The 72089-nt window shown below is 41.4% G+C and overlaps 2 protein-coding genes and 2 pseudogenes across 2 annotated transcripts; 2 read left to right on the top strand and 2 right to left on the bottom strand.

The window, feature by feature from the left end:
• Window positions 1-27556: 27556 nt before the first annotated feature.
• On the bottom strand, window positions 27557-28091 carry LOC139817134 (uncharacterized). Its single transcript, XM_071784964.1, has 2 exons — window positions 27804-28091; window positions 27557-27698 (listed from the first exon to the last, which is right to left on the bottom strand). Exons 1-2 carry the CDS (start codon window positions 28054-28056, stop codon window positions 27619-27621), a joined length of 333 nt encoding a protein of 110 aa, XP_071641065.1. The 5' UTR covers window positions 28057-28091; the 3' UTR covers window positions 27557-27618.
• An 8674-nt stretch (window positions 28092-36765) lies between these two features.
• Window positions 36766-41058, top strand: LOC139818229 (uncharacterized; annotated as a pseudogene).
• A 3115-nt stretch (window positions 41059-44173) lies between these two features.
• LOC139818228 (uncharacterized) lies at window positions 44174-44986 on the bottom strand. The gene has a single exon (XM_071786843.1). It carries the CDS (start codon window positions 44984-44986, stop codon window positions 44174-44176), a length of 813 nt encoding a protein of 270 aa, XP_071642944.1.
• A 25623-nt stretch (window positions 44987-70609) lies between these two features.
• Window positions 70610-72089, top strand: part of LOC139817676 (uncharacterized) — a 2395-nt pseudogene continuing 915 nt past the window's right edge.

Genomic DNA, 72089 nt, shown 5'->3' with positions numbered 1-72089 from the left:
TAATAATTTCAATACGTTCATAAACGTAAATGTTATATTAAATTTAAAGAAAACCGAGATTTGGTTCATCTCTCCCCAAAGGGTGGGAGACATGACCATGGATGTAGGGAGATTTGACCATATCTCATAAACTCATGGAAAAAAATAATAAAAATATATTTAGATTTCAGTTTATTAATAACTCACAAATTTAAATTCATATTTCTAATGTTTAATTGACTTTTGTGAACAAAATTAATAAAAAAATTAAAAAAAACTGAACTGAATATCTATGCCTTCACATGGTTTTCATTAATTTTAAAAACAAAAATAACCGAAACAAAACTTTTCAATTTATAGAAACTAAAAATAATAATTTGATATCAATCATTTATAAACTAAAATAGTAAAAAATTAAACAGTTCAAACATTTAAACTTCTGTCTCACTATCCCTTAACTAAAGAATGTTTCTTTTAATCGCTTGCTTCTTTGATTTATTTATTTTCTGAGATTTTTTTGGTTTCTTTCTCTTTGGTTCTTCTTGTGTTTCAAATGTTTTATGTTTTTCTTGATCATTTTTTTCGGCGATTTTGTTAATATTTTAGTTTTTCCAGGCTAACGACCACGCCGTGTAGATTTTCTCGGCGCAGCTTTAGGATATGGTTTGATCATTTCTGGCGTGGTGAAACTTTTAGGTGCATCTTGCCCGTTTGCTGTAGAAGTTGATGGAATTGGTGACCTAGCAGATACATGTCCTTCTGCTGTAGAAATAGTTGGAAAATATGATGCACATGGATCCCTGTTTGTCTCGGCAGTTTCTGTAACCATTCCTAGAATAGATGGCGAAGCTGGCGAACGAATAGGCGGGCCTTGTTCAACGGCTATTTCTCTGTCTGTGACTGCAGAGCACAAAAAGTCTTCATCATCGAATATTTCAGGATTAAACGGGTGTATTCCTGACTTTCTAAAGCCACTCCTGATATTAGCTTGACTAAAAGCTTGTGACACTACGTCTCTTACAAAACTAGGGATATTGTAAATTGTGACTGTTTTTCCGGGGTTGGACAACATCCAGTTACTCATGACAATATTGTATCTTGTCTTGAATGAGGAATAGACAGCAATATCTAGTGGTTGAAGTTTGTTGCTACAGTGAGGTGGAAGAGTTAACAGTGTTATTCCATTTTCTTTTGCAAAATTAATACCCTCAACACTCACGTGACTTTCGTGGTTGTCTAAAATCAAGAGCACAGGGTTTCCTTTAGAGGCACAAGAATATTTTACAAAATGTTTCATAAATTTGTAACGGCCTAACTTTGTCATCGAACGCGGACTAGTTCGCTGGGACGGGAGTTCGACTGAAAGGTCCAGAGACAATAACCAGTGTGATTGCATGCGAAATGATTTATTCAGTCTTAGTTTACAAAATGATGTAAGCGCGGTATATTACAACGGCGGGGTAGTGCAGGCGCACTCGGCGCGATGCGGCGCGATAGCGAAACGCGGTATTACAATAGCCTACGGACTCGGTATATTACAACGGCGGGATAGTGCAGGCGCACTCGACGCGACGCGGTGCGATAGTGGAAACGCGGTATTACAATCGCTTACGGACTCGGTATAGTAAAACGGTGTGATAATGCAGGCGCACTCGGCGCGATGCGGTGCGATAGCGGGAACGCGGTATTACAATAGCTTATGCAACGGTGGGATAGTGCAGGCGTACTCGGCGCGACGCTGTGCGATAGCGAGAACGCGGTATTACGATTGCTTATGGACTCGGTATATTACAACGGCAGGATAACGCGGTATTACACGGTTGATAGCGCGCGTGGGACCGCGTAGTGTATAAGCGGAGGATTTCCGGAGCCCCGGGGCGGCGGCAGCGAGAGCCCTCGTTGCGAGGCCGAGTGTGCTCGACCCCGCGTAACCGTGCCTTCGGGGTTAGTTCTGATGGAGTGCGGGAACACCTGAGAGCCCTCAGTCGAGGCTCGGAGCACCGGACCTCGTTGGTGTGTTCCCTAGGAGTCGGGAGAGGTTTCGTCCGGAATAGCGGTACGCTGGATATTAGACGAAGTGACCACAGAACATATACTAAAAGAAGCGCAAGCTCATTGTTCTACGGTGGAAACATGAAACGACGCGCGACCGACATATATATGTAGCGACCGACACGACCTCAAGCGCCGTGGCCCTGGTACTACGTTCTATATCTGTGGCCGTATTCCGAATACGGCTTATATAGGCCGTGTTCCGATATACACTGCCAGTACTAAAAATCTATAATTTACGTTATACGTAAAGTATAGATTTTCAATACTGGCAGTGTATATCAGAACACGGTCTATATAAGCTGTAAATAATATAGAATAATATATGTTAATAAATAATATGTTATTTTCGTAAATAAATGAGGGAATGCGCAATAAAAAACATTAATTGTATATAAAATAAAATACATTTTTATTTCAAAATTTCTAACATAAAATACATTTTTATTTCAAAGTGTGTAACATAAAATTTTTGATTTCGAAATAAAGTCTATAATAATAGAACACATAACAAAATATACGATTCTATAATAAGTGTAAAAAAGAAAAAATTGTACAATTAAAGAGTTCGAAAGCCAAAAACATCAAAGAGAAACCAAAAATGCAAATAAACAGAAAATGCAACTAAATCACAATGATTTAAATTGCTTGGTTTTTTCGTAATGGCCTGTACCGGTTTTTTCTTATCTTTGGCATACTTCTGTATTAAAAAAGCTAAACTATTTTTGACGATTGTATTATCACATTTAATTCAAAGTGTGTAACATAAAATACACTTTGATTTCGAAATAAAGTCTATAATAATAGAACACATAATAGAATATACAATTCTATAATAAGTGGAAAAAAGAAAAAACCGTACAATTAAATAATTCGAAAACCAAATACATCAAAGAGAAACCAAAAATGCAAATAAACAGAAAATGCAACTAAATCACAATGATTTAAATTACTTGGTTTTTTTGTAATGGCCTGAAGTTACTTGTACCGGTTTTTTCTTATCTTTAGTATACTTATGTATTAAAAACGTTAAACTATTTTTGACGATTATATTATCACATCGATGATTGCTGCAGAAATCACTGCTGTAGTTATTGAAAAATATTTTTTTAAAAGTTGATTCTAAGTTTGACTTATGTCCATTTTCATCGCAAAAGTGAAATAATCTATCGTGTACGTTTTGTATTAACGTAATCACTTGATTACTTGGATACGTTAACGAATTTTTTTCTGAATATTCCTTAAGGTAGGCGTCTCGCTACGTGCTAGTCATGTGACTGTTTGTAGGTTTTTACGTTCAGAAATATATTTCAAGCAATTTTTGCTAACGGAAAAATAATTTTATGAATTATGGTGTAAAATTTCATACGTGACAAAGTATGTTACTTTTTCCAAATTATGTGATTTTTCTCATTTGATTCCGTTTTGATCAGCTGATCATGTGAGTCGTCGAGAAAGGTTATCATCTCCTTTTCGATTAAATTTTGACAATTACTGAGAAAGGGTTTCAAAACGCATGACAGGAGTGTCAATCACTATCCAATTCGGCTAAGAAAGACGAGCCCCATAACCTGCAACTACAGTGATTAGCCAGCGGCGTTGCCAAGTCTTCCCAACCTCACCTCGACCAAAAAATGTCTGCTCGATTACCGCATTTTCACTAAAATAAACTAAAAAATTAGCAGCGAAATCTCCGGTAACCTATATATTTTATGGTTGCATCGGATTCTTCGAAATCTAATGTACAAAAAGCAATGTTTTTTTCTTACTTTATCTAATCGAAAAATACGAAAATATGTGATTGAAACCGTGATAGAGCCTTCTTTTCTGTATGAAGTAATGCAAAATTTGTGATTTTCGAGATCGATTTTCTAGAGTAAATAGTCGGTAAGGAGCCACAGAAAAAATCGACTGCAAAGCTGATCATATAATTTGATATAAAATCCAAAATTGAAAACTTTATCTAATACATGCCCTGACGAGACGACTACCTTAAAAACTGTGTACAGATGATGTTGTTCTTGTTGTGTACAAAACAAATCAATTTTACATTTTGAACAATCTTCATCAGGAAGTTGTAGCTTTTTTAAAAGATAACCCGACACGTAAGAAAGAGCTTGAGAGGCATCAGTGTTTAAATCTTCAAAATCGACCCATGGAAGAGTACAGTCACTGGTGTTTTCTAATGGTTTACTTTCGCCCTTGCTGTCACAAGTATTACTTAAAAACTTTCAAAAATTGTCCAAATTTTCACAATTATCGCTTTCACAATTCGCAGATTTGGAGACCGGTGCAACGAGATTATTTAATATTACAGTTTTTAAGGCAGCTACAAATTGATGACAAGTGGGATTAGAATTTGCAATTCCATGTTGCCGAATTTGGCAAAACAGATTTTCCAGTGGATCTTGATTTAAATTCCTCATATTTAGAAAGGTGAAGCCAACAGCTTTTAATTGATACCACAAATACATGACCGATCTGATTGTTATCATCCAACCTTTCACAAAATGGTATTGATTTGTGATATATTTTCCATTAGTTAAATCAAATAATTTCCACTTAGTCATTTCTGACAGTAATCTGCTATATAACATTAAGTGAGGCGAGCCGTCTTGCAAACAACATCTGTATTCCTTGCCATCATCTGGGTTTATTGTTGAACCATTTAAGGAATCGAAGAGATCATCTATAAGTTGAGCAAACTCTGCCGTTTGTATCAATTCAACTGGAAACAATCCGCCGACGTTGTAAACGCTACAATAATTAATAGCTGCAGCAACAGTATGGCTCAACTGACGCGCTGCAATTTTTACCCTCATCTTAATAAAAGAGTCTTTGACATTAAAATCATGTTTCTTTAATTTATAAAGAAATTTAAAGGGACAATTTTGATCAACATCAAAAGCTTTTTTAATGTACTCAAATTTAGCTACTTTGTTTTCTGCAAATTTAATTTTACAACGAAGCAAGGTGTTTCGAGTGCATTTTAATAAATGAGGAACATCATAAATAATTACTATAGTTTCAGACTTGATCACAAACGTGTAACAAGTTGGGTTTGTTTTATTTTCTGCGCACAATGCAGATAAAGCTTTTCTCCACGGGGACTTCGTTTATAAATAGATAAAGCCAAAGCTTTATCTTGCTCTGTCCACCGTCTTCCCGCAGGATGACGACCTGCATTACGTAGTTGCGATTGAATGAAATCTGTAGTAACTTCGTTCAGTTTTGTTTCCATGCAGTGAAATATATTGTTATCTGACATCTTTTTTAATTGTTTTAAAGCATTCCTTTCGTCACTTAATTTCTTTTTTATTTTACACAGTTCTACCGAAGTTTTACGATGAATCGAGTACATGATTCTTTCTCGTGGTGTCATCGTCTTTGACATAACTCCTGCTTGCGTTAAAAATCCGCATTTTCTTTTTGTAGGTTTTGTAGAAACACTCCATGTGTACAATCTTCATTGTCACAGATGCAAATAGGCCTGTTTTCGCTATTGTCTGTATTACCTAAATTTGATTCTAAACTATTTCCAAATTTACTATCGTTACCATCATGAACATTTTGAAACATGCTATTGTCATAAAAATTAGCAGGAGTTTCATCAAAAACAGTATCAGTATTCACCAAAGTATCACACATATTTATGTTAACCTCATTGTGATGTAAATCGTTATTCAAATCGTTATTTAAATCGATATTTAAATCTTTATTTAAATCTGTATTTAAATTGTTATTTGAATCGATATTTAAATCTTTATTTAAATCTGTATTTAAATCGTTATTTGAATCAATATTGAAATCTTTATTTAAATCGTTATTTACATCGATATTTAAATCTTTATTTAAATCGTTATTTGAATCGATAATGAAATCTTTATTTAAATCGTTATTTACATCGATATTTAAATCTTTATTTAAATCGTTATTTAAATCAGAATTTGAATTGTTATTCAAATCGTTATTTAAATCAGAATTTAAATCGTTATTCAAATCGATACAAACGGCAGAAGATGTTTCAGTCATTATTGACTGGCAGTCAAAAGCAGCAACTTCTGTTGTGACTAAATTGTTTGACATATCAATGTGTTTCGGTATGGCATTTGGGTTCAACAGATGTTTTGTACAGTTAACAAAATCTTCTTTCTGAAAATGATCTTCGCAAATGCGCATATTCCGGCAATTAATAGTGATATCGATACCATAAATCATTTTCCATTTCGTAGAGATGTCAGAATTTTTTGGAAAGCTATAAAAATGTTTATTTATGACTGTATTGGCTTCACCTTTCGTCCAATAATAGCTGTTGGCACAATTGGGAAATTTGCAAGAATATTTCTTTCGCGAAGGCATCGTATACAACAGTTTATCAATTGATATTAACCCCAAAAAAAAGTGCAAAGTAAATGAAATTAGAACTGAAAGAAGTTGATTATAAATGAAATCACATACATTTATAAGTTATGTATAACATGTAATGATACATTGTGTATAATAAAACATTTATTATACACAATGTATCATTACATGTATTATTACATGTTATACTATAACATTAGCCACTGGCTAATGTTAAACAAACTGCACCGGTACGGACTCCGCCACCAGCATACATAATGTATAACATGTAATAATGCACAAGGTAAAATTATCTTGCAAATAACCTAAATTGTCCACGCATCACGCATAAGGAACCATATAATCGTCGAATCCTACCTACGCGAGTATATTACATATCACATACTTTTCTTTACGACTAGACTGCACATTTTGTCTTCTCGCTTGCATTACTGGTGAGCCTCCCGTTATTTCCTCTTGTTCCTCAAATTCCTCCGGGCAAATGTATCGCCTTTAGTACCAGCAGCAGTCTGTAACGATACAATTACATGCACACGTTAAATATTGCCAATTTAAAAAATTATAGATTAAAGTAAAAAAGTAAAAAATTAGGCAAATTTAACAAAAGAAATTTACCTTCGACATCACACTGTTGTGCCACTGTACGGATGAGGCAAAAGTGTCTTCCCTTCCTGTGACAGTTGGTACATTCACCTTTTCGTTCATCTGAAATATATGCATTTCATTAATTGATACAGTTTCAGATTGTATATAAAACAAATGTGAACAGTAAACAAGTCAGTATATGGTTATATATATATATATATATTTGTACTTACAAATATAGAGTGATTTGATAGCGAATCTCCGAATACGTGCATCAGCAGCGAAATATGTCCTTCGCCGGGTTCTCTCTCGTCCGAGAGCGAATATCCGAACACGTCTCACGAAATCTGTCCTTCGCCAGGTTATCTCTCGTACGAGGACGAATCTCAGAAGTCTCAGAACACGTGCAGCAGCGGTCTCACGAAATCTGTCCTTCGCCAGGGTATCTCTCGTCCGAAAGCGAATCTCCAAACACGTCTCACGAAATCTGTCCTTCGCCAGGGTATCTCTCGTACGAGGGCGAATCTCACAATCACAGCAGCGGTCTCACGAAATCTGTCCTTCGCCAGGGTATCTCTCGTACAAGGGCGAATCTCACAATTCACAACACGTGCAGCAGCGGTCTCACGAAATCTGTCCTTCGCCAGGGTATCTCTCTACGAGGACGAACATGTGCAGCAGCGAACGCGAGATTATCGCGACATTAGAACAACGACTTCAGTAGTTCACTTTTCTTTTCGAACTTCGTGCCCGATCGACAGTCTTCGGCTTGCTTCGGCCCCCCATTCCTACGTGGCCCTGCCGCCATGACGTTTCTCCCCTTCTCCTACTACTTTCACCCCCGTGGAAGTGACTGTCTCTCGCCGGAGCGTCGGTATATAGCGCTCGGCGCGGCGGGTTCGCTAGGAGCGGCCGATCGTCGCGCTGTGGTGGGGCGGCGCGACGCCGCGCTCGTCCTCGGTGCGGCTCGGCTTCCGTCGTCGTTCGTCGGGAGGCACCGGTGCCGCGCTTGGCCCGCGCACACGGTATTTGAATAAAATTAAAATGTGGGCGCACCGCGCCCTGGTCTTCGCCCGACTGATCGTCGGTCGGGCGGCATCCAGCGGTTGTTAGCCGGGAACGATGCTTGGCGCACGGGGTGCATCGTTACAAATTTAAGGAAACTCTTAACTGTCATCCAGACTCTTCCGAAATCAACTCAATGCGGATATCAGGCGGGTTAAGAGCGAATTTTATTATAAGTCTCTCATTGGTATTATTGACCTGCCAAATTGTGGAGAGAACTTGCTCGACTAGGGCGGGTCGTTTGCCTACACATGCTTCTCTCTGTCTGCACGGCTCTCTGAACAGGCCTTCGCAGCTGATCAGGCGGAACTGTATTTTAGGACGTCCCTAGGGGCCATGCGCAGCCTATAAGTCTTTCTTGCAGGCTGACGGTATCGCTCTCGGCCACGTTCGTGGGGGCCGCGCGACCAGGGGGAGGTGGAGCGGCCCCCCCCCCCCTGAGTGGGTGTGGGTCGACGAGCGCACACCGCGGTGCAGGGGTGGGGAGGGCCGGGTTTCGCTGGGGTGCTACCTGCCCACTCCTTTTTCTTCTGCGAGCGGCCGGGTCGCAGAGTGGTCTGCACCGCGGGCAGGGCTGTGCTGGGCGTGCGTTAGTGACTTTTGTTTCAGGGCGGGGCCGGGGGGGGCGCAGCGCGGGGGCGGGGGAGTGAATCGTAGAACCACTTCGTCGTTTCGCCGGGCCCGGCAGAATGGAAAGAAGGCAGAAATAGAGGCGCCCGGCGTGCAAGAGGCGAAGCAACCACGATTCCCGTCAGAGGAGAGACCACAGACCCGAGCGCGAAGGGACGAACGGGCGAAAGGCGGTGACGAATGGGGCGGCGGGGTAACGGATCAAGGTGGGGGGTGGGGGGGGGTGGGTGGGCACCGAGATTAAGCCTACCGGAAACCCAGACGGCCAGGCGGACGCCCAGACCACTGTGGTGTCTGTGTTGCGTCGGACCGACTCAGGGGATTGTTACCCCACCAGGCGTGCGCGTCTGCGGGTGGGGGGGCAATTGCGGCGGATTCACCAGGGGGGGGGGGGATGTGATGCGGGACTGGACAGTACGATTAGATAGCTGTTTTGACCTTTGAGAAGGCGATAGTGCGGATTACAGTCCGCCTACCGCCGCAAGGCAAAATACGTAACTTATTAAGCTCAAAGCAGAATAGCGCGTGGTTCTGACACGCTTGAATCCTTTAAACTGGAGCTTAATCTATTTTTACCTAACAGGGGGATCGTGTCGCAAGGAAGCAGGTTCGTTGTAGAGACGAGGGCAGATCTTATCTGCGCGTGGATGTTGTGACTTTCGGCGCTGAAGGCCCGCAATGGTTTCGATGCTTGGCCCCTCATGTGTAAAAATTTCAAAAGGACACATCTTTAAATGACATTGTTCCGTCGATTACGGAATATACTAGTCTGCGTATGCACATGAGGTGTGGTAAGAGCGGAGGATGTGCAGATCTACCGCCTATGAAATGTTCGACACGGCTAATATTCTGCAGGCTCTGGAATTTAATTACCGGTGAGGCCAATGCCTATCTTTTGATTATGGCGGAATACGACGGACTAAGCTTAACCCTGCTAAATCTAAGGGTTCTTATTTTATGGAAGTCAGATCTTAATATTAATAGCATTTGATCTTTGGTAGTCCTTCCACTGCTATCATTGTCAATGATTACGCCACCTGCCCGATTATCCTGGTTAAAATGAGTTCGGAATTGGGTTGTCATCCTTTATGTCTAATCGTTTCGTGGACGGAGACATAGCTCGCTGATCTCACAAGATTTGCCTTACGCGTTGAATAATTTTGAAAGTCCAATAAGAACGACTCCCTCTCTTCTACCCATCTCAGGATTAAACCGTCCACTACCTTAATCATGGCCACATATTGATCCTATGTTGTCGCTGTATATCATGGGTTGAGCATCGAGTTGAATACCAACATTGCAAAGGCTCCGTCCCAAACTGTATGTGGTACTTCGTTCAACCTCTGACCCTTAAGCGTGACTAACCACATTACACCGTATCGACCGTAAGTTGATGGTGCTTTCGGTTTGAAAATAGGAAGAGTATTACTTTCAATCGATGTCAAGACCCAGTATCGCATTCTGCCTGACAGTCGTGTGGAGGTCGTCAACAGATGCACTATCTACTTGAGCTTTTTTCCAGATAAATCCTCCTACCTCCGACCCACAAAAACTTCGAGAGATCTGGACCGGGGGGTCGAGGCATACTTCATCACCCTCAGACCGAATATTTCGCATCGTTCCTGGGCTCACAGGACACGTGCTGTTCAGAAGTGTCGGTTTCCAACTTTCCTTCCATATTAGTGTCTTCTGGCATTCCGGCTCTTTCTGGCAACAATAACTTTCCGGCATCTTCATCTTGCATCATTTCAAGAGCCTACTGTTTGCTTGTTTTGTGCTTTCGTCCGGCGAATCGGAGGGAGTGCGGGGTCTTTTGTTCTTTTGTTTGATTAGTTGGTTCTGGTGGCGTACCGGGATCGCCTGCTAGTTGGTATCCGATCCTAAATTTTTAAGGTTGCGCTTGCGATTCCTGTTTATGATTTTTAAGTTTGCTTTAGTGTTTGTAAGTAGCGTTAGGTTTTAAGTGAGCGTTGGTTATTAGTTGCGTGTAAGCTGTGCATAGTGTCTTGATTGAAGAAGCATGTGCTTTGGCTGATTAATAACTGTTTCTTTGTATCGTGTAGTCTTTTTGCCTCTGTAGCCGCTCTCCTCGTCTCTCTCGTCGATCCATCGGCTCTCTCTCTCTCTTCGCTCTCTCTTCGCCTCGCCGCTCGGCGATCACTCCCCACTCTCGCATCGCATCTGGCCGTCTCCCATCAGTCATCCTCGCAATCGCTAAACCTAACGAATCGGCAGAGCTAACTGGTACCTCACGTACATGACTCATCTTCCGGTGCTAAAAAGATCGGAAATCATTCACACAAGATCCTCTCACCCTCAACAAAAAAAAAAAAAAACAAACAGAAAAAAAACTCTCAAAAGAAATTCCATGCATCTCGAACCGCCCTCATTCTCATCAAAACGGATTCCGCGCTAATCTCACCCGCACTCTGAAAAATATTAGTCTCACAAGCTTACAACTTCACGTGATGTTCGCAAACTATATCTCTCGCCTGCTCTCTCTCTCTCACTCGTTCTGCTCTCTCTCTCTCTCTCTCTTCTCTTCTCCTCTAGCTCCTCTCTTCTCTCTCGCTCTCTCTCTCTCTCTCTGGCAGTGTCCTCGAATCGGATCAACGCGGGGAGTATTAACGGCGATCGGCCGCAATGAGGCCTCACTCCACTCTGACACGCTTGGCTCTAGAACACCGTGACCGCCGGGGCACGAAGCCCTCGGGGCACGCGCTCCGCCTACCCGAGTACGTAAGGCGGAAACGATGAAAGTCGTGGTATTTTCACCGGCGATGTTTGCCATCTCCCACTTATGCTACACCTCTCATGTCCTCTTTACAGTGCCAGACTAGAGTCAAGCTCAACAGGGTCTTCTTTCCCCGCTAATTTTTCCAAGCCCGTTCCCTTGCAGGGTTTTCGCTAGATAGTAGATAGGACAGTGGGAATCTCGTTTACTTCCATTCTGCCTCACTAATTAGATGACGAGGGCATTTGGCTACTGTTAACAAGTCGTAGTTGGACGCACCTGGGGGTCTGGGGGGGGCGGTTAGCCCCCCAGAGTCCACCCCGTGCCCAGTGGGAAGGGAGACCCGAAAAAGTGGCCAAAAGTCGACTTCATAATCAAACCTGATACATTTTTTATCTTTATGTAGACAATATGAAGTACTTATTTTGAAAGTTTCATAACAATTAAATAAAAGCCATTTATTTGACAACGATTTGAAATCAATATTTCGCATAAAAGAATAACGAATCATTCATTCAATTAATTAATTATTTATGATGTATTTACCAGAATTTTGAAAATTCCTTTGCTCTATTACACTACTTGCACATTGACTATTCATGAAAAATGTCTGTACTTCAGAGAAAAAAGGAAGTAAAATTCCGAAACATGAGAATTGTATATTATTATCGGATTTTCGAACTTTTTGCTTTTTTCCGAATCGCGGCAACTTGCGGCAATTCATCCGATCAGGAAAATCAAGGTATCATTGGATTCCTCAAAATATGCGCTTAAAGAAAAATCGGCTCACTTTTGCTCGAATTCATATTCTTCGAAGAAATTCGTCATTGAACGGATCGCAAGGCATCGATCAGCACGTGCACGCCACATTAAGCTGGGAGATCCGAAAGAGTGGCCAAAGTCACCTAATCTCTTTCAAACTTGTACTCTATAGGTTTTTGGGGTCGCTGATTCCGAATCTGATGTCAAAAACTGTAAATTTAAAATGGCGGATCTAATATGGCGACCAAAACTACCTTCTTGGATCGAATATGCATGAAAGTCGGTACTAAGGGGTTTTCGGGGTCGCTGATTCCGAATATAATGTCAAGAACTGTAAATTCAAAATGGCAAATCCAAAATGGCGACCAAAACTACCTTTTTGGATCGAATATGCATGAAAGTCGGTACTAAGGGGTTTTCGGGGTCGCTGATTCCGAATATAATGTCAAGAACTGTAAATTCAAAATGGCGAATCCAAAATGGCGACCAAAACTACCTTTTTGGATCGAATATGCATGAAAGTCGGTACTAAGGGATTTTCGGGGTCACTGATTCCGAATATAATGTCAAGAACTATAAATTTAAAATGGCGGATCCAATATGGCGACCGAAACTACCTTTTTGGATCGAATATGCAAGTCGGTGCTAAGAGGTTTTCGGGTCGCTGATTTCGAATATAATGTCAAGAACTGTAAATTTGAAATGACGGATCTAATATGGCGACCAAAACTACCTTTTTGGATCGAATATGCAAGTCGGTGCTAAGAGGTTTTCAGGTCGCTGATTTCGAATATAATGTCAAGAACTGTAAATTTGAAATGACGGATCCAATATCAAATTCGGTGACCAAAATTAATATTAATTATCGGTTCTTGAAACTCATTACTTAAATAGTCAACAATATGGGGTACTTTTTTAATGTGAGTCCCTTGTTTCTCACAATTCTTGATTCTTTTTTGCTGCAAGTCTCCTCAAGCCTTTTCTATGACGAACTACTCTTCTCCTGATAACTGTATTTCATCTAAGTTTGATATAAATTCTGAAAAACTAGATAAATCTTCCTGAAGTTCATCTTCAGAAGCAGATGAACTTCAGGAAGATTTATCTGGTTTTTCAGAATTTATATCAAACTTAGATGAAATACAGTTATCAGGAGAAGAGTAGTTCGTCATAGAAAAGGCTTGAGGAGACTTGCAGCAAAAAAGAATCAAGAATTGTGAGAAACAAGGGACTCACATTAAAAAAGTACCCCATATTGTTGACTATTTAAGTACTGAGTTTCAAGAACCGATAATTAATATTAATTTTGGTCATTGAATTTGATATTGGATCCGTCATTTCAAATTTACAGTTCTTGACATTATATTCGAAATCAGCGACCCGAAAACCTCTTAGCACCGACTTGCATATTCGATCCAAAAAGGTAGTTTCGGTCGCCATATTGGATCCGCCATTTTAAATTTACAGTTCTTGACATTATATTCGGAATCAGCGACCCCGAAAACCCCTTAGTACCGACTTTCATGCATATTCAATCCAAAAAGGTAGTTTTGGTCGCCATTTTGGATTCGCCATTTTGAATTTACAGTTCTTGACATTATATTCGGAATCAGCGACCCCGAAAACCCCTTAGTACCGACTTTCATGCATATTCGATCCAAGAAGGTAGTTTTGGTCGCCATATTGGATCCGCCATTTTAAATTTACAGTTTTTGACGTCAGATTCGGAATCAGCGACCCCAAAAACCTATAGGGTACGTGTTTGAAAGAGATTAGTTTACTTTATTAATTTTGGCCACTTTTTCGGGTCTCCCGTCCCACTGTGCCGTGGTCGGAGTGCGACTCAACGTTATCAGTACTTCCCTGCACAGCAGTAACAGAACCCGCCACCGTGGATTTGCCCATTACAGAGATACATACCCTTCGGATTACGCACTCCCGGTATAGGCGACACCTCTGGCCACTGGCAGACACGGTTTCCCGTAACGCACATATGACTCACATTGTACCTGAGCTGGTTCCCAGGTAGCAGGATTAAATCCTGCAGTGAGCATGACCTACTCGGATTAGATCAGCTCAGCTGACAGGACCGGGGTGCCAAGGCACCCCACTAACAGGTAATGCGCAACATGAGCTTCATAGCGCTGACCCACACTAGGCCCTCTATGCCGCTCACTCGGCTATGCGAAACCTCTGCCCCTACGAGTCCGACACCATCTGGTAGGGCACCGGTAGCCTCCCGGTGGGGCTCCCTACCCCCGTAGTACTCGTGTCGAGCGATCTTAGCTCACATTTGACGAGTCGCCGTCGCTAGTGCCATGCCACCAGCTACCACGTAATCGCACGAGTCACCCCGTACTGTTAACGCGTCGCTCATCGGTTGCCCGGGGATCCGGGATTCGGCAGCAGTCGATGCGCCTTAGGAGTATACGGCACGTGGTGCGCCATATACCCCGCTCGTATTGGGCACCTCCCACGCACGAGCACGCCGCGCTCGCCTCGCGAAACGCTACCCTGTTCAGTACTACCGGCTGCATCCGTTACCCAGCTGATAGGACCTGGGATTGGGCAGCAGCTCAGCAGTTTTAAGGGTAAAGGGCACAGGGTGCACCGTTTACCCGCGCTTGCTTGAATTTCTTCACGTTGACATTCAGAGCACTGGGCAGAAATCACATGCTGATAAATTGATTTCCTACGGGCAATGCGACGCATGTTTCTTGTCTGCCCACGATCTCATCAGCATCAAATACAGGGTCAGAATTGAGCGTCACCTCAGACGCGAGATCGTGGTGCGTGATTTCCGTTCTTTTGACATTGATGACTTCTTAAATGATCTGAGAGGATATGACTGGAACGTACTGTATCAGGCTGACAACATCGACAGCAAGGTTTCGTTTCTGAGTGATGCTCTTACTGAGTGCTACGACAGGCATGCGCCCCTACGAATCATCCAGCCCAAGCATTTTCCTGCTCCCTGGCTTACGCCAGACATCAAATCTGTGATGAAGACTAGAGACAGAGCGAGGAGAGTCTGGAAGAGAAGTAAGACCAATGCGAACTACACCAGATATAAGATCTTAAGAAATCAGGCTCAGGCTTTAGTACGTTCCGCCAAGGAAAAATATTATCTGAACGCCTTTCAAGACAGCAGCGAACCGACTGTTATATGGAAGAAGCTTAGGCATCTTGGTCTCTTAAAATCAAAAAATGTAGATAAAAAACTCATCTTCCCTACGGACGAACTCAATGAGTTCTTCGCAAGTGTTGCGGCAGGCTCTGACGGACAGCAGACACACCACCCTGTCTATCTCGGCGAAAAAACTTACGAAGACTCCAAATTCTATTGGAGTGACATTGAAGAAACTGCTGTGGCAAAAGCTTTGCTTCGAATCAAATCTGATGCGGTTGGAGTCGACGGACTGTCTTGCAAACTCTTCATTCGGGCTCTACCTTGCGTCCTTCCGGTTTTAACACATATTTTCAATTTCAGCCTGACATACGGTGTTTACCCTCGTACTTGGAAAACAGCTATCATCTGCCCGATTCCGAAGGTTAAATGTCCGTCGGAAATGCGAGATTATAGGCCAATTTCGATTCTTTGCGCGGTCTCAAAGGCATTGGAGCGCATCGCGACTGAGCAGATATCGCGCTATATGGAAGAAACGGGCGCCTTGGATCCATTTCAATCTGCGTATAGGAAAGGACTTTCTACACAGTCTGCGTTAATTCGCGTACTTGATGATGTGAGACAGGCTGCAGATGGTAGGATGGTGACAGTTGCGGTCTTTTTTTATTTCACCAAAGCATTTGATTATGTTAATCATTACATTTTAATTGACAAATTAAGAGACCTCGGCCTATCCACTTCAGCCTTAAGATGGTTATGCTCCTATCTTGATGACAGAAAGCAGGCTGTGCGTGATCCTATAACGAGGACGACGTCGTCTGAGCGTCCAGTGTTCACCGGTGTGCCTCAGGGCTCAGTTTTGGGACCTCTCTTATTTGTCCTTTACTTAATTGGTTTCGGCAGTCCTTAAACACTGCAAATATCATTTCTACGCTGATGACCTGGTGATTTATCTACACACTGAGCTTAAAAATTTAACTGAAGCTATTCTCAGAATAAACGAGGACATTACTAGCATCACGCACTGGGCCACATCTAACAAGCTATCTCTTAATCCCAGCAAGACCAAGGCCATGATCATGGGCACCCCTAGATTCATCAGCAGCGGATTGAACTTGGATGTACTACCTAGAATCTACATCAACGACGCAGCCATTTCTTATTGTGACACAGTGCAGTACCTGGGTGTGCATATTACGAGCTCACTTTCGTGGGAGAAACATGTAACAAAAACATTAGCTAAAGCAAATGCAATTCTTCATCAGCTAAAGCTCTGTAAACACCTACTGCCGCCTCATCTCAAATCACGGCTTATAACTACCCTGATTCTGCCACTGTTCGATTACTGTTGCGCCGCACTCTCCGACATCACTACCGAACACAACCTTCGTCTACAAAGGTCTTTGAATACTTGTGTTCGGTTCATCTTCCAGGTAAAACGGGATGAGCACATAACTCCTTACTTTGAGAAACTGCATTGGCTCAAGATTAAATCCAGGCGTAACTACTTTATCGGCTGTCTGACTTTCAAACTCTTGAATCTTGAAACCTCTGATGCTATTTCTTATAGATTTGAACGTAGACGCGACATAGTCTCCCGTGATACCAGGGCATCGGCTGATGCTCTCATCCTGCCGCAATGCCGCACGGAATTTTATAGACGCTCTTTCATCTGCTCAGCGGTCGAATTTTGGAACAGTATTCCAACTGACATATGTCGTGCACCTACCCTTGACGCATTCAAACTAAAATTGTACGACTATCTGCTTAGCAATAACTTCTGACGTCTTTTGCTTCATTGTAGAACTTATTTATATACATATACATACACTTTTTATTATTTTCTTATCTTTTACACAATATTTGTTATATTTTGTATGTAATGGCAATTTATTTTATTGTATAAGTTTTGACGCTTGAGGGGACATTGTCCCAGAGCGTACAATAAATAACGATTTCTCTCTCTCTCTCTCTCTCTCTCTCTCTCTCTCTCTCACAATAATTGCATTAGTTTTATGATTTTTCTGTCATTCAAAACTAACTTCCACTTACTCTGTCTCTTTCTAACGTCTTCTTCATCTCCTTACACAGACACACATACTCTCTCTTTCTCTAATAGCTTTCTTTATCAATAATTACGTTAGTTTAGTTTTATGACTTTTCTGTCATTCGAAACGAACCTCGCAAGTTGACACATATATATGAAGCATGCCACGCATAAAACAGGAAAATGAGATACCAATTATTACCATTTATATTAAATGAATACATTGCTTTTCGAGTATGTGGAAAGTTGAAAGCGTTCTTAGAGGTTGAAAATCATACTTTCAAATAATAAAGAACCAATTATTATTCATGTATTAAATCATTATGAAAGCAAAATAAGACTTAATAAGATTTATGTATTAAAAGTCAACACACCCATAAAAGTTCATTCAATTTGAATATCTTATCGACACACTCCATTTTATTGTTTAAAATAATTTTTTATTGCTTACATTTATCGTCAAGTATCAAGGGCCGAGATATTGAAAGGCCAAAATAGTGAAAATTGGGAAATTTATAAATACTTTAGAATACAATACAAGAGATTCAAGTAAAATACGAGATGCGTGTTATAAGTATATGTACAATACACGTTGCAGGAATTTCGTGCAATTCGTTATCAAATAACTGTCCAAAATTTTAATTTTTTTATTATTTTTATCCTCTATCCCATCACTACGTTTCTCTGCTTGCTTTTCTTTATCCTCTGAGGCCTTCTTTTTCTTTGCATCATCCTCTTCATAAGCTATCATGAAATCATTCAGAGCATCATTCCAGCCGTCATCGAGTACTAAATATAACCATATACATCTTAGAAAATCATAAATGTATCAAATATAGATTATTTAAATCTTCTTGTTAAAAGCGAATACTTACAATTTTTTGAGTCTTCCATCGTTCAATCACCGCGATTAAATTCTTCTAACGTATACAAAATATAATGTAATATGACATATATTAATATATGAAACCAGCAATTTATACAGTCATTTTTATAAGATAAACGCTTGGCGCTCGATCAGCTTCGCAAAGTTCTGACATCGATTTCATACCTTCTTAATTATTTTAATAATATTTAATAATACATGTACATCTTACACACGTTTTAAGCAGAAATTGGTAACTCTTTCACCGATCCTCAAAAAATTCAAAATTTTATAAAGAAAGAATCCTTTTACCGATTATCGCCAAATTCAAAATAATTTTTTAATGATACTTTATATAAAAATCAACCGATTTTAATAAAATTTAAGGAGGACATACTTTCTATGATACTCTATTGATTAAAAAAAATGCATCCCGGTATCTAAAAAATTGTAGAAGTAGATTGTTGGATTGGGATCGATTCAGGTGAAAGACAGGCTGCGAGAGAAGACACGTCTTTTCCAGAGAACAAGATAACAGAGAGTATATTTTGCGTAACGTGTACAGAAGTGTGGCGCTAAGTGGCGCGCGGTTTGAATATACCGTCTCTCCCTAACACCCTCACTCATTAAGTATTAGAAATTACAATAGTAATTATTAATTCACCAGTGTAGAAAAAATATATAGTCGAGATGTAAGTCAGCCTGACTGGCAGTAATTTATTTATAAACGACGTTTCGACCCTTACTTTGGGTCCTTTTCAAGTTTAGATAATTAACAAAGCTGAAACAACAATTAACAAACTTAAACGCAAGCTCGTAGAATGCACCAAATAAAATTACGTCATTGTGCATCAAATATATATAATACAATAATTAAAAACTTACATAAATCATTGTGCGTCAAATTACGTTAAAATTGAGTCATGCGGGTAAAATTCGTTGGAAGAACATGACAATCCCGCTTGAAAGACGAAGGCTGACTAATATATACGTCAAGAGCGATCGCAATCAAATAACATATATAGAAGGTGAAGTTAGAGAGAAAACAAAATACGGTCATAAACGGTCGGTAAATTTTCGGTATCTTTCTGGGAATTGATTGCATCTTCATGCTTTTTTATAAACAACATTTCAGAAATTTCGCGTTTTTTGAGATTCTGTTCCCTATGTAAAATTTTGGCCTCATGCCATTTAAAATCGTGATTAAAGTCTAATCTATGTTTGCTAACGACTGAGTGCTGATTGTGATGCCTGCTAATATCAGAACGATGTTCTTTTACTCTAGTTTCCAAATGCCTTTTGGTTTGGCCAATGTAGCATGCATTGCAGTCAGCACACTCCAACTTGTACACAACACCCGTGCATTTATTAATGTTTAGTCTGTCCTTCCCTTTTTTGATTAATGCGTCCATTTTCTTCGGAACCGTGTACAAGGTGCTTAAGCCATAGGTGCCGAAAATTCGACGAAGATTTTCACTAAAGCTTTTTACATAGGGTGCTGATTGCAATGCATGCTACATTGGCCAAACCAAAAGGCATTTGGAAACTAGAGTAAAAGAACATCGTTCTGATATTAGCAGGCATCACAATCAGCACTCAGTCGTTAGCAAACATAGATTAGACTTTAATCACGATTTTAAATGGCATGAGGCCAAAATTTTACATAGGGAACAGAATCTCAAAAAACGCGAAATTTCTGAAATGTTGTTTATAAAAAAGCATGAAGATGCAATCAATTCCCAGAAAGATACCGAAAATTTACCGACCGTTTATGACCGTATTTTGTTTTCTCTCTAACTTCACCTTCTATATATGTTATTTGATTGCGATCGCTCTTGACGTATATATTAGTCAGCCTTCGTCTTTCAAGCGGGATTGTCATGTTCTTCCAACGAATTTTACCCGCATGACTCAATTTTAACGTAATTTGACGCACAATGATTTATGTAAGTTTTTAATTATTGTATTATATATATTTGATGCACAATGACGTAATTTTATTTGGTGCATTCTACGAGCTTGCGTTTAAGTTTGTTAATTGTTGTTTCAGCTTTGTTAATTATCTAAACTTGAAAAGGACCCAAAGTAAGGGTCGAAACGTCGTTTATAAATAAATTACTGCCAGTCAGGCTGACTTACATCCCGACTATATATTAGAAATTACTTCGATCAACAAATGATAGACAAAGAAGAAAAAATAAACTCAAATGACTCTAATATCAAGTATTGCAATCCATTTTATTGCTTTAATAGAATTAATTTCTAATTCTTTATGTGTCCAACTCCTGCTCCGCGTGTACATGACATGTGTTTTGGTCCATTGATAGCCTTGGTCAGGTTATCCGCCACCATCTCTTCGGTAGGAATGTACTCCAACTCGATGATTCCATCCGCAATCTTCTCCCGAATGTAATGATGGCGAACGTCAATATGTTTGGACCTCGCCTTGAAACCGTCCGTTTTTGCGAGGCTCAAAGCGCTCTGGCTGTCGCATTTGACCTTTTTGCTTCAATTTTTGTATTTGACTCTAGAACTTCACCGAAGTATTTAAGCCACATTGCTTCTTGTACGGTGGCCGACAAAGCCATATATTCGGCCTCGCTGCTTGAGAGTGCGACAGTCTGTTGTCGCTTACTCGCCCATGATATCGCTCCCGCCATTCATCAAGAAAACGTATCCAGTACAGGAGCGACGTTTGTCGACGTTTGATGCCCAATCTGTATCTGAATATCCCAACAAGCCATTACTTTTAGAATTTGTCTTCGAATAGCGAATCTTGAAGTTCATGGTTCCCTTCAGGTATCGAAAGATGCGCTTGACTGCCGTCCAGTGAGCCTTGCCAAAGTTCGAGTTGAATCTGCTTACATCGTTGACGGCAAACGCAATATCTGGTCGTGTACTTTGTGCCAAGTATAGAAGGTTTCCTACGGCCTCCCGGTATGGGACTCCTTTAAGTTCTTCTTTCTCTTCTTGAGTATCTGAGCTCATTTTGATTGAAAGCTTCTGATTTGGATCACTCGGTGTAACTGCCGGTTTGCAATCAGTCATATTAAACTTTTTTAGTATATGCTTCGTGTATTCCTCTTGATCCAGACAAATTGCATTAGATTTATATGTAATCCGTAATCCCACGCAGTTACTCGCAGTTCCCATATCCTTCATCCTGAATGCCGTGCAGAGCGACCTTTTCAGTTGATCCTTGATTTCTGCATCCGCCCAGAATATCAAAAAATTATCCATGTAGATAGCTATTATCAACGTCATGTCTCGATTGTAGAATACGCATAGATCCGCTGAATAAGTCCAAAAGCCTTCAAAAATTTTTTGAGCTTTTGGTTCCATTCTCGGCTGCTTTGCTTAAGTCCGTAGATGGCCCTTCTCCGGCAAACTTTACCCTTTCCAGCGTTGAACCCTTCCGGTGGCTCCATAAAAATTTCTTCGGATAAATCCCCTTGAAGGAACGCCGTTACGGCGTCCATCTGATCAATCTTTATGCCACGTTCAACTGCTAGAGCAATCGAGTATCGAATCGACGTGTACCTTACTACAGGTGAATATGTTTCATTGTAGTCGATACCATAATTTTGCGAATATCCTTTGGCCACAAGTCTGGCCTTATAACGGGCAACCTTACTGTTTCCATTACGTTTTGTGTTAAAGACCCATCTGCATTTTATGGCCTTCCTATCGCTTGGTAGGTCGACAAGTTCCCAAGTTGAGTTTTCCTTCAATGACTTCAACTCGTCATTAATGGCCGCTTTCCATTCTTCGTGGTCGCTTCTTTCCATTGCTTCCTTAAGCGTTAATGGATCGTTATCTTCTCTACCATTCATCGTCAAGTAACTAACGAATCCCTCGAAGTTTCTTTGCTTTGGTGTGCGTGCAGATCTTCTTATTTGTTGTAGTAGTGTCAGCGTTTCATCAGGCTCGAAATTTTCATCACTCGATGCTCTCTCTGTGACTGACAAGAAATCGTCCTCCGTGTCATTGTGCAAGTCTTTTACTGGTCGCGCGTTTAACTTTTCTGATGAATTTATCCCTCACTGAATCAGAATCTTCGTCGAAGTTCATAAGCACTGATGGCTCTTGCTGACTCTCCAGAAACTTGACATCTCTACTGATGGTTATCTTCTTAGTGATTGGATCAATACACCGATATCCCTTGGTATTATGGTTATATCCCACGAAGGTCAATTTGGTTGACTTTGGATCTCATTTGCGACGTTTTTGTTTTGGAACGTGGACCATTACGGATGATCCAAATATCTTTAAGTTGCTCACGTTCGGTTTAGCTCCGGTCCACATTTCTTCTGGCGTTTTTCCATCCAGAGTCGAATTGATGCATCTATTTACCACATAAGCAGCCATGTTGACGGCTTCTGCCCAGTAAGCCTTTTCAAGTTTAGCGTCGAATAACATGCATTTGGCTCGCTCCACAATCGTACGGTTCATACGTTTGGTAAATGTTTACAATTAGGGCTCCACCTCCGATGACCTTGACCTTGACATATGTTGTCAAGGTCACCCTCCTGAGTGACCTTCAGAAGGTTTTAGTCGGGGGTCGCTTCTTATTAAAAAGTTATAAACAAAAAAAGTTTGGAAAATATAGCAGCTATTTTGAGTATTGGAAGGCATAAACGACTAATATTACGTTTTTCTTTAAAGCAGAGAATACTTTATTTCGCGATAAAGATGATCTTGCCGAAACCGGAGACCGCCATCTTCTGATTTGCCGTCACAATTTCCTTCACCGACGTTGGCCTCGACTCACTCAGCCAATTCGCATATGGAATCATATGCTGAGACGCGCCGCTGTCCACGTACCAATCGTTCCTATTCTGCGTCGCCTTGGATAAAAGTACTGCGCTGAATTCATTCTTACATTCCTTCTTATCGTCGCTTTCTTTATCCGATTTGCTGTCAGAGCCCGTCGTTTTCTCTTTCTTATCGATCTTGGAGCTTCTACACTGGTTCGCCTTGTGGCTTTTCTTACCGCATTTGTAACATTTCGGTTTACTATCATGCTCTTTGAGGTTATAGGCTTCTTACCTTTCGGCCCGCCTTTACCGAAAAAGGCACTCTGCGCTTCTCTTTGATATGCGCTGTCCATAAGTTTTGTTTTTACTGCGTCAGACGTCGTGTTTATTCCGCTGCCTTCAAAGCCCATCGCTAACGGTTTGAATTTATCCGTGAGACCCGCCAGCATGATTGCACCAACGAGCTCGTCGCCGATATTGAGGCCGATGTTATTCAATTTATTAGATGTTATTCAATCGGACATTGATTCGCAGCTCTCTAATCGGACATTGATTAATTTTTGTATTAAACCGATTTTATGGGTAGCACCTGTATTCCGGAACAATCTCTCAAGCGTTGACCACATCTCTGCTGCGTTCCCAGCGTTCTCTATGTGTACATACAGCGACTCGTCGATGCTGAATAAGATCCTACCTTTGGCCTTTCTCTGCTTATCTGCATCTTGTACTTGATTTACAGTGGCGATGCAGCTTTCAAGGCCATTTAGATCGAGCATCGCGCGCATAGCCATTGACCACGTGTGATAATTTTCGGCTCCTCTCAATTTGTTTATAGACGACCATGACTCTCCACTTGAAGCCATTTCGAAGTTCTGCGATGATTCGCTGTCCAGAAATTCTCCGTATCTCGAATGTTCTTGAACGCACACAGCGTCGTCGACGACAACAAAGAGGTTATGTTAGTCGAAAGTTCTCGTGGTATATCGAATTCAGCAACACATGCCACAGAAAGGTGACTCAACCCTTCTTAATTGCTTCGATTACCTTTTCTTAGCTCTCCTGGGCCCATCACCTGTTGGATTGAGATCAATTCAGGTGAAAGACAGGCTGCGAGAGAAAACACGTCTTTTCCAGAGAACAAGATAACAGAGAGTATATTTTGCGTAACGTGTACAGAAGTGTGGCGCTAAGTGGCGCGCGGTTTGAATATATCGTCTCTCCTTAACATAGATGCGTGTACAAAAAATCCATACACACACACACACACACACACACACATTCTTTGAGATTCAATCAATTATTTCCCGAAAAATTGGAAAAATTAAAAAAAACCGGCTTCCAAAAAGATCGGTAACAAAAACTGTACACATCATGGCGATCCCCGTAAAATATATATTCTACCCTTATTTCATATACAATTCTTTAAGATTCGGTCAATTAATTCCCGAAAAATTGAAAAAATTTCGGTACCAGTTTCCAAAAAGATCGGTAACGAAAAATTATACACTTTATAGCACTCCCCAGAAAATTCTACCCTTGTTTAATCTACAGTTCCGGTTTCCAGAAAATCGGTAACAAAAAACTATACACATAGTGGCACTGCCCGGAAAAATCTACCCCTATTTCATATACTTTTGGTAAAAATTCGGTTCAGGGGTTTGGGCTGGGCGTTGATGAGTCAGTGAGTGAGTCAGTGAGTCAGTCAGGACATCTTCCTTTATATATGTTACAGTTAAAACCCGAAATCCGTCAAAACCCCAATTTACTAAATTCTAATTTTAACTAAGCCCTTTCGGTAATTCGCGTTCTAACTGAAATAATTTAGTCAAAACTAGATTTGGCCGAGTGCTTTAGTATATTCGCGTTCTAACTGAAAAAATTTAGTTAAAACTAGAATTAATCGACTGCTTTAGTAAATTCGCGGTCTAACGTGCTTCTCTTACAGTAAAAACGCGAAAAGATAGAAGAATCTTTCGGCGTATAGGTAGATTAGTGACGCGCTTTAAAAGTATTTAAGTGTTTAAAGCGCGTCAACTAACCTACATAGATTTGTTGACGCACTTTAAACACTTAAATACTTTCAAAGCGCGTCACTAACCTACATAGGTTAGTGACGCGCTTTAAATAATAAAAATAGTTAAATACATGTATGTATAGCATTGCCGATTGAGGGATTTTGCGTTTTGACTGTAAGAAAAACACGTCAGACCGCGAATTTACTAAAGCACTTGGTCAATTCTAGTTTTGACTAAATTATTTCAGTTAGAACGCGAATTGCCAAGCTGGCTTAGTTAAAACTAGAATTTACCAGTAAATTCGGGTTTTCACGGATTTCGGGTTTTAACTGTAACATATATATAGATTAGAAATTTTACTTTTTCCTCATGTTTAATAATTGTTATTTTCAACGATAAATATTATGATAATAAATTTCTTTTATGTGTTACACATTATATTTATAGTATTAAAACATATAATATACAATATAAATACAATATAAATACTTAAATAAATATAAATATTTTAATCAATGCAGGCAAATACCTCGAAAAATATGGAAGATACGTTTCAGACAAAAGTTGTATGGTTTAAAGGGAGATGTAAGATAGTGGCAATGATTTGTTTTTGGATGATTGTTTGAAGTTCACATAAATGTCACCTTTAAATTCTTAAATGGAACACGCTAGTGTAGTATATCAATGTGATTTCTGCCCAGTGCTCTGAATGTCAACGTGAAGAAATTCAAGCAAGCGCGGGTAAACGGCGGGAGTAACTATGACCCTCTTAAGGTGAGCACGCCCTGACACTCCCTTATCCGCTATAATTTTTGTTCGGTACAAGATCTGGGGTGCATAGTATGAGCATTAGCCCCTGGTTGATCGACCCTAGCGGCCGATCCCGGGGGCTTTTTGCTTTAAGAGTTTTTGGAGTTGGAGGTTTGAGATCCGTGGTGCATGTTACGCCTGTCGCGCGTTCTCGTCTCACTCTCGCACTCACTCACGCGCGACGCGTATTCCGGCACTCTCACAAATAAATCAAGGCTTGTTGTTTTTAGAAAAGGAACTCGTTTAATATCGTAATACAAGAAGCTCGGGAAAACACGTCCGAACCAGTGCCGCCAGAAAATGAGACGCGGCCCGGTCGTCATGGAGATGGAAGGGATACTCACACAAAACACGAGCTACGTCCGTGTGCGCTCAGCGTTTCGGTTGCCTTCGGCTGAATAAAAGAAGGCAGACATATGATCTTCTGTCCTTCTTCCTCCCGCTCGATCCGTACCATAACTCGGGTGTCCGCATTTCGTTTTACCACGCAGTCCACGCACTGACAATGTTATATGTATATGTACATACAATTTGTAATACTAAAATAAATTAAAATATTAAAATATTAAATAAAAATATATAATGTATTTCTATTTTTATATTTAATTTAATAATTTTTTTACACAAATAGAAATAGCATAGCAATTTATATTTTTGCAACCAGTATTTTTTTACTTTCCTAAAAGCGAGAATCGTGTATAATTGTGCAAATATGCGACCAATACCTATATATTAATATATTTACATTATTGAAAATTATTTATTTAAATGATACACGTTTATTATACATTACCGTTATGTGAGTTATTGTATTATTATGATAAACTCATTTATATGCTAGTAGACATATTAAAATAAAGGGAACATAATAAATAACACTTAATATCTATTAATAAATAAGAATAAAATTTATTATTTATTCAGTGTAATGAATAAATAAACGAACATGTCCTTCGATATTACATATATTAAAGCATACAATTTGCTTAAGGAACAACGCAATTACAATTCACAATTTTGTAAATCGCATATCTTTACTTGCAGATCAGTACCACCGGCATTTGCGTAATCCGATGCGCACCACGGGTTGCTCGATCGGATTTTGCACATCATGATGTCTCTTACAGATATGAATAAGTCTTTTACATAAACATTATATTATATCTCTTACAGACATATGTTTTTTATAAATAAGATTTAAAAAAAATCAAAAAGTTAAATACATAAAAGTTAAAAGTTAAAAGTTAAGGTACATAAAAGAAATTAGAAAGCAAATGCATAACCAAATTTTTTAAATTTAAAACAAAATTAACAATTTTAGTGTTCAAAAATTTGAAATTATTTATTAACTAGTAAATATTAAAAACAACGCAACAACAATTGATATATTATAAATATTAATATAAAAGATTCGTATATCATTACATAATATAATTTAATATTAACACTCATCCCTCCAACGTTTTTTCTGGCACATCAATCTTCCAACCATGCACTTTCGAGTCCCACGCGTTTTTCAAAATGTTAATAGCTTTGAAAAATTCTCCAAAAATTATTATAATATCTTTATACCTTCGACTAAAAATGAATGTAAAAAACATTTGGAAATTATTTATTTAAATATTTCTTTACAACAATTATATATTGACAAACACACGTTACGACTCGTTTTATTTAAAAAATTATAACTAACGAACAAATTGACAAAAGTTAATAATCAAACACGCAAATTAAAGCTAAAAGTAGTGCGAATGAGAAAAATAATATTAATAATAATAATATTTTTTTAATTTATATAATAATTTTTTATTATATAAGCGCGGCCTTATCCCCAGGGGCGGCCACGTCCCCGCTGAGAATACCAGCGCGCGCGCGCTCGCCCACGTCCCATTCCTTGTCGGAGTCCTAAAAAAAATTAAGGAATATATTGTAAACGGAATATGTGTATGTAATTAATCAGGAAAAATAATAGATGAATATGATACTATTAATATAAAAAGAAATACGTACTCTTTTTATCTTGTTGCTGCTCTTGCTGCGGTGGCTGTTGCAGCTGCTGCTCCGGCTGTTCCTGTCCCGGTTGCGGCTGCGGCTGCGGTTGCTGCGGTTTCTGTAGCTGCAGTTGCTTCTGCTGGCGCTGCAATTCCAGTTGCAGCTGCTTAATTTGCAGCGACAGCGATTGCTCTTTTTGCTGCTGCTGCTGCTGCTGCTTCTGCTGCTGGATATGCAGCTGCTTCTGCTGGTGCAGCAATTGCTGCGTCATTATTTGCAGTTGCTTTAGGGTGTAGCAGGGTGGAGCAGAACTTTTTGCAGAACTCTCGTCATCGTCGTCAAACATGTCTTGATCTTCATCAAGATTTCCTTTCTCTTCAGCTGAAAGAAGATAATAACAATGAAATCTGTAATATAATTAAATTAAATTAACCCTTAACATGTATATGTGGGTCTACGGCGTCCGAGCCAAAGTGATATCTGCTTGTAACTGATGTTTGTAACCGATGTTTATCAAAATAACTATAAAATCATCAACTACAATGTAGACAGATGTTTCATGAATTTTTTTAGATTTTTTAAAATACTTTAAGGTAGGGAAAATAGCGTTGAATGTGACAGATCCACGTATACACTTAGAAGATACTAAAAAAAACGTATACACTTTAAGGGTTAACTAATATTGGAGTGCGTGTGATGTAATTTTCTTATTGTATAGAGTGTCATTCAATGACACTCTACACGTTTACGCGAGCGTTACTTCTGTAGTAACTTACAATAATTCCTTCGCGTAAACGGGATTTTGTAGTAACTTACGATAATTTACTCCGCGTAAACGAGTGAATTATCGTAAGTTACTACAGAAGTAACGCTTGCGTAAACGTAATATGAGTGAGTGAGTTAATGATAAATAATGTATAATACTTACTTGACATTTTAAGGTTCTTTAATTTTCTTTGAAACAGAGATGTCATCTAAACGAGTCACGGCGTTTTTCTTCTTCCACCTATGTAACAAATAAAAAACGCCTATTCGTGTAATGACAGCTGACAAGCCGACACGAATAAATAAGGCGTCTTTGTGTGCATAGGTGAAGAAAAAAAAACGCTGTGACTTTTATTTCGAATCTGAGCATTCTTCGTATTCTTATAAAAGTTCACGAATTGAGCTTTTATAAAAGTTTGATGAAGATTGTTTTTGACTGATTGTTCCTGATTGTTCTTCTCTTCTTGATTATTCTTGATTGTTCTTTGACTTGTGAGGATTTGCGTTATTGTATTAATATAATTACTTGTGTGGTGACACTGCTAGTGACTCAAGTGGCGATTCATGTGACAACTCGACGTGTGGTGAGTCATATGAAAAATTGCGTATTAAAAATTTAAAGAATTTCAAATAATAAAAGTTAATTTTATTATTATTATTTAATTATTTAATTATTTAATTATTAATATGGAAACGTGTGATCAATTGAAAAAGAAATGTAAACGAATTTTTTCTAAAAATTGGCTAACTGATGATCGATTTAAATCTTGGATACGCAAAGTATCATTTGATGATAGTCTTTTTCATTGCACTGTATGCAATAATAATTTCCCGTGCAGTTCATCACATGTTTTAAGACATGCGGAATCTGCATGTCATAAAAATAATATCACAAAAAGTACATCATTATTCAATAATAATGATAATGATGTAAACTCGAGTACTCTAAATAAAGCAGCGGGTAAACGACGATTTAAACAAGAATGGTTACAGATTGAACAATTTAAGCTGTGGTTACTTGAAGTGCCACATAAAGAAAATTTATTTGCTTGTTCAATTTGTAATAAATCTATTGTTGGTGGTTTATCTCAAATCTATCGTCATGCAGATTCTAAGATGCATTTAAAAAATTTGGAAAAATGTAATACAGAAAGTAGTTCGTCGAATATAAATTTAAATGCGCAAAACGAAACATTTTTGCCGTTTAAAAAGAAAAAAATGTCATTTGAAATTCGATATGCCGCCGTAATGATTGAAAGAAATATTTTGTTTGCATCTGCAGAAATAATTCTCAATTTGTTTAAAGACTTAGCGAAAGATGAGGATTGTAGAGAGATTTTAGAAAGTATGTGTATGGGTCGAACAAAGTGTACGAATATAATTTCGAATGTTTTGTGCCCAGTTGAGACTAATCGTGTAGTCAAAAATATTCAAAATACTAAATTTTCAATTTTTATTGATGAAACATCAGACACACATATTACAAATGAAAAATGGATGACGTTTCATGTACGATATGTTAATCCTCAAACATTAGATATTCACAATTAGTAAAGTTGATTGATGTCGATGCGAGAGATTGCAGTGCAGAAAAATTATTTAATACCTTTAAACAAGAAATGTTGAAACTACAAATACCATTTGAAAATATTATTGCTTTGTCATGCGATAATGCTTCTGTCATGACAGGGAAACATTTATCATTTAAAAAAAAACTTGAAATGTGTAAAAATGCATTAACGCTTTTATGTCCATGCCATTCCGCTACATTAATTGCGCATGCCGCATGTGAAAAAATACCTCCAGTTTGCGACAAATTTTTAAGAAAGATTGTAACATATATAAATAGTAGTCCGAAGCGTACAGCCATTTTTCGCGAATTTTGTGAATGTTTTCAAGAAACAAATCATAAAATTTTAAAATTAGCAAAAACGCGGTGGCTTTCTCGCCACTCATGTGTTGAACAAATTCTTGAATATTGGGATACTATTAAATATTTTTTGAATGAAATGGTTGTACGTGAAAAGACAGAATCGGGGGAATATCTTTTATCTGTAATGCAGAACATAGACATGAAAGCATATTTATTATTCTTAAAATATATGTATATTACAATTTTTTAATGTCTTTAATGCATTTTTTCAAGTTAAAGAAACAAGGATTCATTTGTTGCAGTCGAAAGTAATTGATTTCCTTATTGATATCTGTAAAAAATTTTTAAAACCAGAACTTTTGAAATATTTGCCTGAAATTAATTTCTCACAAAATAAAAATCATAAATCTTTGATTGAAATTAATTTAGGATCGCAATGCGAAGAATATTTCAGTCAATTAATGATTGAAGGACATACAGGCGCAGTTATAAATATTCGAGAAAATTGTTTACAATTTTACATAACTGCTGCCGAGCAAATTTGTAAAAGATTACCAGTCAATGACAAATTTTTGTCTAAATTAAAAGTTTTCAAATCGCATACAGCTTTATTTGATATCGATAGAGAAACGTCATTCAATGATATTTCCTTTATCGTTAAAACTATTGGCGGTTTTGATGAAGACTGTTTAAAGAAAGAATGGTCAACATTGCATTTAGATTTTACTGTAGCAGAAAAACAAAATTTAAAAGAATTAAATTTTGATGAAATGTGGAAGCAAATTTTGCAATGTCAGAATAACGACATTAAATATCCTAATTTAAGATCTCTTCTAAATGCAATTCGATCACTTCCTAACTCGAATGCTGATTCAGAAAGAATATTTTTATATCTGCCAGATGTAAAAACGAAAAAACGAAATAGTCTGTCATCAGTTTCTGTAAATGCTATTTGCGTCGTTAAATCAGCATTACATGCCAGAGGGGAAAATATTTTAAACATGAAAATTGATGACAATTATTTATCTCTCATGTCATCTAATAAATTATATGCTAAGCATCCTACTAAGCAAAAAAGTAGTCTAACATTATATCCTGCAGATGATGACAATATTGGTGATCTTTCTTCATTTAATGATATGCAATAATGTCTATAAAAGCAAATGCAAATAAAAGCAGCGCCGTGTAAAGTATCTTTTAAAGACATCGTCTATAAAAAACACCACGTCTGTAAATCTTGTAACCACGATGCTAAAAATCACTCCGAGATCTCGGACAGAAAAAGATTTAACAAATCATATTTAAACAATTCGGTCAATTGACCAATGCGATTAGTCAATTCTCTCTCCATCCGAGATCTCGGAGCGATTTCTAGTATCGTGGACACAAAGGTATAGAGACATAAAAAACGATTATGTACAAAATGTCTGTAAAAGACATCATGTCTGTAAGAGACATCCCCAGCGAGAAATGCCCCATCTAATCGACGTCTAATCATTTCTCGCTGGGGCATGATGTGCAAAATCCGACCGAGCAACCTCCCCATGGTGCACATCGGGTAACGCAAATGCCGGCGGTACTGATCTGCAAGTAAAGATGTGCAATTTAGAAAATTGTGAATTGCGATTGTGTTGTTCCTTAAGCACGCAAATTGTGCTTTAATATATGTAATATCGAAGGACATGTTCGTTCATTTATTCATTATACTATGAATGAATCATGAATTTTATTATTATTTATTAATAGATATTAAGTGTTATTTATTATGTTCCATTTACTTTAATATGTCTTTACTAGCATATATAAATGAGTTTATCATAATAATACAATAACTCACATAACGGTAATGTATAATAAACGTGTATTATTTAAATAAATAATTTTGAAGAATATAAATATATTGGTATATATTGGTATATATTGGTCGCATATCTGCACAATTATACATGATGCTCGCTTTCAGGAAAGTAAAAAAAATACTGGTTGCAAAAATGTAAATTGCTATGCCATTTCTACTTGTATAACAAAAATATTAAATTAAATATAAAAATAGAAATATACTGTGTTTACGCGAGCGTTACTTCTGTAGTAACTTACGATAATTCACTCATTTACGCGCGGAGTGAATTATCGTAAGTTACTACAAAATCCCGTTTACGCGAAAGAATCATCGTAGGTACGTTATTATCGTGTATCGTTACATTATTTATTTTTATTTAATATTTAATATTTTAATATTTTAATTCATTTTAGTATTACAAATTGTATGTACATATACATATAACATTGTCAGTGCGTGGACTGCGTGGTAAAACGAAATGCGGACACCCGAGTTATGGTACGGATCGAGCGGGAGGAAGAAGGGCAGAAGATCATATGTCTGCTTTCTTTTATTCAGCCGAAGTCAACCGAAACGCTGAGCGCACACGGACGTGGCTCGTGTTTTGTGTGAGTATCCCCTCCATCTCCATGACGACCGGGCCGCGTCTCATTTTCTGGCGGCACTGGCTACGTTTACACCCTGAAATTAGACCGCGGCCTGTACCTCAAATTCGACCTAAATTATTTAGCCCGCCTGCTGTAAACAGTTGATAGGCGACCGGACCTGGCTTCAAGTCAGGCATCGTATTTTAGTGACCCGACCTGAAATAGGCCGTTATCATTTGCGGTGTAAACGCGCAACACGTCCTAAAAGCTTTATTTGCTTGTTCGGATTTGCTGCAGTTTCAAGAGTGACAAGAGTGACAAGAGCCGTCAAGCGATTTATATATTTAAAAAATGAATAAAAAGTCGTGTTCAAAAAGTTTTTTGAAAAGTTCTTGTTCAGCAACTGCTGCTGTTCCTGTTCTTGTTCCTGTTCTTGCCCCTGTTCCTGTTCCTGCCATTGTTCCTCCTGTTTTTGCCCCTATTCCTGTTCCTGCCCCTGTTCCTGTTCCTGCCACTGTTCCTCCTGTTTTTGCCCCTGTTCCTGTTCCTGCCACTGTTCCTCCTGTTTTTGCCCCTGTTCCTGTTCCTGCCCTTGTTCCTGTTTCTGAATTATGTGATGATGATGGGATGATTGGAGATAAAACTTTAAATCAGTCATCGAAAAGAACGAAAGTTAAAGGATTGAACTGGACAGACATCGAAACACAGATATTCATTGAATTATGCATCGAAAAACGAATAATTCAATTAATGGACGGAAATCGCCATAAGCATATCGATATATACAAATTACTAGAACCGAATATGAAAGAAATGGGTTTTATTAAAACTGGCGCACAAATGAAAACCAAATTAAAGCATTTAAAAGAGGCATACTTTAAATGTAAACGAAGTAACAGCGTTAGCGGTGCCGCCCGTATGAGTTTTAAATTTTATGATGCGATGGACAAACTTCTTGGCGGAAGGCCATCCGTTGAAGCAATTAACAATCATGGCATTGATTCATCTAGTGCCCAAGATGCCAATAATCAAAGTAAGAAGAAACTTATTTGTATTAACTTTGATTATTATTTAGTTATCTTGTTCTTTATTAATACAATATACTTTCAGTATTGCCTGTGGATGAAGCATCAAATATGGAAGATTCTTTGATTAATGTAGAAGTAGAAATAGAAGAAAGAGAAGAAGAAAAAGAAAACATAAAATCTGCTAAAAAAACAAGTGGTTAGTATTTTTATACTCCATCTATATATACATATATATATATATATTGCGACGCTTTTTCCCCCGGTCTCGCAATCCGGTGGTATCGTGGATTGGCAGCACGCGTAACTAATTCCGACACCAAAGATTGGGCGCCAGGTGCGACGGATCGCACCACCGTACACTATAATATCTAACGCGATATTCCCGGCAATACTTCAGGGCGTAGGGCTCTTTCAGGGAATTCGGCGAGAGGCGTCACGCAATCAATCACACACACAAAAGACTGAATAATAATAACAGAATATATTTGGTCAGATAATATCAATAGGTATAATCGGTCTGAGTTTCTCGTATTACCGCAAAAATGTCGGATAGGCTGACGCACGAATGCCGCAATAACGCAATAAGTGCACGCGGTAATGTCGAATCTTTCACACTGTAGATTGGATCAACGCAACAGATAAACGCAGACGAACACACGAAAGCTTAACATAATTACGATTCAGGTATCGCGGTACCTGGCTTCGAACTCCCAACGAACTTACGCCACGAGGCCGACGAACCGACTCGCCGCACCTTCGGTTGCTCCTTCAACGCGCACCCGGGCCACCTCGATTCCGCACGACGCAAAATTATGGGCGATCTCGCCGAGTCGACCACGCTGGCCGGCGATTGCCCCCGAACACGAAATAAGGACTCGTATCGCGGACGATCCCGCGGCTTGCCATGCGAATCCCGAATTCTCTCGCAAGCACGGAGATTCCGTGGCCCCGCGCCGATCCCGTCGATCTTTCCGTCCCGCCAAACAAAATATTCGCCGTCCTCGAGGGCCCGGATACGTTACTCAAATACGAGGGCGAGTGCCCTTCAAATTACATGACCACTCGCGGCTCGCCGTTACCCGCACAACTCGCTCCCGTTATCGCCACGCAAGGCATCACTCTCAATAATATGGCCAATACGCGACACGATTCCGAACATAAACCCTAATACAATGAAAATGAAACGCGACACGATTACGATGAACACCATGAAACGCGACACGATTACTTACAAAATGAAACGCGACACGATTACGATGAACACCATGAAACGCGACACGATTACTTACATTCACGCAACGAGACGCTACACAATTCGACCCGATTAATCCGATTCACATATCTCAACGCCACGCGACTGTCGGCCGTGGCGGTGCTCGCGGGGAGGGCACAATTGGTCTCTACGCACTGGAGAGCTCACTCTCGGCAAGGCCCTGGCACGATTTCCACCCGACTCTATCTTAATGCGAGCGCAAGGTACCGCACGCGCTCGTCTCGCAGTCCACAGGTAATCCTGCGGCGCTCAGGTAACCGATGCGTGCCATGGGCCAGTGCCTCGAGCGAACCCTCTTTTTCTTAACGCGGGGACGCCAGAGTGGTGACCTTACAATGCGTCGTTGTCCCTTCGGTAGTCCGGGCAGCTCGGGATCCGGGAGATGCTTCCTGTTCTTTAGCCGGCACGACAGTGTCGGAAACGACGGCCTGCCGGGATCGCGCCGGTTTCCCGCGCCTGCGCTGTAGCGTGTCGCTCGACCGGATTGCCGATCCTAGCGCTCCTGCGCCTAGGCCGCACGTGCGCCGCTCCTTCCAGGGGCGCCACTCCAATTCTAGGGCGCTCTCCTCGGCGCCTCAGCCTCTCGCGCGCCTCCCCTTCCGGCGGCGCCGCTCCAACTACCTCCGATTCGGCGCGGGCTGTTCGAATCAACCGGCTGTCCGGGCCGCGATGATCGAGTCGGCGTTCGGGGTCAGGCTGACCGGGCCTCGGCCCCGTCCGCCGGCATCCCCTCGGGGCGACGGCCCCAGGGCTGTGCCTTTCCCTGGGCCGCTCCTCGGCACCCTGGCCTGACTGGCGTTTCGCTCGGTGGTGTCCCGGGGTCTTCCAGATCGTTATCCGGCCGCTGTTACGATCGAGTGTGGAGTGAACTCCGGCCGGCGACGCTCATGCACTTGCGGGGAGGCCCGGGCGATCCGACTTTCAGCCATGTCCCCTGGCCGTCTCCTTAATCCTCTGCCCTTCCTCGTTGCGGCCCCCGGCCGTTACAGATGGAGTCCGGCCACCACCGGCAATCCCTTAAAAACTTAACAGCGCAACCGCCCTCCTCTCGCTCTAACGAGGAGGCAATTCCCCTCGGCCGAGCCCGTCCGGGAAGGAGACGCGACTTGTCACGTCACAATATATATATATATATATATATATATATATATATATATATATATATGGCTGACGCTTGACGAGCGTAACATTTTGCGCCCGTGCCGCGCGCTTCATGCGAGTCGCCCGGTAGTAAATGTCGCGCCGCGAATCGTCCTTAGTGACGCTTGTTTATGTGAATATTGATTTTCTCTGATGCTCAATTTATTATTGATTTTCCTACTAGATGTTCAGTTATACCAGATGTTCTGTTTATACCCGATGTTCAGATTTGCTCTGGGTCTCGTCTCGTTCGGACGTGTCAGCCCGAGCTCTTCTTTAATAACGGGAGATTAATAAAAGAGTTTCCTTTTCTAACAACGTGTCCTCTTTTCTTGTGAGAGTCCTGAGAAACGCGCCGCGAGTGAGTGAGTGAGTGTAAACGTGCGGCTGACGCTTGACGAGCGTAACATTTTGGGGGCTCGTCCGGGACCGGACGAGCGAGAGATACGAGCGACGAGCGACGATACGACGGCCATGTCCAGCACAAGGAAACGGCTGAGGGAAGCGACTCCGCAGTCGGGCGCTACGGAGACGTCGGCGGAAGTTGTGACTCTCCAGGCCATCATACAGGAGATCCGCCAGATGCGCGAAGAACACGCACGTAGGGAGCGCGATTATGCGGAGACGTTCCGCCGCCAGGAGGAGGAGCTCTGCCGTCTCCGTGGGATGAACTCCGGCGCGCAGACACAGCTAAGTCTTTCCAATAATGAAGCGGCCGGGGACTCGGGGGCGCGTGACGCGAATTTCGCAAGGGCGCGGAACGCTCGCGAGGGGGGCGCGGTCGCGGATGGCGCGGCGACGCGAGTTGCGGACGGCCTCGGCGCGGAGACGCGAGACGCACACGCGGGCGAGAGAACTGCGATCATGAGCGGCGCGGAAACGCGAGACGCGCACGCGAGAGAGAGAATCGCAGACGCGTGCGGCGCACAAGTGCGGTCTGTGCGCGCGAACGAAAGTGTCACGGTTGCGAGTGCAGAGCTCGGGTATAAGTTAAAACCCGACACGTACGATGGGACGGTTTCTTTAAATGAATATTTTTCGCAATTAAATTTGATCGCGCGAGCAAATCATTGGGACGACGCGACGAAAACGATCGCGCTGGCGTCAAGCTTGAGGGGAAAAGCGCGTTCGGTGTTGGAAACGGTACAAGATGTCGAGCGTTTGGACTTCGCGGAATTGAAAGCAAAACTTGAATTGCGTTTCGGGGAGGGGCGGCAATTGCAGAATAGCTACGCCGCGTTTACGAATCGTAAACAGAAATTCGGGGAGGATTTGGCGACACTCGGCTCTGAGATCGATAAATTGTCGCGTCTGGCATACCCCGAGTCTCCGTTCGAATTACGCGACAAGATCGCTTGCGCACAATTTATAACTGCCGTCGCGGATAATTTTATTCGGCGAGCGCTTCAGATGGAGGGAATAACTTCCCTGAATGTGGCCGTTGAAAGGGCCAAGGCGCTGAAAACTCTTTAGGGGGATGATTCTAAAAGAAATGAAAAAAATTTTAATAAAAATCCCGGTGGCGCCCGGGAGGAGTGTTGGACTTGCGGTAAAACTGGGCATTTTCGATCGGAATGCCCCAATAAGGGAGGCGCGGTTTAGTTGAGCTTGGTGGGGTGGGCTCAACTTTAAATAAAATGAAAAATGTGTTCGATTTCTTTAATTTTTTTTTTAACAGTTATTATGTTCTGTTTCTGTGCGTAATGTTTGTTTTCCCAAAGGAAGTTGGCGGTACGTGAGAAGATAAGGAGGTACTGCGGCAGAACATCGGCCGAAGACTTCTCAGGGAAATTCTGTTTTTTTTTTAAAGAAGACTGCCTCGCCCACGGTTTTTGAGCTGTGGTTTTCCCGTGGGACGTAGAGCAAATGCTGAGGCAGGGACTTGGGGAGTCTGAAAAGACGCTGGGTCCACACAAGTTTCCCCCCCCCTTGTCTGAAGAGTTAGTGGGACGGCGTCGTGGAGATCGGCAGCGGGGGAGCACATCAAGAGAGCAGAGCTTCTTCTGGGTCTTCTGAAACCGGCGGAGGGGGGAGTCTGGCCAGCTCCCTCCGGAAGAGGAACGGTTCGGGGACCTGTTGTATGGCTTCTGGGGACCAGGAAAGATGGGGTCCAGAAACTTGGAGCAGCAGCTCAAGTAGGACAAGTTAACCATTGGGTGCCCTGGGGTCCACGGAACAGAAGTTAGACTGCAAGAGACTACCCTCCCGGATTGTCGGGACGACAATCTTGGAAGAGGGGGGGTAGTGTTGCGCCCGTGCCGCGCGCTTCATGCGAGTCGCCCGGTAGTAAATGTCGCGCCGCGAATCGTCCTTAGTGACGCTTGTTTATGTGAATATTGATTTTCTCTGATGCTCAATTTATTATTGATTTTCCTACTAGATGTTCAGTTATACGAGATGTTCTGTTTATACCCGATGTTCAGATTTGCTCTGGGTCTCGTCTCGTTCGGACGTGTCAGCCCGAGCTCTTCTTTAATAACGGGAGATTAATAAAAGAGTTTCCTTTTCTAACAACGTGTCCTCTTTTCTTGTGAGAGTCCTGAGAAACGCGCCGCGAGTGAGTGAGTGAGTGTAAACGTGCGGCTGACGCTTGACGAGCGTAACATTTTAAAATGTTATTATGTTATTAATTTTAAAATGTTACGCTCGTCAAGCGTCAGCCGCACGTTTACACTCACTCACTCACTCGCGGCGCGTTTCTCAGGACTCTCACAAAAAAAGAGGACACGTTGTTAGAAAAGGAAACTCTTTTATTAATCTCCCGTTATTAAAGAAGAGCTCGGGCTGACACGTCCGAACGAGACGAGACCCAGAGCAAATCTGAACATCGGGTATAAACAGAACATCTCGTATAACTGAACATCGGGTAGGAAAATCAATAATAAATTGAGCATCAGAGAAAATCAATATTCACATAAACAAGCGTCACTAAGGACGATTCGCGGCGCGGCATTTACTACCGGGCGACTCGCATGAAGCGCGCGGCACGGGCGCAACAATATATATATATATCTTCTATAATAAAATCCTTCGAATAAAACCCTGCCATAAATGGAAACCCACATAAAGCCAACCTTGAAATTAAAAAACTTATTACAGTAAAAGGAATTACTTTACTCAAATTTCCGAATAAACAAATATCTTGATTATTTATTATAGAATGGATAATAATACCGGCGCACATAAATAACATAGATTTAAAAATAGCATGGGTCAATAAATGATAAAAAGCAATAGTCTTCATACCCAACCTTAAAATCATTATTATTAACCCTAACTGCCTCAAAGTAGATAAAGCAATAATTTTTTTTAGGTCATTTTCCACATTAGCTATTAACCCAGATATAAATATGGTTAAAACTGACAAAAATAATAAAACTAAATTCATTTTTCTTCCCAATAAAAACCTATTAAATCGAATTAAAAATTATATTCAATAAAATTTCTTTATATATATATATAAAAAAATTTTTTTAAATTAATATTTATTTCATTAGATAACAAATATTATAATAAAATATAATTTTTTTTTTAAATAATATAAAATTTATAAAACAAATAAAAAATATAAATTTTATCATATTCTGTATTTATTATTTTATTAATATTATCAACATAAATCAACCCCACTTTCTTACTTTATAACAAAACCCCTTTCCTCCTTCTTAAGGACTCTTAATTACTAAACCCTTATATCTCAAGAACAACTTTTGGAAATAAAAATTTACAAATAACTATTTTGAGAACTTTCTTGCTATAGTATTTTGGTTTGCAAATGTCAAAACATCCTGTATATTGTATAATGTAGTATAATTTTGTTTTTACAGGAAACTACAAATATCAGTGGACTGTTCAAACAACAAAACTTCTAATAGAAGAAGTAAGAAATCATATGGGAATGTTGAGTAATAAAAATTGTATGCAAAAAAAAGTATGGAAAAGAATAGCAAATAAATTTATTGAAAGAGGATATAATGTAACAGAGGAAGGAATGTTCTGTTAAATGGAAGAATTTGAAGCGCAGATATAAAAATGTTCGAGATCTTAATAATCAAACTGGTGGAGCTACAGAATCTTGGGAATATTATGATCTCTTTGACGCTTTCATTAATGCCAAACCCGAAATAGCACCTGCATCAGTTGCTTCTAGTACACATGGATTTAGAATAAGGCAACCAAGTCCACCTACACAGGAAATTGGAGATTCTACCGACGAAAACTCTGCAGCAGCGACCAATACTTCTTATAACACAGGACGCAATATCAGGAAAGTGATAGCCGAAGAAGTGATAAACCTACATGGGTCAAAACACTTTACGAACAAAGAAAAGTAGAAGACGACTTAGCAACGCGAGCACCTCGACAGCTTGTCAGTCTTGTCGCAAACCGCGCAGATCAGCTCCGCATTCGTTTGTACACCGTCGCCGAGTGTCTGTGCACGACGGATATATTCAATATTTTCTGCAAAGATATAAATAAATTCTTATTTTCATATTGTAACATGAATAATTACAAATTGCATAATTTTTATCTACATTTATAACTTACCACAGTATAGTGTCTTCCGAACTACCTTCATGCGTTATAGGCGATGTCCAGTCATCGATCAATCATCAGTCATCAATCATCAATCATCAATTATTAATCATCAGTCATCAGTTTTTATCTATCTAATAATTAATAAAATGTTTTTTTTTATTAATTTTACGCTTTTCCAATATAACCTCAAACTTTGGAATAGATTAATTTTATGAAAAGGAATCCAATGTTTAGACCAAAAATATTAAAATAAATACATTTAAAATTACTATTACTAACTTTATTTTATGTTTCGTACAATTATTTATGACAAATAAAAAGGATTACCTGGAATTACCTTTCAATAAAATTATAATTTCTCCGTCAACTTTCTTCCACCATGTGGGATCAGTGCTGTGCTGCTGTGAGACAGGGATCACTGATCCGGATTAGTCTGGGGAAATTTAGAAGTCTAGCGGTTGAGTGCCACTGCTCAGTCCGATCAGCGATCCGATTAGTTATCGTAAACACCCTAGGGAACTGTAACACCGATGCCATCTATGAGCATTCTACCGAATCGACACTTATAAATTCACTATGCTCACAGATGTCTACACCTACACAATCTCTTCACGCTGTTTATTGCCCGTTTCTAACAAATTCTTTGAGATTTAATCAATTATTTCCCGAAAAATTAGAAGAATTAGAAAAATCTGTTTCCAGAAAATCGGTAACAAAAAACTATACACATAGTGGCACTCCCCGGAAAATTCTACCCCTATTTCATATACTTTTGGTAAAAATTCGGTTCAGGGGTTTGGGCTGGGCGTTGATGAGTCAGTGAGTGAGTGAGTCAGTCAGTCAGTCTCAGGACATCTTCCTTTATATATATAGATTATTACTGTAATTTTATGCACTTTTACGTTACTACGCATGATCATGTGTATCTACATTATGTCAGTATGACAGACATTCTAACCACGCAGTTATCAATTTTAGTACTTAATTGAGAGCGACAATTTTAACTTATAGATTCATGTTTTACGCACAAAAATACGCCAAATCGGTGAGGAAGCCTCTGTCCTTCATCATTACCTTTTTTAAACCACATTTAACTGCAATAATTAAATTATTTATATTTATATTATACATGTATATAATTTATTTAGTATTTAAGATTCTTTATCATAGTAGAATGATCGGCAGCAGGACGAGAAGTTGTAGAACGATCAATTGCAAGACGAAAATTTATAGGACGATCAACTGTAGAACGAGAAGTTGTAGGACGATCAACTGCAGGACGAGAAGTTGTAGGACAAATAAAATATATATTATAATTAATTAATTAAAATATTGTTACCTGAAACATCGCTTGAAGAACTCTCATTTTCATTAGTAGTAGGATCATCCGTATTAGGATGATATAATAATGTACTAAAAAAGTATATATACGATTATTTTTATTAAATAATTTGTGTGCCTTATGCTTACTCGCTCGATTAAAAATAAATATCTTCATTTGTGTCTTAGAAAAATATGTATCATAATATACACAATCACATGTACTTATTTAGATTATTAAGTATTCTTATTATACGCCCGTTTGTATTCCCGGTTCTGAATGTCTTCGACCTTAGCAAATTTCTTGCAAATACAGCGAGTCACGCGAGCGACGCGGCCCGAAATGGTCGAAACGGAGATAGAGATGGATAGAGGGGATAAAGTTGGAGGAGAGTGACGCTTAAATTGTACTTTTACAAATATTTTTAATACATGTATTTAATATTCATGTAAAACTTACTTACATTTAAAAGGATCACAAAGGATCAGTAAGATCTCGGTGCCGTCGGGGGCCCCAGTGGAACCACCCTCTTTCCTATTACTACAACTACTACTACATACATTTAGCGAATGTAACTATAATAGATGATGCAATACGGTTTCAATAAGTCAAATAATTATTTAAAAAACCATATAAAGTAACGCTGGCTACGCAGAAATTATTTTAGATAATGACATTACGGGTATTAATAGAAACAAAAGTATTATAGATGACGACAGTACGGGTATAAAATTAGGTTTTGTGAATCTTGCAGAGCCTCGTATTGCGTTGATGGGGAATATGAAACCGGTCTACTGTTGACGTTTATGTACTGCCCATTTGGTAGTGCTATCGTCAAGGCCATTTTCCAGGTAACCCACGTTGCGTCATCGCCGCTCGACGATACTCTGAGCATACGTAATGACGTAGTTTTTCAGGCTTGTACTAGCGAAACAATAACCATCGGTTTCGCAGGTGTAATTGGTTTCCGGGCATATATCGCAATAGCTTTTCAGTAATCCGTTCACAAGACACGAGGCGTGGAGTATACAGAGAAGCGCCAGGGCGAAGAGGTTCGCCATGCCGCCGTCGCGGACGCCTCTCACCTTAAGCCGGGTACAGACTTGAGCACAAACGCGCATGAGGCAAGTCGAGGCCGCATGAGCATACAAGTGTGGACGTTAATCCGCGGCAGATTGCTTCGGATTATTCGCCGCACGGCCTCGGACCGAGCCAGGGGCTCCAAGCTACCGTGTACTAAACGCGGACGCCTGGTTTTAGCGCCATCTACAAAAGCGGGGGGAAACTCGTAGCCGGATCTTATGGCTTCTGTCCACAGGACGCGGAAACGCTTGCCGCGCGGCGAGAAGCGATGCGGTAGCCAATTAACGTGTCGCTTTACCGTAAGAATCAAAAGTTTATATATATATATAATTCTTCCATAGCAGCTTATTATGCTAATTAAAAAGATAAACTATACATTCTATTCAGATTTGTCACATCTGTCCTATATTATTAATAACATAATATAATTTCTAGACCGATTAAGCAAATATAAATAAAATGTACAGTAGAAAAGAAAAAAAAGCATTACAAAGTAAATTATATATTTAAATAATTAATATTTATTTACAAGAAATATGGAAATAGATATATTAGAGACAATATAAAAATAGATATATTAACCCTTAGTTGTCACATTTCTTTTTTGAATATTTTTAACAATTTTTTTAAACATTCAAAAAATGAATTTTTTATAATACACTAGCATGCCCCGTCTCGGCTTCGCCCGAGATTAGAGTGTGGTCAATCAATATCATTTCCAAAATTTATTAAAAATTATGAAACTGTTTACGTTTTTTACCCGACAAATTATTTCTACCGTTGTCCGACTCTCACCGCGAGAAGCTCTACGTCGAGATCAGTTCAGAAATACGGAAATTCAATGAAATTAGAAAAATTAATATACATTTTTTCTTTTTTATTGAATGTGTTCATGTTCATCCCGAAAACATTTTAAACTGTCCTTCTAATTTTATTTATTTAATCGAGTACTTGAGGATACACGATATTTTTTGTTTTTCCGTTTGGTGCGTAAACGAATAAATCATAAGGTTTTCCGACGCGTGAGCAGCCCACATACAATTGTCCATGTGAGAAGCACGGATTCTCCAAATATAGCCCACACACTTGCAGCGATTGTCCTTGTGCTTTGTTGATCGTCATTGCAAAAGCGAGTCGCACCGAAAACTGCAAACGTTTAAATTCAAATGGCATATCTGTTGGGATCATTGGAATACGTGGCAACAGTACATCTTCCCCCTTGAATTTCCCATTCAAAATTGTAGCTTCAATGACATTGTTCATCATTTTTTTCATTGAAAGTCTTGTACCGTTGCAAAGTCTTGGTGGATTGATGTTTCGGAGAAGAATGATAGGCACGCCAATTTTCAATGTTAAACTGTGCGGTGGCATACCAGGCAAATCTAATGAATTCAAGAATTCCGTTGGGTAATTGACAACCTCGTTTTGATTCATTACAGTATCAATGGACTTATACGTTGTCGTTTCGCCTGGTATTCCGTTTTGAATGCTAAAGTTGATGGCATTTACATCATTGTTCCTAGCTGCTAATATTACACGTGCACTAAGCCAGTGATGATTTTTGTAATTACACGCGATATTTGGGAAAACTTTTAGAATTAATTCTTCTTTGGTTGATGTCATCTTACAAAAGTTTGTTGACAACGTGATACATTGTGTAGATCTATCAATTTCCATCTTCCCATTTCCAATATCCAACAATTGTTTTGCAAAACCTTCGGCGGATGCATCATTTTGTAATTGAACACGCATATTGATTTTTAAAGTCAATTTCTTTACATGTCGCCATAAAACTGATGATTTGAGACATGCATTAATTTCATCAGCGGGGGTTGAACGTGATATAACTGGCAGAGTTTGTCGAAAATCACCAGACAATAAAATTAGTGCTCCACCGAAGGGCTGTCCATTTCCCCTCAAATCTTTTAATGTACGATCAAGCGCTTCCAATGCTTTTTTATGAGCCATTGTGCATTCGTCCCATATGATAAGTTTACATTTTTTTAAGAACTTTGCCTATTCCGGAATTTTTTTTTTCCAGTCTTGATTCTCGTTGCTCTCCTGTTTCATTCGAACGGGCTTGAGCATTTCGTACTCGAAGAGCTTCTAATCTTGCCTCCCGTTGCTCGTCTGTTTCTGAAACTCGTAATGCCTTTTTCTTTCGTGCCTGAGATGTAGATCAACCAATCGATTGACGTTTGGGAGGCATAATTATCAACGATATTTGCAAATTTTCTGAGAAAAATTAAAAAATTCAGTATTTGATATTATGATAATTGAAATAAAATCAACTACGATGAAATGCAGCCAAAAAATATGTGTAAATGTATTTAGTGAGAACGATGATTTAAACGATGACAAATTGAACTATCATAACATCTATAAATGAACATCTATAAATAAATGTATGTTTTAGTATACAAAAAATGTGTAAATGTATTTAGTGAGAACTTATTTAATTCAATATTATGATAATTGAAATAAAATGAACTTATCGTGAGAGTGGGAACTAGAATTTTTAAAAAATATTTAACCGTTTTCTGTCCGCATAAAAAAATAGTCGCAAAAAATCATGCTATTTTGAGTTATAATTTTTAAAAGCATGCGAAAAATTGAATTTTTAATATTTTCAAAAAATCCTAATTCCCACGATAGCCATTCACCTATAGATTAAAATGCAATTTGATTTTTTGATTTCAGATAAACCAGTCCGCCGGAATCGTGGGCACCGTTTGTCTGCTTTTTTTTACATGAGTGCCATTCCAGTGATGTAACTCGCCATTGACGCTATATTTTTAAATAAAAAAATTTACACATATAATTTAAGATGTAATAAATATATAGTAAAAATTTGGAAGCTCTGTATTTTTTTATTTCGCCGCAAAAAAATGCAAAAAAACCTTAAAAAACGGTCGTCACACGGGATGACCCCCTTAAAGACAATATATTTATGTAACAACATAAAAATAAAAAATATATATACATTATTATTTATTAAAACTCTTATGTGTATTATAGTATGCATATGCTAAATCATGCAATTTCACATTCAAAGTCACAATTATACTTTGATGTATCTAGGGCCGTTGCTCATCGATGTGATGTATATGTATGTGGTAGTAGCCTACCTAACGCCATCTACAAATCCGGGGGAAAGCTTTTAGCGAATCATGGGATCCAGTTCGTGTACGTTAGCTTGGACCCCCTGGACCGAGCCGAACGCTGTCGGTCCGTCAAAGACAATTCGTGCTCAGTTTGGACGTGTTCAAGCACGCGTACGGAGGACAGCCGCGTACGACACAAAGTGAAGACCAGTTAATAAATTATCTACAGTATTTTCGATATTTTGCCTTTGATGGCATTCAAAAAAATAAAATCATCTTCTGACATTCTAACGAAGTTTCTGAATTGACCACTTTCTTTGTCAGCTAACAAATCATTTAGTAAACAGATGTTGTTCACATTGCTTAATCGGCTTCTCTTTAAATAAAACTGTGTTGACCACCAGCGCCTTTGTGTGCTATCTCGTTTTTCTTTTTTTTTAAATAAATTATACATATACACATGGTCTTTTCACCCTGATTATAACGCCGTCAATATTGCGTTGACAAATATTCGTCGAGGATGCTCGATACAACGTCGTTCAATACTGCGCAAACAATCTCGGAATACTCGTAGTATAACGCTTAACTGGCAGACAGCTGATCGCGGGTTTGGACTAATCACGCCGAAGACCGACGGACGAGTTCTCGAGGTCTCTCGGTCGTTCCGCTACCACGCGCCCTTCCGATCCTAATCGTTGCGGCTCGATATGTTCCGTCACATGCAGCCACGCTATTGGCTCTCCGTCTCGGCGGTTTACAGGGCCGGCGCTCGCGCGGCGCGGGTTGCAAACATGCGGTCGGTAAATGTATATACAGTCAGTAGCCCCGTCGGGTCGACTATTACATCGAGTATCGATGTCGAGGGGAAGGATTCTAATTTTCCTGTCACACTATATATATATATATATATATATATATATATATATAAGTATTTTATATATTAATATTCAAATACACATTTATTACTTTTTTCTTCTACCCCAATTGTAGTGTGCAAATGACAATTGATATAAAAACTGCATAAATCGTTCTTGTTGCCGGCGAATTCCACTCCTTCCTCTACGTCTCGATAAATCTTTACAATTACAACATACAATGTTACTATACGATTATATAATAATATAGAATATAATACGTATAAATCTAATTAGCTTTTATAATTATAGCCAATTGCAGTAAAAGTAATATAGTGTTAACATTGCTTTTGCTGTAGACTTCCGTTTCCGGCGCTTTCGTGAGTGACACGTGTGTGAGTGACTGGAAGAAAATCGGAGAAAGAGGAGTGTGAGAGGGTGTGTGAGAGGGCAGTGAGTGGGTGAGAGAGAGAAGCAGAGGAGTGAGAGAGTGTGGGAGTGGGCGCAGGTCAAAGGGAAAAGATAGGGTTAGATACGGGGAAGGAAAAGTGACGGTAGAACAACGGGCAGATAGGTAGGCATAGAATAAAACAGAGGAGAGGGGCAGAGCGTATAGACGGGGACGTCACGAAGTTGCGCTGTCGCGGCGACACGCGTGGGGGCATAGGCAGGTGCGAACATAGAAGGAGAACTCATAGAGAAATAGAAGAGCAGGGTAGATAGGTATAGCTGAAGGAAAATGGCGGGGGATGAAGGAAAAGCGGCAAGATTGATAGAATTAATTGGAGAAGATCAGGAGAAGGGAAAAGGGGAAAGAAGAGGAAGTACAGGAAGTATAGAATCAAAGAGAAAGAGAGGGGAAACAGAAGGCGGGGAATCCAAAAAATGGGCCTTTAACAGGAGTAAGAAGGTGCAGAGATCACCGAAGAAAATAGATGATAAGGAAACTACAGGAGATGAAAGAAGCTGGATAGAGGAGATAAAAAAGGAAGTAAAAACCGAGATGAAAGAAGGGATAAAGGAGATGCTGGAGATAATGAGGGAGCAAAAGAGAGAGATAAGACAAGAGATGGAAGATTTAAAAAGAACCATGAAAAAGAGAGAAGAAAAATGGATGAAAGAGAGAGAAAAGATGGAGAAGAGAATAATGGAAATGGAGAAGACGATAACGGAAATGAAAGAGAAGGGAATAGGGAAAGAAGAAGACGCAGGGGATAAGGGATTAGAGAGAAAACTAAAAGAAATAGATAAGAAATTAGAGATGAAAGAGAGAGAGAAGAAAGAAGAAAAAACATAGTTATAAGAGGAACAAAAGGAAAGAGGAACGATATAGAAAGAGAAGTGAAAGAAATTTTAATGGGGATTGAAATAGAGACGGAAGTGAGTTGCAAAAAGGTCATAGAGGACAACAGAGAGGGAGGTATAAGGATGGCAATAATAGGCCTGCAGGGACTAGAACATAAAAGAAAGGTCATGATGGAGAGAAGAAGACTAAGAGAGAAAGGGATAGGAATAGATGATGACCTGACATAAAAGGAGAAAAAGATGAGATGGAATATAGAAGATATTGCAAGGCAGGAGAGAGGAAATGGTAAGAGAGTAAAGGTAGGATATGGAAATATACAATTAGAAGGAAAATGGGAAGAGGATGAAGAGATATTAAGAGATAACGAAGGAAATGTGTGGAAGGAAAAAGGGGAAAACTAAGAGAGGAAGAAGATGGAGGTAATATGGAAGAGGGAGATGAGAAGGACAAAGAAGGTGAAAAGGAGAATGAGGAAGAGAACTTAGGAGGAAGAGATGGAGAGGAGGATGCCGAAAATGGAGAGAGAGAGAAAAGGAAAATCAGGAGGAAAGAGGAAATGTGGAAGGTGGCTTTCTGGAATGTGGCGGGCATAGCAAACAAGGATAAGGAATTCTGGGAAGCAATAAAGGAATGGGATGTAGTGATAATGATGGAGACATGGTTAGATGAGAGGGGGTGGGAAAAGATGAAAGAGAAGATCCCAAGAGAATACAAATGGAGAGTACAGATAGCGACCAGAAAGAACAAGAAAGGAAGAGCGACTGGGGGTATGCTGTTAGGAATACGGAAGAGAATAGAAGAGATAAAGGAAGAAAGAAAGTTGGAGGAAGAGGAAGGTAAGATCGAATGTAAGATAAGGATAGGAGAGGAAATATGGAGAATAATAGGGCTTTATGTAAATAATGATATTGTTGCGCTCGTTCGCGCGTTCGCTGCTCACTCACTCGCGCACACACACTCGCGAACGCGGCGCGCAATCCCGTTGCCGGGAATAAATACTCTCGGATGAAAGAGAACTGGTTTAATCAGCAAATATAGTTTTTACAATAGAGCTCGTGAACACGTCCGAACGGTCCAGCTGTTCAAGAACAAAATCCCACAGTCATTCGGAAAATCAATAAATCAATAATTAAATATGTCCCGTTGTCAAGGGACGCGCTTCGACTCGAAGCTTCCGCAGAGCGCAGCCAAGTTCAGCCCACGGGTAACGGGTGTCACGGCACGGGCGCAACACTGCCCTCCCTCTTCGAGATTGTCGTCCCGACAATCCAGAAGGGCAGCCTTTCAGCGGTCACATTTTCGGGACTTCGAGACGAATTCCTGCCCTACCCCGAGCTGCTGCTGCGGGTTACCGGGCTCCGTCCCTTGAGTCTTCTCCCTCGGAAGCGTTCGGTCCTCTCGACCTCCTCCTCCGCGAATCTCCTGTCTCGGCTCTTCCTGGGGGAAAGCTGGCCAGGCTCCCCCCTCGCCGACTTCAGGACGACTCTTCCTGTACCGCTTCTTCCCAGCCCAACGTGGACCCCTTTCTGTTCCCGGCGCTGAATCCTCTTGAATCTTCGGACATGGGGGGGGAATACTTCCGTGGACCCTGCATCTCGCAAGACTCCCCAGTCCCCGCCTCGGCATTCGCCCTTCGTCCCACGGGAAAACCACGGTCAAAAACCGTGGGCGAGGCGGTCTTCATTAAGGATTTCGGGCGTTCTTGTAGCCTCTAATGCCTTCGCCTAGGTCAAACGTTCCCTCTCTCTTTCTCTCCTTCTGCGAAAATAAACATAAAACGCAGTAACTCGAACAACAACAACAAAAAAATTAAACTAAATTTAATCTTTATCGGGCTCCGATCTACTCCATTTCCCTAATCAAATAAGGAGCCAGCCTGTCGGCATGAACTACCTTCTTCTTTCGAGAAGGTGACCTCTGGATGCAATAAACGACATCACTTAACTTCTTTACTACGGAGAAAGGCCCTTCCCAATTTCCTTGCAACTTCGGAGCCCTTCCCTTCTCCCTTCGAGGATTGAAAAACCAAACCTTTTGTCCCTGTTCAAAGAGGGTTTGTCTGGCACTACGGTCGTACCAGGTCTTTACCCGAGAAGACGTTGTTCTATCCGTCCCCTAACACCTGAATGAATTTCTTCAAGTTTTTTTCTCAAGCACCCAATATAATTCCCTACTGATTGAGACTTCTCAGGATTTGGTGGACTCCCTTGGAGCAAATCAAGAGGCAGCCTCAGGTCTCGGGCAAAATAAAGTTCTGCGGGAGTAACACCAGTAGACTCATGTTTGGATGACGCTCAACCTGTCCATCTGACTGGGGATGCAAAGCCGTGGTCCTTGTTTTTCTTATTCCAAGAAGAACCATTAATTCAGCGAAGAGTTTTGACTCGAAGTTCTTCCCCTGATCTGTGTGGACTTCTTCAGGAACTCCATGCCTAGAAACAAACTGGCTGACAAAAACATCCGCCACAGTCTTTGCCCTGATATTCCTAAGCGGAAAAGCTTCCACCCATTTCGTGAAACAGTCCACGACGACTAAGAGATACTTATTTCCAGAATGAGTTGTCGGGAGGGGACCAAGGATATCCATCTGCACTCTAACAAGCGGAGCCCCGACGTTATAGACCTGAAGAGGAGATTTCCCCTTTCCCAAAGGGCCTTTTTTGGCTATGCAAATATCGCAAGACTTGCACCAATTCTCGACATCCTGCTTGTAAGTCGCCCAATAGAAGCGTTTTCGGATCTTCTCCAGGGTTTTGTTCACCCCGAAATGACCACCCGAAGAGGAATCGTGAGCCTCTTTCAGAATTTCTTTTACGCGTTTGCGAGGAACAACAAGTTGGAGAAGACTTGATTTCAAATTAGGAGCCTCCCATTTCCGAAAAAGAACTCCGTCCTTTAAAATAAGTGTATCCCAATAAGCCCAGTAGATTCGAACAGCAATCCCTTTTGCGATTATCTCGGAGCGCGGAGGACGTTCCCCCGCCTCCTTGGCTCGAAGAAAGATCGCAATTTCAGGGTCTTCCTCCTGATCCCTATGCCAGCCCTCAAGATTCTCCCCCCCGAGAGCTATTCGAGCAACGGACTTTACTTGCTCTTGAGCACTCTTTTCCTCTACCTTGGTGCAGTACCCACAGCCGTACATCTCACATTGTCGTCTAGACAACCCGTCGGCATTTTTGTGGGCCTGTCCCTTCCGATATTGGATCTCGAATTCGTACTGCTGGAGTCTCTCCAGCCAACGTGCCAACTGCCCCTCTAATTCCTTGAAGGACATCAACCACCTTAAAGAAGCGTGATCCGTGCGGATCGAAAATTTCCGTCCCAAAAGATAATGACGAAATGATTTAATGGAATCTACAATAGCAAGAAGTTCCCGCCGGGTTACACAATAGTTACGCTCAGTTTTGCTAAGCACGCGACTAAAATAAGCAATTACTCTCTCCTCTCCTTCTTGCCTTTGCGAAAGAACTGCGCCGATGCCTACATTAGAAGCATCGGTATCTAAAACGAACTCCCCCTCCTCATTTGGAAAAATAAGAACCGGGGTAGCAGACAAGACCTGTTTCAATTTTTCAAAAGCATCCTGGCATTCCTTTCCCCAAACAAATTTAGAACAGTTTTCTGTAAGTGAGTACAAGGGTTTTGCTAATGAAGAAAACCCTTTCACAAATCTTCGGTAATACGAGGTAAATCCCAGGAAGCTTCGCAATTGCTTCCTATTATGTGGGACTGGCCAGTTACTCACCGCAGAAATTTTCTCAGGGTCCGTGGTAATACCCTCCGCCGAGACTATATGTCCCAAATACTTTACGCTCCTCCCGAAAAGAACACATTTTTTTGGATTTACCTTAAGGTTCACTTCCCGAAAACGTTGGAGAATTTTTTTTAAATTGTCCAACATCTCTGAAAAACTCTTTCCGAAAATAATCACATCGTCCAAATAAACCAAGCAAATTTTCCCCAAGAACTCCCTTAAAACTTTTCCCATTAAACGTTGAAATGTCGCGGGGGCATTACACAAACCAAAAGGCATTACGGTAAATTGCCACAGCCCGTTCCCGATGGAAAAAGCGGTTTTCTCACGATCTTCTGGGCGAACTTTTACCTGCCAGTACCCGCTTTTCAAGTCTAAAATGGAAAACCACGAGTTACCTGCGAGTTGATCGAAGATATCATCAATCCTTGGGAGCGGAAAGGAATCTTTCTTAGTAATGGCATTTACTCCCCTGTAATCTACACAAAATCTTATCGTCCCATCCTTCTTTTTCACTAAAACAACAGGCGAGACCCAAGGGCTTTGGGATTCCTCTATTACTCCCTTTTTCCTCATGTCCTCAATTATTTGATTCACTTCACCACGCATTCGGATTGGAACACGACGAGGGACCTGTTTTATTGGGGAGGAATTTTCCACATTTATGGCATGATAAATTTTCATCGCAGTTGCCCGCAATAATTTCATCGGAAAACACATCCTGATATTCATTTAAAAAAGAAAGAAAACGTTTTTCTGGGTTTCATCAAGGTTTACTGAATCCCTCTCGTAGAGTTCTTTTAAAAAGGGCAAAACTTTTTCAGAAGAGTTTACTACCCGAGAACAATCATAAATCCTTATTTTCTCTTTGAATTCTAGATTTCTCAAAGGAAACTCGAAAATATCTTTCAAATTTACTGTTTCGAGAAAATCTACTCCTAATAAGCACTCATCACTAATTTTCGCTACAAACATAGGCACCTTTAAAGAAAATTTTCCGATCTGAACGTCTACAATAACCTTAGACTCGAATGGAACTCTCTCCCCAGTGGGATATCTTAAATCTTGATTTTCTACCTTAATCTTTTCTTTATTCCTATCAATCAATTCTTTACTGACAATCGAAATATCGGAACCCGTATCTATTTTAAAAGAGCAACGTTTTCCATCCAAAAAGCCATCATAACAAAAATCTTTCCTAACTAACTTATGATTAACAAAACGTTTGATAAACGGGGTATTATTTTCGCAGGTCGAACCCACCCCGCAGAGCTCGACTAATCCGCGTTTCCCTTCTCACCGGGACATTCATACCGGAAATGCCCCGTTTTCCCGCAGCTCCAGCACTCCTTATTCCAATTGGTGCCAAATCGGCCGCCTTGCCGATTTCCTTTTCCGACCTTCCCTCCCCCTTCCTCCTTCTTTTCCCCACTTCCTTCTTTATTTGCATTTTTCTTTTCATTAAAATTCTCTCTCTTTCTTTCAAAATTATCTCCTTGTATGATCTTAATCGCCTTAGCTCTCTCTACGGCTAACTTTAGGGAGGTTATCCCCTCCAGCTGGAGAGTCCTCCGAATAAAGCCATTTGAAAGTGCGGAAATGAATTGCGCGCAGGCGATTTTATCACGAACCGGAAAAGGGCATTCGGGGTACGCCAGACGAGCCAATCTTTCGAGATCTGATCCGAGCTCGGCGAGTTCCTCCCCAAATTTCTGTTTTCGGTTCGTGAATTGCGAATAATGGTTTTGTGAAAGAAGTCCCTCACCGAAACGCAACTCAAGTTTGGATTTTAATTCTGCGTAGTCAAGATTCTCTAAATCTTGAACATTTTCAAGAATTGAACGCGCTTTTCCTCTTAAACTAGAGGCTAATATAGCTGTTTTTGACGCGTCACTCCATTTATTCGTCCGAGCAATTAATTCGAATTGCGAGAGGAACTCACGCAACGGGATCGTCCCATCATACGTGTCGGGCTTTAATTTAATATACTCCGTTTCGCGTCGCGGTTCTCCCCCCTCGCGATTCACTACCGCGACCGCGCCACGCGACCCCGAATCTCCGTGAGCTCTATTTATAGAAGGACTTAGCTGTGCGCGTTCCTGACGCTGAGGCTCCGCATCCCGCTGCCGCAACAACGCTGCGTACTCCTCACGCATCTGGCGAATCTCCTGCATCATCGCCTGGAGCGTCACCACTTCCGCTGAGAGCTGAGGGGCGCTCGGGCCGGCTCGTTGAGTCTCCGCCTCGAACTGTGGGACTCTCGGCCTCGGAGTCCCCATGCGCGCTCTCTTTCTTAATGTGGGAGCTGCCGATGGCTCGGTACTCGTCATCGAGTTCCTCGTTCGTACGTCCGTCCTCGCTCGTCCGATCCCGGACGAGCCCCCAAAATGTTGCGCTCGTTCGCGCGTTCGCTGCTCACTCACTCGCGCACACACACTCGCGAACGCGGCGCGCAATCCCGTTGCCGGGAATAAATACTCTCGGATGAAAGAGAACTGGTTTAATCAGCAAATATAGTTTTTACAATAGAGCTCGTGAACACGTCCGAACGGTCCAGCTGTTCAAGAACAAAATCCCACAGTCATTCGGAAAATCAATAAATCAATAATTAAATATGTCCCGTTGTCAAGGGACGCGCTTCGACTCGAAGCTTCCGCAGAGCGCAGCCAAGTTCAGCCCACGGGTAACGGGTGTCACGGCACGGGCGCAACAATATAGACAGGAAGCTAGAAGGCCTGAAGGATAAGACGGAGGAGGGAGAAAAGGGAGTAAGGACTATAATAGGTGGGGATTTCAATGCGAGAACGGGGGAGGAAGGAGGTTGGGAAGAGGAGGACGAGGAAAGAGTGGAAGGTGGAGGGAGAAGATCAAAAGACAAGAAAATAAATAGGGACGGAAGAAAGCTATTGGAATTCATAGAGGAAAGAGGTTGGATGATACTAAATGGAGGCGTGAAAGGAGATGAGGAGGGTGAATTTACGTACACAGGAGGGAAAGGCGAGACAGTTATAGACTACGTGATAGGGGAGGAGGAGGTTAGAGAAAGGGTGGAAAGATTGGAGGTAGGAGAAAGAGTGGATTCAGATCACCACCCGGCACCCAGTAACAATATGGATGAGGGGTAAACTTGAGAAAGATCAGAGAAAAAGAGAAGGAGAAAGAATAAGAAGAAGAGGAATATGGAGCGAAGGGGGAAGAACGCAATTTAAAGAGAGATTAGGAACGATAAAGGGAGGAAAAAGAGAAATACAAGAGGAGATAGAAGTAGGAAGCTCAAGGATAAGAAAAGTAATAAAGGAGAACGAAAATGAGGGAGGGAGAAGGGATAAGAAGAATGGAAAAGGATGGTGGGACAAAGAATGTAAGGAAAAGAAAAGAGAGGTGAGGAAAGAGCTGAGAAAATGGAGGAAAGGAAGAGGAGAAATGGAAAGAAGAGAGGAGAGAAAGGAGTACAGAGAAATGTGTAAAAGAAAGAAGAAAGAGGAGAAGGAAAGGATGATAAGAGAAATAGGGGAAGCGAAAACGGAAGGAAAGGTATGGGAGTTGATAGGCAGAGTAAGAAAAAAAAGGAAGAGGATAAATGAAGAGATAAAGATGGAAGAATGGAAGGAGTACTTCATGGAACTAATGGGTGGGATGGAGAATAGGGTAGTGAAAGGAGAAGGGGGAGGGAACAGACAAAAAGAAGAGGAGATAGAGTTGGAGGAGGTAAGAAATGTAATAAAGAAGTTAAAAGCAGGAAAGGCAATAGGAAATGACGGAATACCGAACGAGGCGTGTAAATTTGGAGGAGAAGAAATGGAGAAATGGATATGGGAAATCTGTAAAAAAGTTTGGAGAGGGGAAGGCTGGCCGGAACAATGGAAGGAAGGAGAAATAGTCCCAATAATTAAAAAAGGAGAAGGACGAGGGGTGAAGGATTATAGAGGAATAACAATAATGTCATCAATGTACAAGATATACACAGCGATACTGGCAGAAAGGTTAAGGAAGGAGGTCGAGACAAAGAATTTGATTCCAGATAACCAGGCAGGATTCAGAAAAGGGATGGGGACGATGGACCAGATATTCGCGCTGAATTATCTGGTAAATAGACAATTGGGTAAGGAGAAAGGAAAGATGACAGTATTTTTCATAGATTTAAAGGCGGCCTTCGACTCAGTGGACAAGGAAGTACTAATTAGGGCGATGACAGAGAGGGGAGTGAGGCAGGGTTTAATAGACAGGGTTAAAGAAGTATTGAGAGAAACGAAGAGTAGGGTAAGAATAGGAAGAGAGTGTGGAGGTGCATTCTGGATGGCGAAGGGCGTGAGACAAGGGTGCCCATTGAGCCCGATACTTTTTAACATATTGATCGCGGACTTAGAAGATTACATGAAGAAAGGAGGATGGGGAGGTGTGAAGCTGAGAGGGGGGAAGATTTACACGTTAATGTATGCGGATGATATAGCACTGATGGCGGAAGAGGAACAGGACATGAGATCGATGATAAGCAGGCTAGAGGGATACCTGGACAAGAAGGGACTAATATTGAGCATAGAGAAATAAAAAATAATGAGATTCAGAAAGGGAGGAAAAAGGAAGAGGAAATATGATTGGAGATGGAAAGGAAAGAAACTAGAAGAAGTTAAGGAATTTAAATATCTTGGATATACACTGAAGGAAAATGGGGGACAAGAGGCACATATCAGAGAGAGGAGAAGGAAGGCGGCGAGAGTAATGAGGGAAGTGTGGGGGATAGGGAAAAGAATGTGGAAAAAGGACTAGAGAAGAAGGATCTGGCTGTATGATACTCTGATATGGACAGTGATGGGATACGGGGCAGAAGTGTGGGGGTGGAAGAAAAGGGTGAAGGTAGAAAGTATACATGAGAGATATATCAGATGGATATTTGGGCTAAACTGGAGGACACCCGGATATATGGTGAGAGATGAAGTGGAGAGAGAGAAGATGAGAGGCAGGGCGAGCAAGAGAGCTTGGAAGTTTGAAAAGAAATTAGAGGAAGGTAACGGAGGGGGAATAGCGAGGAAATGCCTAGAGGAAATGAAAGAGAGATGGAAGAAGGGGAAGATAATAGGAAAGTGGGAACAAGAAAGAAAAAGTTATCTGGAAGAGCTGGGGGTGAGAGTTGAAGAGGAGGAAGAGTTAGAAGTGGAAAATCTGGAGAGCAGAGAGAAGGCGAAGCAAAAACAAGAAAGGATGGAAAAGATCGTAGACTCGAAATACAACAGGTGGTATAAATTTATAAGGAAGGACGGGATTCCAGGATACTTAGAGAAAAACTGGGAGGAAGAAAGGTGAAGTAGGGTCGCGAGGTTCAGACTAGGTAATGAAATTAGGGAAGGACTGTATTGGGAAAAAGAGGAGAATAGAAGGTGCAGGATATGCGAGAGGGAGGAGGAAACATGGGAACACATATAGGAGGAATGTTCGAGATAGGAGAGATGGGATGGAGAGGGGTGGCAGGATGTGGTGGAGAATTTACTAGGAGAGGGGGGAGAGGGAGAGGAATGGATGAAAGCGATAGAGAAAATGCGACAAGAGGGAGGGAGGGGAAGGGAAGTGATGGATGAGAGAGCAGTGTGATTGAGACGTATGAAAGAAAAATATGAAAGGAAGGAAGCAAAGGAAACGGAAGTCCAACTTTAGAAATAAGTTAGAATTAAGTTAGATATAAGATATAGATATAAGAGCGATTAAGCGAGAAGCGATTGAGGCGCAGGAGAGCGAGCGAGAGAGGACAGGCAGGGATAGGAAACGCAAAAAATTGTAAAGGTTTGGGTACGTTCCTGAAAAACGCCAATGGTTTGTGAGAAAAGGAAGAAGAGTAGGAGGCTGTAAAGGTTTGGGTACGTTCCTTAAAAACGCCCTTTAAGGCCCCTTAGGGGCAAATAAAGTACTTTCATACATACATTGCTTTTGCTGTATTGGCAATAAAGTTGAAACTATAATTATACAAATGCTGATTAGGTTTATATTACAAAGTTTATTATCAAGCACAAATTAAATACAATTATAAAATCATAATTAATTAAGATATTGTTACCTGGAACATCGCTCTCGTTTTCAACAATATGATTACCAGTAGGATGATCAACTGCAGGACCAGGACAATCAATAGTAGAACGAGAAGTTATAAGACAATCAACTGCAGGACGAGAAATTGTAAGACGATTGACTGCAAGACGAGAAGTTGTAGGACGATCGACTGCAGGACGAGAAGTTGTAAGATGATCAACTGCAGGACGAGAAATTGTAGGACGATTGACTTGTAACGATGCACCCCCAAACATGCATCGTTCCGGCAGGAACACCACGCCGAGACCACCCCGCCGACCACCCGCGGGGGTGAAGAACGGGCACGATGTGCCCAGCGTACTTTTTAATCATCTCATACGTTAGGAAGTCCGCGAATGGACTTAAACGCGGCAACCGCTTCACCGCGCCGAGCGGTGCCGAAGGCGGCCGAAGACCGCCGAACGCGATCACGGCGTCGGGGCGCTGCGATCCCCGATCGTTCCGCCGCACCGGCCCGGTGCTCGCGATCGCCGTCGCTACCCTCACCACGCCGCCGCGCCGCCGCGACGCCGCCGCGACGCGTATAAAAGCCCGGCGTCGCTGGCACAGAGCGCGATTCCCGATCATCCGTCTTCCAGACAACACCGATCCTGAATTCCCGCACAAAAGCCAGTCCGAACGTAAGGTAGAGCGCCTCCGGCATTCTCTGTCTTCGCCGAGTGTGTCTCGGCTAACGACCAGCTTTTCGCTCGTATCTGAATCACCCGAAGCCGTCCGGATTCGAAGGTAGAGCGCCTCCGGCATTCTCTGTCTTCACCGAGTGTGTCTCGGCGAAGGACCAGCTTCTCATCATCCGAATCATCCGAAGCCTGTCCGGACAAGACGGTAGAGCGCCTCCGGCATTCTCTGCCCTCGTCGAATGTGTCTCGGCCGACGACCCGCTTCCGCCGCGTTATCCACGCTTCGCGATCCATATCGCCGTCGCGCTTCGCGCCATTTTTCCGCGCTCCGGGCCGAGCCGGCCGGGAAACCGGCGCCGCCCGTGCCGATACCTGCCACCACGCGATTCGGTCCGCGCGAATACCAAAAGCAGCGGCTCCGCCCCGCACATACCGCGAGTTACCCCGCGCCGCCCGCGACCAAACCAACGTCGCCTCGCACGCATCGACCTATTGTAAATGCCGCGAGCGTAGATTGTAAATTGTCATAGAATAAATTCAACTATTTTCTTGTAACCGAGACGCGCCTTCATTTCGCTAACCTCGCCCTCCGTCTGCTTCTCCGCACCTCCTTCGAACCCCGGCCAACCGCGAGCTCGATCCGCGCTTCGAAGACAGGTTGTTTTAGACTGCAGGACGAGAAGTTGTAGAACGATCGACTGCAGGACGAGAAATTGTAAGACGATTGACTGCAAGACGAGAAGTTGTAGGACGAGAAGTTGTAGGATGATCAACTGATTTATCAGCAGAGCAATCACCAATGGGATGATCACCAGCAGAACGGTCATTGACGGGACGATTACCAGCAGAACGGTCATCGACGGGACGATCACCAGCAACACAATCATCAACGGAACGATCATTAGCAGGATCACATTGAGTAAGAACGTTCATAGGACTTAAATCAAATTTTGTGAAGTCGTAGTCAAGTAATTCGTCGACTTCCATCTAAAATTAGGATATTAGTTAGAGATGGATCACATTTATCAAAATTTATGTAATTTCTTTACGCGTTTAATACAAATGTGGGAACCGGGAATTTTCCGCGGTTGGCAGCGCCGAGAAACCGGAAGAAGAAGCGAGCTTGGAGTAGAGAGGAGAGGGGAGAGTCAGTCGAGAAGGAGAATCTTCCGTGAACGGTCGAGCTACTGCGCTTTTATCTGTTTCGAATAAAGTCCCTTTTACCAGTGAACTTCGTATCCTGATTTCGGATCCTACAAACTTGGGGGCTCGTCCGGGATCACGAGTCGGAACCGCGACGGAAATAGTGTTGCGGACGGAATTTTCTGGTGCGAGAGAAGTAACCGTCGTTGCACGGGGGACGACACGGCGAACCGAGTCCATAAGGCGGGACAACGTTGTCTGAGTGACGACGCGGTAAAACTATATTCTGCGAGGTGGCAGATACGGTGAGGTGCGATTACGTGTTACTAGAAGAGGAGTGCGCGTATCGAAACGGCGAAACAACGGCGAGTACGGCGAACATGGCGAATACGACGGATACGACGAGCGCGGCAAATGCGCTGACCGAAATGACGGTTGACGAGCTAGCGGAGAAGCTCCGGGATTTCGGATTGCCAACGACGGGTAACCGAGCGGCGTTACGTGAAAGGCTGCGAAAGGCTTTAGAGCCAAAAGATAACTTATCGCAGACGGATGAGACGTCAGGAATTTTCGGTGGCGAAAACGCGCTAATGGCGGACAGCGACGATTTGACGACATTATCGAAGGAAACATTGAAGAGCCGATTACGCGAGCTGGGATTACAGGTGTCGGGAACAAAGCCGGTTCTCTGTGAGAGATTGCGGGCGGCTCTGCAACGAGGCGAGGACGACGAGGATGACACGAGCGACGAGGAAGACGACATCGATGAAGAAGCGGATGATACTTTTATACAACGCGACGATCAAGGCGGGAACATGGTGGGCGCGCGCGGCGGCGTGGCGAGCGTTTTACGCGGCAATATGGGGAGTATTGCGCGCGGCGGTGCGGTGAGCGTGACGCGCGGCGCGACAGGTGGCGGTGCGAGATCGACTCCGATTCGCGAACTAGAAATGGCACGAGCCAATGAAGACATTGTTGTTGACGATGGCCGTATCACGCGCGGGGAAACGCGTAATAGTTCGAGAACAGTGCTGACATTTAAGGATGTTGAAGATGCGCTAGAGACTTTTAGTGGAGATGGCATACAAAGCGTACGAAGATGGTTCGCACTATTTGAAGAGACGGCCGAGTTGTGTTCTTGGACGAATGCGCAAAGGGTTATATATGTGAAAAGGTTATTGCGCGGGTCCGCGAAATTTTTCGCTAATTTCGAGTGTCATGCGCAGTCGTATCGTGATCTCAAGAAAGCGCTTGTCGAGGAATTCGACAAAACATTAAATAGCAGACAAATACACAAAGAACTGAGTGCAGTGACGAAAAAAACTGACGAAACATTTCAAGAGTACATCTATCGCGTGTTAGAGTTAGCGAGTCATGCGGAGATGGAGATAGAAGCCAAGATACAATACATAATCAATGGCGTGAAAGACGAAGAATCCAATAAGGCTATTCTATACAACGCGACGACAATTAAAGAATTACGGCAGAGGTTCGTACAATATGAGACACAGCGGACCAATAGAAATAAGGCGAAGCATCGACCGCAGACGGCGGGTAAGGACAAGATGGCAAGCAGTGGCAATCGAGTGACGGCGACTTCTAACCCTAAAAAGTGTTATAATTGTGGCAATACGAAGCATTTGGGCAAGGAGTGCCCGCACAAGGCGAAGGGATCGAAGTGCTATTCTTGCGGTGAATTTGGCCACATTGCGGCGAAATGTTCGAAAGGATCGGATGCACAAAACAAAGATGCTACACCGAAGAGGGTCGACATAGTACGATCACACGGCGACAAGAAGATATACAAGGATGTGAAGATTTTAAATAAAGACGTAACGGCAGTAATCGATTCCGGTAGTGATTTGCACTTAATGCGATCGAGCTTTTATGTGCTAATCGGTGCTCCACAGATCCGGCCCGTAACAATGAAATTCGACGGCATAGGTATCACGGATTGCAGCACATTAGGAAGATTTACGGCGGATGTGACAATAGACGGTCTCACCCTTACGTTGGACATCGATGTAGTGCCTGATTACTTCACGACGCACGATTTTCTCTTAGGTGGCGAATTATCCGATTTCGCAGAAATCCATATACGAAAACAGAAGGCAACGTTGACGAAATTCGACAACGAAGAATCGAAGACCTCCACAGACATGACGAAGGAAGAAACGGCGTGGTCAGAAGTTTTATGTGTCAATATTCAAGACGAAGAAGATGAAAAAGCAAAAGACGAGATTAACCTCAACCACATAGAAGATGCCCAGGTGAAGGAACGCGTGCGGGAGATGGTGCAAAATTATTGTCCCGAGAAGACAAAAGATAGTGGCGTGAAAATGCACCTGATACTTAAAGACGAGGTGCCCGTTCATCAGAACCCGCGAAGGTTATCAGCGGAACAACGAAGCATGGTGAATGAAATTGTTGATAAATGGATCAGCAAGGGGATAGCCCGTCCCAGTCGTTCGGAATACGCTAGTCCCATCGTGCTAGTAAAAAAGAAGGATGGAGAGCCAAGATTATGTGTCGATTACCGGCGTTTGAATCGGAAGATAGTACGAGATAGGTATCCATTACCATTGGTGGAAGATCAGCTGGACAGACTGGCAAGAGCTAAAGTATTCTGCACTCTGGATTTGAAGGATGGCTTCTTCCACGTGCCGATAGATGAGCCGAGTATTCATTATACATCCTTCGTCACGCCGGACGGACAGTTTGAGTTCCTGATGGTGCCTTTCGGATTGAGCAATTCTCCAGCGGTGTTCCAGCGGCATATTAAAGCGGTGTTTCAGGAATTGATAACCAAGGGTACAGTGCTAACCTACCTAGACGATCTGATTATCCCAGCCGAAGGAGAGCAGGATGGTCTGCAGAAATTAGAAGAAGTTCTCAACACGGCACGCAATTACGGCTTAAGAATAAACTGGAGTAAGTGTAGTCTGATGACAACCCGAGTCGAATATTTAGGGCACATCGTAGAAGCAGAAACAGTCAAACCGTCGGAGAAGAAAGTGTCAGCGGTGGCACGATTTCCTGAACCTACCTCGATGAAAGCAGTGCAAAGCTTCCTAGGGCTGACGGGGTATTTTCGCAAGTTTATCCCGCAATACGCACTCATGGCCCGACCTTTATCACAGTTATTAAAGATGGAGACGAAATTTATCTTCGCAGACAATCAAAGGAAAGCATTCAATCAATTGAAGACGGCGTTAACAACAAACCCTGTGCTGAAGTTGTATAAGGTAGGCGCCACTACCGAACTTCACACTGATGCGTCCCGACTTGGCCTGGGAGCCATTCTGTTGCAGAGAGACGGTGAGGACAATCAGTTACACCCCGTGTATTACGCAAGTTGGAAAACCATAGGAGCCGAAGAAAGATATAGCAGCTTTGAATTGGAAGTGCTTGCGATAATCAAAGCTTTACGCAAATTTCGAGTATATCTGTTGGGTATACCTTTCCGAATCATTACGGATTGCAAGGCGTTTGTGCAAACGATGTCCAAGAAAAATGCATGTCCAAGAGTGGCGCATTGGGCTTTAGAACTGGAAGAATTCAACTATTCTGTAGAACATCGTTCAGGTACTCTAATGCGACATGCCGACGCACTCAGTCGCAAACCTATTGAGTGTCTTATTCTCCGAGAAGCTGAAGACGCACTGACGGCGCAAGTTAAACACGCACAAACGGAGGATCCTGACATACAGCGAATTATGAAGTCTATGAGGAGTCAAGGCGATCAAGAGTTTGTATTACTAGACGGAATACTCTACAAGCGAAATGAAGGCGATCTTTTATTAGTTGTACCCAAATCCATGCAGACGGAGGTAATTCTACAAGTACATGAGCGGAGTCATTTTGGATGGCGGAACACGGAATATCAGATACGGGCAGAGTATTGGTTTCCGGATCTACGTGCGAAGGTACAACAGACTGTCAGTAACTGTATTCGTTGTCTGTTAGCGGAGAGGAAACAAGGCAGAGCTGAGGGTTTTCTACGACCTCTACCCAAGGAAGACAAACCACTGGAGACTTATCATTTGGATCACTTGGGTCCAATCCCATCGACCAAAAAGAGTTACGGCCATATCCTGGTGGTGATAGATGCATTCACTAAGTTCGTCTGGCTATACCCGACCAAATCGACGACAACTGACGAGGTGATCACCCGACTAAGTAAGCAAGCGGTTATTTTTGGGAATCCCCGACGGATTATTACGGACCGAGGAACAGCATTTAGTTCACGTGCTTTCCGTGAATATTGCGAAGCAGAAGATATAGAGCACGTAATGATAACTACCGGTGTACCACGTGCTAATGGTCAAGTGGAGAGGATCAATCGCTCCATTATTGCCATACTAACCAAGTTGTCTTTGCAGAATCCAGCGGAGTGGTTCAAACATCTGAATAGAGTACAACAAGCGATTAATTCCTCATTCTGTCGCAGTGTTGGCATGACGCCATTTGAGTTACTGATCGGACAAAACATGCAATTGAAGGACGACCTAAAATTACGGGAACTCCTTAAAGAAGCGACCATCGAGACTTTTAGTCAAGAAAAAACAGAACTACGATGCAAAGCCAAAGAAAACATCTTAAAGATCCAAGAAGAGAACCGAAAGACTTACGATCGTAAGCGCAAGGAGCCATTTAAGTATCGAGTTGGAGACGTCGTGGCTATTCAACGGACACAGATGGGGCCCGGACTCAAGGTGCGACCGAAGTTTTTGGGGCCTTATAAAGTGAAGTCTGAGCTGCGAAACGACAGGTACATCGTTGAGAAACTAAGCGAGTGTGAAGGACCCAACCGTACGAGTACCTCAGCTGACCATATGAAGCCATGGCCGAAACATCGAGGGATAGACTTAAACGTTGACGAATTGACGGACTATGACATTGAGGACTATATCCAAGCATCGGACGGCATCGAGGTCGATGCCGGTTGTCGAATGGCCGAGTGTGGGAACCGGGAATTTTCCACGGTTGGCAGCGCCGAGAAACCGGAAGAAGAAGCGAGCTTTGAGTAGAGAGGAGAGGGGAGAGTCAGTCGAGAAGGAGAATCTTCCGCGAACGGTCGAGCTACTGCGTTTTTATCTGTTTCGAATAAAGTCTCTTTTACCAGTGAACTTCGTATCCTGATTTCGGATCCTACACAAATGTACTTACATTTTTCGGTGTATTTTTCGCCATCTTCGTCTTTTTATCTTTCTTGTAGTTATCTTAAATGGTAGCACCAAAATATAGCGTAATAATCCGTTTCCGTTTCAATTATAATTACGTTTGCACGGCCCAATTTACAGCGAAGTTATAACGTCGGTGTTATAACTACTGACATTAAAAGAACGTTTAGACGGCATTTAACGTCAGTAGTTATAACATCGATGTTATAACTTTGCCATAAATCGGGCTGTGTAAACGTATACTACGTTTACGCGAGCGTTACTTCTGTAGTAATTTACGATAATTCACTCGTTTACGCGGAGTAAATTATTATAAGTTACTACAAAATCCTGTTTACGCGAAGGAATTATCGTAAGTTACTACAGAAATAACGCTCGCGTAAACGTAGTAATAGTCTATGACGCACTTACAAATAATGTAATAAGGTATTCGTTGCAGAAAAGGGTAAACCGAAGGGACGTGATCACAAAACAAAATCATAAATTTAAAAGAGTGTTTTTCTTGCAGTGATGTCACAGTTAAAATTTAAATCACGCGATGGGCGACACGCGCGACGCGGCCCGAAATAGTCGAAACGGAAATAGGGGGAATACATTCAGCGCGGCGCTGGGCGCACACATACGTGGCTCCTCTCTTGTATGAGTTTTGTTTGTTTATTGCTTCAACAGAGGTATACAGATACCCCTATAGCAAGGGGGGCGTCGCTTTTGCTTACAATAAATTCAAACAAAAAATGAGAAAGCTCTTAACATTAAACTTTGATTGATATAATTAAACAGTTTTTTTCAGAATTTTCGAGTCTGTAGAGGTGAACATTTTAGTCAGTAAATCGCTGGTTTTTTCAGCATTCATGAAATCGCTCAAATAGTGCGTTCTGTACGGCTCGTAAAGCGGACAAAAAAGCATAAAGTGTAGTACAGTTTCTTTTTCGGCGAGATTACAATTTTGGCATATTTGTTGCGGGTCAAGTTTCCCAGTACAGTGTTTAAAACTAAGATTGCAAGTAATCAATCGATTGGCCAGTCTAATTCGGGTAATAATACGTTTTATAGCTAAAGGAAGTCGCATCATGAGGTGTTTGGCCGCAAAATTGTTGATTGTTCGAGGAATTTCGAGCTGGCTAGACATGGATAGAGCCCACGAGTTGAAGCTTCAGTTTTTAAGATTAATTTGTACTTGGCAAATACTGTTTCAGTTCTTTTTTTCCATGCACCTGCCTCGAAGTTCCCCCACAAGCGGAGCTTCTATTTTGTTTAGAAAAGTTCTAAATTGAGAGGCCCAATTGTATTTGTTTTCGCCTTCTATGCTACTAGCAAAGTTTATCAGTCTAACCATACACGCTTTAGGTAAAGATTCATCGTCCTCTTCAAGAATTCTAATGAACCAGTCCCATGTCAGCCGCATCGCTTTATAGGATATTTTCAGTAAACCAAGTTCTAGTCTGAGTACAGCATTTGAAATGTTTTTTGCAGAAGTAGCAGTCTTTTAAAGAACCAGGTCTGTGCTAGTTCGACAAAATCTTGGTATCTTAGTCCCCAAGCTGGGAAGGCATACAGCAAGGTAGATGTAATTATGCTGTCATACAATTTCCCATATGCGTCCCATGAATCGCATTTTGCGTTCGCGAGGATGGATAACACAGTACTAGATGCTATTTTCGCTTTGTTTACTGAAGCTTGGACAGCTTTAAGACCCAGAGTAGAACTTGAGATGGGGACTCCCAGGTAGTTGTAGTCAGAGACTACCTCGACAGTTTCGCCTTGGTACTGAATGAAGTTGTTATCTAATTTCTGCGCTCTGCCGCCCGATTTAAACACTACAATTTTAGTTTTGGAAACGTTCACTTTTAAGCCATTCCTATCGCAATATTCCTCCAAAGTCTTCAGTTTTTTCCTCAGGTCTGCATGCAAGTGTGCTAATATTACGGTGTTGTCCGCATAGAGAATCATTAATATATCCAGCAATCCGTTTATGTTTAGTCCGGTCAGCCCTTTGCTTCTAAAAAACTCTTTAATGTCAGCTAAAAACAGAAGAAATAGGTCGGGGCTCTGAGACTCCCCTTGTAAAACGCCTTCGGAAACTGGAAATTCTCTTGACCGAGCTCCCCGACTCTTTACTTGGACAGAGGCTTGATTGTACAATGACTTTATTATGCAGATAAACTTAGTGCTTATACCTTGTCTATAAAGTTTTTCCCAGAGGAGCGCGTGTGGTATAGAATCGAATGCCCGTTTAAAGTCGACAAATATGCCGTATACTTCCCTTTCGCCAAGTCTTAACTGAAGTTGGATTGTAGCGGTAAGAGTAAAAATACTTTCAACGCAACCACGACTTTTCCTGAAGCCCATTTGAGACTCTGGAATGATCTTCAAAATTTTCGTTACAAAATTTAGCCTGTTCTTTAAGATGTCCGTGAATATTTTTGTTATGCTGTTTACAAGTGCAATCCTTCGGTAGTTGGCAGGATCATCTTTGTCGCCCTTCTTGAAAATCATTGTCAGTATCACCCCGGCCCACAGGATCGGAACCGATTCCGCGTTCAGTACCTTGTTGTACAAACGAAGGAGGAACATGAACCATTCCGGCGGTAGATTTTTGTAATATTCGTTAGAGATTCCATCCGGACCCGGAGCTTTGCCATTTTTACTTTTTCTTAACGCTTTTTCGAGTTCGAGTTGTGAGATCGGTTTGTCTAATAATTTGTGTCCGGGGCCGTAAAAAGTAAGGCTCGTATCGAGTCGCGGTGTACTGTTTCACAAAATTCATTCCACCTTTCAATTGGTAAACTATGGAAGGTGTTGCGTTTCGGTTTGCGATTGTTTACTGCAATCCAAAACTCGGATGAATAGTTAAGGTTATAAAAACTTTCTTTTATCAGCAGAGTGTCTTTTTTTAGCGGAATCTAGGGCTTTTCTGTATCGTTTTTTAAGTATATTACATTGCATTCTTCGCTGAGATTTGAGCTCTCGTAATTTTTTATTGCTTGGCGTAGTTCCGCTTTGAGAGTCACGCAGTTTATATCATACCAAGGTTTGCTCTTGTACCTACTCACGCCGAAACGGATAACCTTGGTCATTCCTGCTATCTCTGCCGATTCAGTTATTGCGAGCATTATGTTTTCATAGAGATTCGCTGGCGTATCGTCTGGATGAGTTTTAAAAAGTCGGTCTGAATTAGTCATCGCGTGAAGGTAAGGTTGTGACCGGATCACCGATGTACAATGTAACATTAATGAATTAGCCACTTACTACTTGGGCTGTAATTACGGTCGCCACTGTATTTTCAGGCTCAAATACAGAAACCTGGGTCATATGCGTCGCCCCGTCTTCCTCTCAGCTATATGGCTGCCGTACTTTACGTCGCGGACGTGTTCAAGGCCGTCTGCCACGCCCTGGTACTGCGTTACGTAATTCACGGATATCGATGTAGGAATCGCACTGGGGTCGCAAATAATCACTCGTTTGTTTATTATAAACAAATAACAATTTAATATTCCACAGTTTACAGTTTCTCCGTCGTCGCGGTATTACTCGCTCGCGCTATCAATCGCCACGAGGTCCATCTAACTCGAATATCCACGATACAGAGCTAATTACGACTATTAGTCGTTTCGCAATCAAGAGCGTGCTCGTTCGCTAATGATGTAATATCGCGTTTGTATTAGGCCGTCGCGAAATGAGCCTTCTCGAATCGAGTAATTTTATGCGTAACCGTATTCACGATTCAACGCCTCTATATTCGCACCGAATATTCGCACTTGTCGTAGGCGATCACGGGATAAGAATAACGGAATCGAGTTTTATCGCGCTACCGTACAACGTGTTAACGCCTCGATGTATATCCGTAGACTCTCCTGCGCAATGCTTGATGATATACGCATTAAATTCTCGCACTTATCGTAGGCGATAACGGGATAAGTAAACGGAATCGAGTTTTGTCGCGCGACCGTCGAAACGTGTTCACGCCTCGATATTCTCACGTAGACTGTCCGGGAGAAACGGTTCTAGTTCCCCCACTTTGGTTTCTGACGCAGGCGCGCCGCTTCCCATTTTGGCGGGAAAGACTCGGTATTGCGCGCCTTTCTCTCTCAGCCAATCGTATCGCTCGCTGACGAACGACACGATCCTTTCGTTAACGGCACATTGCCCTTGAAAGCTGAACCGTTGTGATTGGCTCAGCTCGTTCGGATCAGAGAAACTGCGGTCGGATTGGACGGCGGACAAGGGCTCTCGCTTCGTCCTTGGCTATGCGGCAACCAATGCCAGCCGTCGCAACGGGCACAAAGTGCACCTTCGCGGCTAGTCACTCGGAACGGTTCCGAGTGACCTTGTACGGTCATTTTGACGTTCCTGGACATTGCAGGTAAGTAATCGATTTACCGGAATCAAATTTACTAACTCCCCTTTCTTTTCAGGTACCCGCGTCTCTTAGGATCGTCTCGCCCAATCAACGGACGTTATTGGCTTACCAGTAATAACAACGTCGGTAAGCATAAGGTAATACATGACATGCATTAAAATATTATAAAACTTAATTCTCTCGACAGGGAAATATAAAATAATAATAAAAATATGTAAATTCACGCGTCCCGACATCATCTCGCTTCGTTGAGCCATTCTGGCTTCCCATTGGTCGGTTTTTCGCGATCACGTAAAAAAGTTGCGCCTCGCGCTCTCATTGGCTCTGGGCCTCGCAAAATCATAAACTACTCTGAAAACTTGTAAAATAAAATCAAAATGCCAGGAATCGTTCCTATTGGCCATCGCTGTGTCGAGAATGTTTGATACTGTCAAATCTATCGAAACTAACGCTAATCTTAATAAAATCAACTGGGTCGCTGCCCATTGGTCGTTTCCGGTCGACATGACTGTTTTGCTGTCAAACCGTTTGACGTTAACGTAATGAATGTGAAACCGTCCTTCTCGAACCCCATTGGTCCGTACTTGTGAAACTTATCTCTACGGCTCATCATTCGTCGACGATCACTCTCGGATCGATCTCGATACTTAGCAATAAAATATATAACGTGTAAAGTGTAAAGATCAATGTAACTGTCTGTACGTCTGGAAAGGATATTATTATGGGAATAAAGATTATTAACGTTACAACTATGTATTCTTTTAGCTGCATGATTCTGATTGGTTGTTCTAAGTCAAGTAATAAGGTTCTGCTTTCACCCGGTGTGTATGGGCTAGTAACAGTATGCATATGATCGCTATTACGAATAAAATGAAAATAAATGCCAAAACTATAATCCGGAACTTATCCGAATCCATCTCTTCTAAGGGTGCGTCCCCATGGAGAAAGAAATAGCGGAACGGAACAGTCACGGAAAAGCTATGGTGGGGGGTTAGCCAATGAGAATAATTCCGTCTTAATTCCGTTCCGCTATTTCGTGGCCGGGATCCCCATGGCAAAAATTTTCCGGAACGGAACAGTAACGGAACACAATTCCACGCAATTCTACGCCACTGTCGCAAACCGGCAAACATAAGTCGCATAACCTGTACGCAACGTGTATTTTGTTATAATCGGTGGTAATTGTGCTTTAAAGACACTGAGAACTGCTGAGAACGCATAATATTTTAAATCTAAAGTACTTATATCAATTAATTCACACGACATGGTAAAGTATTCATTATATATGTATTTTATCTATCAACAAGGTGTATGTATAACAACAACTAATATATTTATATATTTTAATTTTTTAGGAACAATATAAGTGTGGGTATTGCAAATGGATATTAAAACATGACCAACTTGAACAGCATTCTTGTTTTGCGAACAATCTACATTCATTAGTGATGGATAATGAAAGAAGAATTTTCATAACAGGTAATAAAAAGTTCTAAAATTATATTGTTAATAAATTGTTTAAATTACTTTACTAATAAATTGTTATTGCAGGAAACGAGACTAACGAAACCAACGAAGATAATGTGCAAGATGAATATTGGCTGGATGAGAACTTCAGCGAAACTAACGAAGACAATGTGCAAGATAAAGATAGGCTGGATGAGAACTTCAGCGAAACTAACGAAGACAATGTGCAAGATAAAGATAGGCTGGATGAGGACCTTAACGAAACTAACGAAGACAATGTGCAAGATAAAGATAGGCTGGATGAGGAACTCATCTCAGCTGTAAAAAACAGACCCGCGTTGTACGATAGTAGTTTGCCGGTGAAACAAAGAGGAAGAAAACAAAAAGATTGCTTGTGGAACGAAGTCAGTGTACATTTAAAGGGTAAAATTATTTTGTTTAGCTTTGCATTTTATCTATAAGCACTTTTATAGCACATTATTATGGTTACAAATTTTATATTGTAGGCTTATATACACCAAGTGAAGCGGAAAAGAGGTGGAATTACCTACGAGATTGTTATAGAAAAGCAAAAAATGTATTCAAGAAACGACAAGCTATGTTGCAAGGAAGTGGCGCAGCCAGGATACTAAAATCCGAAACAATAATGCCGTCCTTTCGTCATTACAGTGAAATGACATTTTTAAATGATACCTTGGAACATCGGCAGTAAGTAAAATAATAATTGATCAGTTAACAATTGTTGATTACCATGGTTATATTGGAGATATATATGTTATAATAATTTCTTAATATTTATTTCAGAACTGTAACTTCTTTAAAAGCAGCAATTAACAATGAACAAACATCTACATCAAGAGCAAATATAGATAATGTGCAATCAAATATAAGCAACAATGATACTTTGGAGTGTGGATTATTGGAATCACTGAATATGGCAAAGATATGTTTATTTACTAAAGTAATAGAATGGAAAAGAAGTCTAA

Source organism: Temnothorax longispinosus, chromosome 8 (assembly GCF_030848805.1).
Source record: "Temnothorax longispinosus isolate EJ_2023e chromosome 8, Tlon_JGU_v1, whole genome shotgun sequence".
Lineage (NCBI taxonomy): Eukaryota > Metazoa > Arthropoda > Insecta > Hymenoptera > Formicidae > Temnothorax > Temnothorax longispinosus.
The sequence above is the reverse complement of the archived record's forward strand: the minus strand, read 5'-3'. Positions and strand labels throughout refer to the sequence as shown.

Excerpts from the sequence above, each read along its gene's own strand:
- LOC139817134 (XM_071784964.1), bottom strand. The coding sequence starts at position 28,056 with ATGACGCAGCAATTGCTGCACCAGCAGAAGCAGCTGCATATCCAGCAG. Across the intron at positions 27,699-27,803 it reads GCAGCAACAAGATAAAAAGA|GACTCCGACAAGGAATGGGA; the intron begins GTACGTATTTCT and ends AATTTTTTTTAG.
- LOC139818228 (XM_071786843.1), bottom strand. The coding sequence starts at position 44,986 with ATGCGTGTTCAATTACAAAATGATGCATCCGCCGAAGGTTTTGCAAAA.